The sequence below is a fragment of the Lampris incognitus genome, chromosome 10 (genome assembly GCF_029633865.1).
Source record: "Lampris incognitus isolate fLamInc1 chromosome 10, fLamInc1.hap2, whole genome shotgun sequence".
NCBI lineage: Eukaryota > Metazoa > Chordata > Actinopteri > Lampriformes > Lampridae > Lampris > Lampris incognitus.
Genome location: NC_079220.1, coordinates 23,425,877 through 23,497,965, shown reverse-complemented (window position 1 = coordinate 23,497,965; position 72,089 = coordinate 23,425,877). Strand labels below are relative to the sequence as shown.

At 42.9% G+C, this 72,089-nt stretch overlaps 1 protein-coding gene and 1 pseudogene across 2 annotated transcripts; one reads left to right on the top strand and one right to left on the bottom strand.

Moving 5' to 3' along the window:
• Positions 1 to 25,075: 25,075 nt before the first annotated feature.
• Positions 25,076 to 57,175, top strand: unkl (unk like zinc finger). Of its 2 annotated transcripts, none has more exons than XM_056288536.1 (16): positions 25,076 to 25,140; positions 25,769 to 25,978; positions 41,805 to 41,981; positions 42,627 to 42,760; positions 43,177 to 43,312; positions 43,421 to 43,538; positions 43,635 to 43,719; positions 43,812 to 43,978; positions 44,439 to 44,627; positions 48,235 to 48,282; positions 51,541 to 51,718; positions 51,838 to 51,927; positions 52,108 to 52,344; positions 52,825 to 53,012; positions 56,570 to 56,827; positions 57,020 to 57,175. In XM_056288536.1, exons 1-16 carry the CDS (start codon positions 25,076 to 25,078, stop codon positions 57,173 to 57,175), a joined length of 2,436 nt encoding a protein of 811 aa, XP_056144511.1. The 2 variants fall into 2 exon arrangements, with proteins under 2 accessions (XP_056144511.1, XP_056144510.1); XM_056288535.1 differs by having other exon boundaries at positions 44,439 to 44,645; positions 48,241 to 48,282.
• Positions 57,176 to 59,869: 2,694 nt separating this feature from the next.
• On the bottom strand, positions 59,870 to 66,916 carry LOC130119347 (histone-lysine N-methyltransferase SETDB1-A-like; annotated as a pseudogene).
• Between the last annotated feature and the right edge of the window lie 5,173 nt (positions 66,917 to 72,089).

Here is a 72,089-nt window from a genome sequence, read left to right as displayed (position 1 = left end):
CCTGTCAAATACACATTACAGAGGACACGTTTTCAGAGCATGGCTCACGATACGAAAGGCAACACTCATCTGACGATTCTACCCGAATGCCCCAGAGTGCACCGCGAGAGCCAGCATACGTCACACAGGCTAGAAGCAATTAACCTGCAGTGCCCTCCTGTGGCGAGAACCGGCTATCACAACAACACAGCAGACAATTCTCCTCTTTACTAGTAGTGAGTGGTCAATGAAGGTAAGTATATGAAATAGAAGGTAAGTATATAAAATAGAAGGTAAGTATATAAAATAAAAAATAGATGGGGGGCTACTAAATCTCAAGTACCCCACACTCTCCCCTCAAAAAGATAATGGCGTCCTGACATAACAAATCTACCAGTCCACATTGCATAACTTTTCATTGAAAAGATAGGTTATTACTAAGCAGGAGTCAATCTGGATACTGTACTGTAATCAGTCATAACATATAACACACATCTCCTATTAATGGTATATGTTTGCAGTAAATAATGTGCACTTGAATCCACTGCTTCTTCCGTCTTGAGGCCAGGGAGCTATAGTATCCGACTAAAAGCAAATAACTTTGTAACAGTAATATCCCTGGTGGTAACAGGTGTGTTCTAAAACACTAATCCTACAGTAACTCTATGTCTGGTGATCACAGGACAACTAAAATCACAATAGCTATAACAACTGTAACATGTCAAAAGTTATATATATATATATATATATATATATATATATATATATATATATATATATATATATATATATATATTTATATATATTTATTTATTTATACTGACTTGTCTGATTTGCTTATCTACCAGACACACTAGGCTGTCCTAGTCTGTGATAAGTAAACACTGGTGTAGGTTTTCTATTTCTCAAAGGATATGCTTTTTCTCTGGCAGGCTGCACAGCTTCCCCTGGAGGAGGCTGCAAGGCGTCTTCTGGTGGAGGCTGCAAGGCATCTTCTGGGCTCTTGTCGTCATCGGGCTCATCCTCTTCTTCAGCTCCAGATGTCTCACCATTCTCTGACACTGTCCCATTGTCCTCTATTGTTGCAGGCTGCTCCGCAAAATCCTCTTCATCTTGACCGTCTCTTTCCTCCGGATAGAACTCCAAGGCGTCTGGGCTCAGCTGACTCTGGATCCGTTCACTGGCTCTGACTGTTGGTCGTCCCACGATGCATCTCCAGTTATCCTCATCATCTGAGTCACTGTTCTGTTCCTGGTTCCACTGCATTTGTCTGTCTGTCTTCTTTCTCTCCCATCTAGGTTTCACAGGTAAGTTCTCTCCTCTTGGGTCCACAGGTCTCTGTCTCTGTTTCACAGGTAAGTCCTCTTCTCTTGGTTCCACCGGCAGGAAGTCGCATGGCAGAAGAAGGTTCCTATGCATGATTCTGGTTTGTCCTTTTCCATTCTCCGGCTTCAGCTCATACACAGGGCTTTCGGCATGCTTCCTCTGTGTTACTACATGCACCTGGTCCTCCCAGAATGGTCTTAATTTCCCCGGTCCTCCTTTCTCGTTCAGGTTGCGGATGAGAACCCTGCATCCGGGATACAGCTCTGTTCCGTGGGCCTTCTTGTCGTACAGTGTTTTGTTTCTGGCTCCCTCCTTCCGTGCTGTCTCTGATGCTAGGCGATAGGCGTCATTCATGCGGGCCTTCCACTTCTCTGCATATTCTTGATGGGATAGCGCCTGGTCCTTTGCTCTAAGGCCAAACATCAGGTCAATGGGAAGTCTTGGATTTCTGCCGAACAACAGATAGTAAGGTGCAAATCCGGTCGCTTCACTTCAGGTGCAGTTGTATGCATGTATCACCTTTGGGAGTGACGCTTTCCAATCCGTTTTTGCAACCGCTGGCAGGTTTCTCAGCATCGCCAGAACCGTTCTGTTGAAACACTCGACCTGACCATTTCCTTGTGGGTGATACGGCGTTGTGTGAGAACCCCTGACTCCACTGTACTCCTGCAGCTTGGCGAAGAGCTTATTGTCAAACTCCTTCCCTTGGTCATGGTGCAGCGTCGCCGGGAAACCAAATCTCAGCACAAAGTCCCCGAATACCTTCTCTGCGGCGGTCTTGGCAGCTTTGTTTCTGCATGCATAGGCTTGAACGAAACGGGTAAAGTGGTCCATAACCACCAGTATATACTCGTACCCTCCCTTACACTTCTCTAAGTGTAAGAAGTCAATGGAGACCATCTCAAACGGGTGTGTGGTCACGATGTTGGTGAGAGGGGCTCTGGTTGGTTTGTTGGGGCGCTTGGTCTTCAGGCAGCTACACACCTGTGTGATGTAATGTTTCACATCTTTCTCCATGTGAGGCCAATAGAAACGGTCCCTCAACAGGTGCAACACCCTCTCCACGCCTAGATGGCCCAGGTCGCTGTGCAGTTCTTTATACACCAGCTCATGGAACTTTTTCGGCAGGACTAGCTGAGTTTGGGTAGCTGTTTTCCGGCGCAGGATGCCATCATCATCAAGGCACAGCCGATGCTTCTCTCTCATGAGTGTCGCAACACCCCTGCTCGCACACTGTGTTTTTCCCCGAGGCCACTGATTGGAGGTTATGTACTTCAGCACCTCACCAATGACAGGATCCTCCCTCTGGGCGTCTCTCACCGTCTGACTGGGTATCTCTGCCACAGGTGATGTACACTCAACGGCCACTTTATTAGGCACACCCATCCAACTGCTCGTTAACGCAAATTTCTAATCAGCCAATCACATGGCAGCAACTCAATGCATTTAGGCATGTAGACATGGTCAAGACGATCTGCTGCAGTTCAAACCGAGCATCAGAATGGGGAAGAAAGGTGATTTAAGTGACTTTGAACGTGGCATGGTTGTTGGTGCCAGACGGGCTGGTCTGAGTATTTCAGAAACTGCTGATCTACTGGGATTGTCACGCACAACCATCTCTAGGGTTTACAGAGAATGGTCCGAAAAAGAGAAAATATCCAGTGAGCGGCAGTTCTGTGGGCGAAAATGCCTTGTTGATGCCAGAGGTCAGAGGAGAATGGCCAGACTGGTTCGAGCTGATAGAAAGGCAACAGTGACTCAAATAACCACTCATTAAACCGAGGTATGCAGAAGAGCATCTCTGAACGCACAACACGTCGAACCTTGAGGCAGATGGGCTACAGCAGCAGAAGACCACACCGGGTGCCACTCCTGTCAGCTAAGAACAGGAAACTGAGGCTACAATTCGCACAGGCTCACCAAAATTGGACAATAGAAGATTGGAAAAACGTTGCCTGGTCTGATGAGTCTCGATTTCTGCTGCGACATTTGGATGGTAGGGTCAGAATTTGGCGTCAACAACATGAAAGCATGGATCCATCCTGCCTTGGATCAATGGTTCAGGCTGGTGGTGGTGGTGTAATGGTGTGGGGGGTATTTTCTTGGCACACTTTGGGCCCCTTAGTACCAATTGAGCATCGTGTCAACGCCACAGCTTACCTGAGTATTGTTGCTGACCATGTCCATCCCTTTATGACCACAGTGTTCCCATCTTCTGATGGCTACTTCCAGCAGGATAACGCGCCATGTCATAAAGCTGGAATCATCTCAGACTGGTTTCTTGAACATGACAATGAGTTCACTGTACTCAAATGGCCTCCACAGTCACCAGATCTCAATCCAATAGAGCACCTTTGGGATGTGGTGGACCGGGAGATTCGCATCATGGATGTGCAGCTGACAAATCTGCAGCAACTGCGTGATGCTACCATGTCAATATGGACCAAACTCTCTGAGGAATGTTTCCAGTACCTTGTTGAATCTATGCCATGAAGGATTAAGGCAGTTCTGAAGGCAAAAGGGGGTCCAACCCGGTACTAGCAAGGTGTACCTAATAAAGTGGCCAGTGAGTGTATGTTCCTTCTCAAACTCGGCTAGTGCTGTGGCTATGGTTACCAGACACATCCATGGCTCAGCTCTCTCCAGCTGTACTGACAGCGCCTGGGTCACACTGTTCATGACCTCGGGGTGTACCTCTAATGAACAGGTCTGCATGTACTGCTCCATCGGCATGCGTGAGAGGCCATCTGCGTCCCCATTGGCTCATCCAGGCCGGTACTTGATAGAGAACTGGAAATCGGCTAACTCTGCTACCCACCTGTGGGTGGTCGCATTCAGTTTGGCTGTTGTGAGCACATAGGTGAGGGGATTATTGTCTGTGTAGACAGTGAATGATGGAGCGTGGTAGAGTTAATCTCTAAATCTCTCACATATGGCCCATTTCATCGCGAGGAACTCCAACTTCCCTGAGTGGAGATGGTAGTTCTTCTCAGGAGTTGTCAGTGTCCTCGACCCGTACGCGATGACTGCCAGCCCACCCTGTGACTGTCTTTGATACAATACTGCCCCGAGGCCCTCTCGTGACGCGTCGCAGTGAAGGATAAAGGGCTGTTCAAAGTCTGGGTAGCCCAACACTGGTGGCTGGATGAGGAATTCAATCAAGTGACAGAGGACCTGTTGGTGTTCAGCTGTCCACTTAACTGGGTGAGAGGAGGGCAGATGGTCTCGGGAGCCCTTCCTCCCCTTGTCCTTTCTCTTTTGTTTGAGCTTCCCCGCTGCTGTCTTCTCTGGGGTGAGGAGGTCATAGAGAGGCCTTGCGATTCGGGAGAAGTTAGGTATGTAGGGCCGGTAATACGAGATGAATCCCAGCATCTTCCTGAGCTCTCCGATGGTCGTAGGTTCTCTCTCCTTCAGTGCCTGGACCGGGGCCACATCAGCGGGGTCCATTGTGTATCCATCCTTGGTCACAAGCCTTCCTAGGAACCTTACTTGGTTTTTGAAGAGTTCACATTTTCTCGCCGTCAGCTTGATTCCATGGCTTCTGTAGCGGTGCAGTACTCTTCTCAGGTGCTGGAGGTGTTCGTCGAATGTGGTTGAGTGGACCAGGTTGTCATCTAAATACGCTGACAAATGTCGTCCCTCAGCCCAATCAAACATTCCTCCATGGACCTCTGGAACTCTGCTGGTGCTGAGGACAGTCCGAAGGGAATTCTCACCCATTCATATAATCCCCACGGGGTGATGAATGCAGTCAGTGGGCAGCTGGACTCCTCAAGAAACCCCTGGTGATATGCCTTCCCCTGATCCAAGACAGAAAACCAGGCACTCCCCTTCAGGTTGTCGAGCATATCCTGGATGTGTGGTATTGGATGGCGGTCTGCGATGGACCTCTTGTTCAACTCACGGTAGTCACAGCAGAGGCGGAGGCTCCCATCCTTTTTCCGCACACACACGATTGGGCTTGAGTAGGGTGATTTTGACTTAGTTATCCAGCCTCTGTTCAGTAAATCCTCGAGGTAATCCTTCACTTCTTTATGAAGAGGCTTTGGAACTGATGTGTATGTCCGCTTCACCGGTGTGGTGTCACTCAGGCGGATCTTGAGCTGGAGTGATGGAGTAGTCCCCACATCATGGTCATCGCGTGCGAACACACTACTCTCCTCCCGCAGTAGCTCTCTCATCTGCAGTTGTTGTTTAGGTGTCAGGTGGTTCAGAGGGACAGGCGGGTCCCATAGATCTTCCTCCTGCTGTTCCGTCTTGACATCACCTGGCCCTTTCAGCTTTGTTGTGTCTCTAATCACAGGTCTTCGTTCTGTACCTGTTGTGGAGGTCCCTGGGATGACTGGGTTCACTGTGCTAGTCCCATCCACATCCAACGGCTTCACGGCGACAGGGTAGATGGCTCTAGTTCTTTCGGTCTGCCCCAGGAGAGTCCGTGGCGGCAGTGTGATGTCATGAGCTGTGACGTTAGTCACTGGGACAGCGATGCGTGACCAGGTTCCCTTCTGTAAACATACAATGTTTTCATCCACCTTCAGGCCCTCTGGCCACTTTGGGTTCACATTAGGCTCAAAGAGGACGTTCTGGTCTGCTTGGAGGGGCCCTGCTCTAACACCACACTTAACAGTCTTTGTCTGGCCCGCCGGAATAGTCATGCTTTCTCGGCCCACTTTAACCATCCCCTCACCTTCCATATCATCTCGGCTCTTTATCAGCTTCACGAGGACTTCAGCCTTCTTGTAGTCAACCGCGAACGCAATGCTTAGTGCCTTTGTGATTACACTTGATGGCTGTCCAGCTCCAGACTCTAACAGGTGTTCAATTACATTGTAACCGATGATCGGTTCTTCTGCGGTGCCCTGGTGTGTGGTTACTAGTATTGGCACAGTGAGTTCCATTGGTGGGGTCTGAGTGGTGCTATTCGGTGCTAACTGGACAGTCACTTCCACCCATCCAGAGAAAGGAATGGTTGTCTGGTTTGCTGCTTTACCAGTCAGGGTGCCAGGGCCAAGGATCTCTTCTGTGCTTCTCACGTTGGCGTGTGGGAGATGTTTTCTCCTCCATTCTTCACTGATTAGGCAGACCTGTGACCCGGTATCCCACAATGCCTGTGTGGCTACACCATCAATGTAACAGTTTATCATGTATTTCTTTCCAATTAGGTTCAGCAGCTGTGACTGGCGTTTTGAGGAGATATGACTCACTATGGGTGCTTGCTGTTCCCGCTCTGCCTCGTCTCGCTGTCGGGCAGACACTCTGGCTTCTAGTAGCTGAATACTGTCGTCGATGAGCTTGCTGGTGACAGTACAGCTAGATGTGTCTACCTGCTCCGATTTTTCAGGCCTCTGAGCTCTACACCCTCTTGAAAGATGGCCACTCTGTCCGTATTTGAAACAGTGGTTGCACTGGTCGCCCCTTTCACTGTCTTGACAGGCTTTGCATCCGCGTTTCCTCACAGGCTGCTGCTGACGAGAGGGTCTTTGGCCAGAGGAGTGGCTCATGGCTTTTCTCATCTGTTCCATTTCTCCTTTCAGCTGTCGGATTATCTCATAGAACGCAGACTCCTTTTGGTTCCCTGCCTGTGTCTTAAGGGCTTTCACACTCGTGGATGTCGATGGCGACGACTCCTGACCCCCGACCACTGCAGCTTCCGCTCCTAGATACTGATGTGCCTCAGCTCGTACTTCCCGCACTCTGGTTTCCTTACTGTGGGAGCTCTTCTTGAATTTCCGCTGTCTCTTCGACTCGAAACTTGCGGCCTCTATCATCTTAACAATGAGAACATCATCAGTAGTTGCTTGATCATCGAGATAGCTCTTGAGCTGATATTTTACCTGGTCACTCACTAGCCCAGTTCCCACTGCTCTTAGGAACTTCTTCTGTATCAGTTCAGGGCTGTATTGTTCATCAGAGCCAGGCTCTCTCACTGCTGCTAAGAGTCTCTCTTTAAGTGCTATGGCTCAGAACAGGAAGTTCTGTGGTGACTCCTGACTGTCCTGTGTGATGTTGATTAGTCGGTGATATAGGTCCACAGAGCTATCCTCTTTGAAATGGCCTTTCAGAATGGTCCTCAGCTGAGGGAGGGTGAGTTCAGTTTTGATCTCTAACATGTCACGGAGAGTCAGCCCAGGGCTGATGGCTCGGATTACAGCCTCTATTATCTCCAACTCGCTGTGGCCTTTTCTCACCCCCATATCAATCTGATGAGTAAGATTTGTATAAGACAACTTGTCTTTCAGCCCCCGTTCTCCTATTTGGCCATTTATCTTAAAGTCTCTGCGTATGGTCACTTCAGGGGGTTGGATTACTGACGGGGTTGGGTTTGAAGGTTGACTAGGTCTACTGGGTTCTTTAAGACTTAGTTTCTCACTGAGGCGTGATATCTCTTCCTCAAGCACTTTTGTGGATGCAGTAAAGCTGGACTGTAAGGCCTGATATTGTTCATGTAAGCTTGCCAATTCGGCAGCATCCTTGTTAGTACTGTCTGCACCTGCACCAGTATGTGACTCCGCCCCTCTCTGCTTCATTTCACTAGAGAGGTCCACTAGTCTGGACAGAAACTGACGTGCTACCTCTTCATCCTCCTTCTCAATTGCTTCATCCACAGTTTCACTAATAAGTCTGATCAGCGCATGCCTCTTTGTCTGGTTTTCAGTGGGGACTTTAGCAATAACACATACCTCTTTTAACTGGTCCAGCCCTAACTGCAGGAGGGTCTCACTCAGCCTGTCTTGCAGTTGCTCAAGCTCCAGTTCCATTGTTGGTCACGTGTTCTCACTCCGCTTCCCACTTCTTCTCCTGACAATGGTGGCAATGACGCTGATCCCGGGTTTCGGCACCAATATTTGTAGCACACTTGATAAGAATGACACTTACAAGGGCTGGTGTTTTTGTTGTTTTACTCCATCTGTCAAATAGACATTACAGAGGACACGTTTTCAGAGCATGGCTCACTATATGAAAGGCAACACTCATCTCTAAATTCACATTAGTCTAGCCTACAGCTAGCAAAGCTAAACAGTATATAACGTTACGGAACATGGGGGGATCAAAATAGCAACACACATAGGCCTACCTTCATATTTACAGTGTGGAGACACTAAACATAGTAAAGGGACAGACTAATCACACATACAGACAATGTCAAAGCCAAGCTACAGAACAATGGGTTCAGACCGCGGGAGCTATGGCTATGCTAACGTTAGCAACTTGCTAGCAATTTAGCTAACGTTAGCCAGTGATATGACGTTATCAAAATAAATATGAAAGTCCCTTCGTGGGTATTTCTAATAGGCATCCATATCCCACCTACACATCATATTTAATCACCATCCTAATTCTATATGTCTAACTAGTCTGCTTACCTGTCAAATAGACATTACAGAGGACACGTTTTCAGAAACACGGCTCACTATATGAAAGGCAACACTCATCTGACGATTCTACCCGAATGCCCCAGAATGCACCGAGCGAGCCAGCATACGTCACACAGGCTAGAGGCAATTAACCTGCAGTGCCCTCCTGTGGCGAGAACCGGCTATCACAACAACACAGCAGACAATTCTCCTCTACTAGTAGTGAGTGGTCAATGAAGGTAAGTACACTGCTCAAAAAAATAAAGGGAACACCTAAAAACACAATATAGACATCGATGAATTAAATATTTCAGCTGAAAATCTTTATTTATTAGAAAGAGGAATGTGTTTAGAGCAAAATAACCTAAGAATGATCAATGGAAATCAAAATCATTAGCCCATTAAGGTCTGGATTCAGAATCATACTCAAAATCAAAGTGGAAAATGAGAACATAGGCTGATCCAACTTCTGTGGAAATTCTTCAAGACGATTCAAAATGAGGCTCAGTAGTGTGTGTGGCCTCCACGTGCCTGTATGCACTCCCTACAACGTCTGGGCATGTTCCTGATGAGACGACGGATGGTCTCCTGAGGGATCTCCTCCCAGACCTGGATCAGGGCATCGGTCAACTCCTGGACAGTCTGTGGTGCGACATCGCGTTGGCGGATGGTACGAGACATGATGTCCCAGAGGTGCTCGATTGGATTCAGGTCTGGGGAACGTGCAGGCCAGTCCATAGCATCAATGCCCTCGACATACAGGAACTGCTGACACACTCTGGCCACATGAGGACGAGCATTGTCATGCATGAGCAGGAACCCAGGGCCCACTGCACCAGCATATGGTCTGACAATGGGTCTGAGGATCTCATCCCGGTACCTAATGGCAGTCATGGTACCTCTGGCTAGCACGTAGAGGTCTGTGCGGCCCTCCAAGGATATGCCTCCCCAGACCATCACTGACCCACCGCCAAACCGGTCATGCTGGAGGATGTTGCAGGCAGCAGAACGTTCTCCACAGCGTCTCCAGACTCTCTCACGTCTGTCACATGTGTTCAGTGTGAACCTGCTCTCATCTGTGAAGAGCACAGGGCGCCAATGGCGAATCTGCCAACCAAGATGTTCTCTGGCAAAGGTCAATCGGGCTGCACGGTGTTGGGCTGTGAGCACAGGCCCCAATTGTGGACGTCGGGCCCTCATACCATCCTCATGCATTCTGTTTCTCACTGTTTGAGCAGAAACCTGCACATTAGTGGCCTGTTGAAGGTCATTTTGTAGGGCTCCGGCAGTGCTCCTCCTGTTCCTTCTTGCACAAAGGACCAGATAGCGGTCCTGCTGCGGGGTTGTTGTCCTCCTGCGGCCCCCTCCACGTCTCCTGGTGTACTGGCCTGTCTCCTGGTACCTCCTCCATGCTCTGGACACTGCTGGGAGACACATCAAATCTTCTTGCCACAGCACGCATTGATGTGCCATCCTGGATGAGCTGCACTACCTGAGCAACTTCTGTAGGTTGCAGATACCGCCTCATGCCACCTCTAGTGGTGAGGGCACTAGCAAAATGAAAAACTAACCAAAGATTGGCCAGAAAAGATGAGGACAGGCAAATGGTCTGTGGCCACCACCTGCAAATCCATTCCTTTTATAGGGGTTGTCTTGCAAATTGTCTAATTTCCACCTGGTGGAAATTAGACAATTTACCAACAGGTGAAATTGATTCACAAATCAGTGTTGCTTCCTAACTGGACAGGTTGATATCTCAAAATTGTGATTGACTTGGAGCTACATTGCATTGCTTATGTGTTCCCTTTATTTTTTCGAGCAGTGTATATGAAATAGAAGGTAAGTATATAAAATAAAAAATAGATGGGGGGCTACTAAATCTCAAGTACCCCACATAGGTCTTTTTAGCAGTATTCTCATTGCATCATTATAAGCTACTCAAAGCCTCTGTAAGGTTGCTTTTTTATCGTTTGACCACAGGTGTGCAGTACAAAGTGGTTTATAATATGTTCTAAACAGAGACATCTTCACACTAACTGAACACATACCAAACTTGCGTGACAGAGTGTTTCCTTGTGCATACATCACGCAGCATTGCCTATAAATATTAACGTCGTCTGTCATTTGTTCAGTAATATAACGCCCAAGATATTTCACCTTATTAAATACCCCAAGATTATTATCAGACAATTTAAAATCAGGAAATTTTTGACTTCTTTGGTTTTGCAGATCATGACAACACTCTTACTAGCATTGTATTTGATATCATGCTCCACATCGTACACAGAACATTTATCAAGGAGCTGCTGGAGACCAGCGCTACAGGGATTAAGAATGACAAGGTCATCTGCATATATAATATGGTTCACCAAGGTAATACCAATCATGCACCCAGTGTTACAGGCTTTCAACTGCTTGGACAAATCATTAATAGACAAATTGTAGAACTGGAGGCAGAATTCCCCCCTGTCTGACACCATTGCTAACCCCAAATGTGTCTGAAACACTATTACCCCATTGCACTTGCATAGTCTGGTGGCATACCAATAAGCCAGGATTCTCACAGTGAATTTAGGCACCCCTCTTTGACTCAATTTAACAAACAACTTTCTATGATCAACATGATCAAACGCTTTAGAAGCATCAATAAAACACATAAGAACCGATGAGTTTTTGCCTCTATATTTGTTTACAATTTCCTTGAAGGCATATATACCTAAGATCATTGCCATGTTTAGCTTTGAAACCAAACTGTTTATCCGTGGAGTTGATAAATTCATGAACTCTATCCAGCAGTATTCTTTCTAGGACTTTTGACAGTATGCTGGCTAGAGCTATAGGCCTGTAGTTATCAAGGCTGCATACTTTACTAGCTTTGTCCTTAATGACTGGCACTAACAGTACAGACAACATTGAGTCTGGTAACAAGCCAACAGTTCACCGATTGACACACATTCCGGTTGAGCCTGATATCTCTGCTAGTGCTAATAAACTTGAAAATCTTGACAACGATGAAGGCGATGACATATATGTAACAGAGTTGAAAACGACCTCACTCAGATAAAGTGAATTCTCCCAAAATTTGTATTTTAACATGTTATTGTAATCCAATGCTTTTTGATGGTTTGTGTAGACCCCAGATGTTGTACCGCATTCACTAAGGTTAAATATGAGGCTGCGCGACTGTTTGTCTATTTACTTTCGCTTTGACACATTTTGGGCATTTGCGCTATCCGTACCTGAGAGCTAGACCATCTCCGCTGGAGACTTGTATGTAGTCGCGTTGCAGCAGAAATCTCATGGATTGTTGTTTTATTTGTGAATGCAGGCAATAAAAGCCACTGTTAGGAACCCCTGGTCTGAATCTCTATCACGAACACCTGCACAAGTGAGGGTCGTTACACTGGTGCCGTGACTTCTGGATCAATTGGATCAGCTCCGCAAGCAGTCGCCGAGGGGGCTGCGCTGTCTTCCTGGAATGTACAGCGTGATTTTTCTGGTGATTCCGTATATGACCGCTAGGGTACACTCTAACACTGCATTTAAGATATATCCATGGTAGTTTTGATACGAGGAAGTGTAACTACGCTGTACATTGTCTTGCCATTTCTCTTTAATTTCAGTGTACTATATTGCTATATTTAGAAATATTTTTCTCACATCACACTACAGTTTAGTGTTCAGTATTTTTCAGGTGGTGTGACAGCAATTTTCTGCATTTGTCATTTCTAGTTTTATTATTATTTCTTTTTCTAATTTTATGTTTCTAAAGGTATCATGGCTGAGGGAAATAACAGTCAGGTCAATGGGTTTAAAGGCTTCTCCGTGAATAGGGGCAGGGGTGCTCATTTTAATGGTCTGAATGCTAACACATTGTCTAGTGGGTATGGAAGTGAGAGTGCAGGTGGTCTTCAAGAACATGTTAGTGATGTTTGGGACAGGGGGCATAGTGTGAGCCCGGGCTGGTGTCCTAGTGAACAGTTTTTGAGGGTGGATGCACAGACTTCTACTCCGGTGAATGATAGCATTGCCATGCAACGCCTGACTGATATGGTAGGCCAACTGGGAGAGCAAATAGGTAACTCCATTGCAGCTACACTTTTCTCTTCTGGACTTACTGATCATACTAATACACATGATACACCTTTGACTGACAAACCAGCGACTGTTCTGACTTCAGGCCCTACACAACATAACACAACGCCAGTAGTAGTTCATGTCAAGACTGAACGTGAACCTGTGACTTTCAGGGGAAATAGTTCTGACAAGTACTCTGTTCAGGAATGGATAGCCATGACGAAAGCTCACCTTAGGAAACAGTCTTACACAACAGCTGAACAGGCGGATGAGATACAAGGAAGGCTTTTAGGAAAGGCAAGAGACGTGGTCAAAGTAGCTCTGAGGAGTGATGACACACTTGATGTGAAGCAGAACCCAGATCTCATGTATGACATTCTAAAGCGATATTTCAGTCAGTCTTCATCATCACTTCTGTTGCAAGATTTTTACACCATACTGCCCAATCCAAAAGAAAATCCAGTTGACTACTGGATCAGACTAAACAAAGCAGCAGACACAGCTGATGATGGACTGCACCGTCAGGGTAGGAGAATGGAGAACATAAGTGGAGAGGTGGCACAAATGTTCGTGAAGCACTGCCCTGATCCGCAGCTTTCCTCAATTTTGAAATGCAAGCCTGTCAGTGAGTGGACCTCTAAAGACATCCAGCTCAGGATAGATGAATATCAAAGGGAATGGGGTGCGTCTGCAACATCTTACAGTGTCCCACAGCTGAAAAGTCACCCTGCAGCTGTGTTCGACAATGATTCAAACACCTGCGCTCACTCTGATTCTCATCGGATGGACCCCCAGTCAACTTGTCCACCATGTTCTCATGCCACGTCTTTGTTTCAGACTCCCAGCTCATGCTCAGACTCTGCATGTGTCCAGCAAAACGTCCAGCGACCACAGCACGTCCCGCCGCCACAGAATGCTCAGCAGCCTGATGATGGAGTCCTTGGCCGCATGATGAGCATGCTTGAGAGAGTCTTGGCCAGGGTGGAGCCGCGCAATCCTGAGCGTAGTCAGAAACGCCCCAGCCCTTTCAGCGCACCGCCATGTAGAGTTTGTGGAGATGTTAATCACTCCACCTTGTTTCACTGCAAATCTGACCATCTCTGTTTCAAGTGTCTGGCCCCTGGTCACTCAAGGCAGCACTGTCCAAACAATGCCCCGCCCCAACTCAGCCCGGCTTCGGGAAACTAGCTGACCTGTATTCAGAGGGAGGCAATACAGGTCATAAAGAATCCTCCCACTCGCTAGACACCGATATTTTTTATTCAACTTTTAATTTTGTCAATTTTTCTCAATTTCAGTCAACAAACATTGTGTATCAAAACACTCAGACTGTGGGTGGCAGTGACAGCTCATTTTACGTGCCAGTGAAGGTGGGCGGCAAAGTGACTCTTGGGGGTATGCTAGATAGTGGCTCAATGGCATGTACACTCAGTGATACTGCTATGCGTAACCGGCTCTCTGTTGGGGCAGTGTGTGAAGCAGAGAGATTCTCTACCGATGTGACACTCATTGGTGTCGGTGGTCGACGAGTGCACCCGAAGTCAGCCTTTTACATTAACATGGAAGTTAATGACTGCAAAATGATTGTGCCGACGATTGTAGTTGAAGGACAACATGATGACCTAATTATCGGAACCAATGTGATCAAACACATACTGTGTGAGTCAAAGAAGTGTAGTACGTACTGGACAGCAGTTTCTGCACCGTCCTCTACCAACACTGAAACCGAACATTTTCTCTCCATGCTAGCTGGCTTGCATAGATGGGGCGCTGGTGAAATGCCTGACAAGATAGGCACAGTACTTTGCAACTCGGCCACTTGCCTTCAACCCGGCTGTGAATACCTTCTGTGGGGAAAGCTGCCAAAACTCACACATGTGTCTCCTGGTAGTGCGGTGATGACAGAGCCTACGTCAGCATGGTCTGCACCCAAAGGACTGATGGTCGCCAGAGTTGTCACACCCCTGTGGGCAGACGGATGGGTTCCCTTGAAAGTGATGAATGTCTCTGAAAAGCCTTTGTTTTTGAGACATAATGCTAAGCTTGCTGACCTGGTACCCTGTGTCGCTTTGGAAGATTTAGACCTAGTCAGTGGTAATCAGAGCGCTTCCACCGTGCCTGCTACTCCTGTCTGTCCTGATGCAAGATGTGCTGGGGAGAATCTAGAGTCCATTGGCCTGAGTGAGCTGGACATCAGCCTGTGTGATGCGTCATCGGACTGTAAAGACAAGTTGTCCAAACTTATTGTTCGCTACCAGGATGTCTTCTCACGCAACCACCTTGACTGCGGCAAAGCAGAAGAGTTTGTCCACAGAATCCACTTGATTGACCAAAAGCCATTCAGACTTCCTTTCAGACGTGTGCCACCGAGCCAGTATCAAAAACTACGTCAGGTCTTAAGTGAAATGGAAGAAAAAGAGATCATTCGAAAGTCAACAAGCGAGTATGCCTCACCATTAGTCCTTATCTGGAAGAAGAATGGTGATTTGCGTGTGTGTACTGACTTCAGGTGGCTGAACAAGAGGACTTTGAAGGACGCTCACCCTCTGCCACATCAGGCCGATTGCTTGGCAGCACTTGGTGGCAATTCACTGTTCAGCACAATGGACTTGACTTCAGGATTTTATAACATGCCCTTACATGAGGATGACAGGAAGTATTCAGCGTTCACTACACCTATGGGGCTTTATGAATACAACAGGCTGCCACAGGGGCTCTGTAACAGTCCAGGGAGTTTCATGAGAATGATGACTTCCATTTTTGGTGATCAAAATTATCTAAGTCTGTTATGCTATTTAGATGATATTTTGATGTTTGCTCCTGATGAAAGTTCTGCCCTTGCACGTCTTGAAATGGTGTTCAAAAGACTCCGTGCCCACAACTTGAAATTGGCACCTAAGAAATGCTACTTTTTGAGGAAGTCTGTCAAATTCCTTGGCCATATTGTTGACGAGCATGGAGTTTCGACTGACCCAGGCAAAGTTGAGAGCATAAGCAGTATGACTGTGACTGACTTGATGGAAGCGGATGGAGTGACACCATCTGAGAAACGTGTGCGATCTTTTCTTGGCATGCTAAATTTTTATAAGCACTTCATCCCAGGATACTCAGCCCTTGCGAAGCCCCTGTTCTCACTGCTGGCTGGTCAGAAACAGAAGAAAGGCCGAAAACCTTGGTGTGCTGTAGTGAGCCGCAAATTAAAATCAACCGACTGGACTACTGACCATGATAGGGCATTTGCTGAACTCAAACAGGCCCTCATAGATTCCGTTGTTTTGGCCCACCCAGACTTTAGTCAACCGTTTTTGCTGTCGGACGCCTCGTTGGATGGCCTTGGGGCCGTTTTATCTCAAGTGCGTGAAGGTGACTCAGTGGCTAGACCAATTGCATTTGCTAGCAAGTCCTTAACTCGGTCACAGAAGAACTATCCAGCCCATCGATTAGAGTTTCTTGCACTGAAGTGGTCAGTTTGTGACAAGTTTAGCCACTGGTTGAAAGGCCACGACTTTACTGTGTGGACTGACAATAATCCATTGACTCATATTATGACTAAACCTAAACTTGACTGTTGTGAGCAGCGATGGGTGTCAAAATTAGCCAGTTACAATTTTGACATCAAATATGTGCCAGGCCCAAGAAATATTGTTGCTGACGCTCTCAGCCATGTCCCTTTTTGCAAAAGTGTCGGTCGCAGACTGGTCAGTGAACCACTTCATGACCTCACCAGAGAAGCTGCTGTTTTGTCTGACACAGCTATTCAACAGACCTTCAGAGAGTCAACCAACCAGTCTGTAATGGCAGAGAAGCAAACACGTTTTGTAGCCACAAATACCCAGTCCCTTCCTATGTCAGCTCAGTCTTTATCCACACAGGAAGTCTCTGCTGTTATCCAGTCACACACTGAATGGGCCTCTGGAGCAAAGACGCGTGCGACAGCCCTTGTGCGTCACCTACCCCAGCTCATTCCTGACGGTTTGCCCAGCCTGCCTGCCTTTACTGCTGGAGATCTCCGTGATGCACAATCTAGAGATAGTACGTTGTCTCGCATTCGTTTTTTTGTTGAGCGGTCTCGGAGACCATCCAGACGGGAAAGAGCACAGGAGTCGAGTCAAGTCCTGAGGCTGCTGAAAAACTGGGAAAAGTTTGTTCCTAGTGATGACGTCTTGTACAGAGTGTCACGTGATCAAATTTCGAAGACAAGACGCCATCAGTTTGTTGTCCCTGATTGTCTGAAGACTAAAGTCTTGAAAGGAGTGCGTGACAGTGCAGGTCATCAAGGTCAGTCAAGAACCCTGAGCATTGCCAGACAGATTTTTTTGGCTGCACATGGACAGAGATGTGAGAGAATACGTTCGTCATTGTCAGCGTTGTATAGTGAGCAAAATGGCCGAGCCTGTAGGAAGAGCTCCTCTTGAAAGTATTGTCACTTCCAGACCACTGCAACTTGTATGCATTGATTTCTGGTCAGCTGAAGATTCGCACAACAAATCTGTGGATGTTGTAGTAATGACCGACCATTTTACCAGACTGGCTCAGGCCTTTGCCTGCAGGGATCAATCAGCCAAACAAGTAGCGAAAGTCCTCTGGGAGAAGTATTTCTGCGTCTATGGATTCCCTGAGAGGATCCACAGTGACCAGGGTCCAAGCTTTGAAAGCGAGTTGATCGCTGAACTTCTACAGTTAACTGGTGTGCGAAAGTCCCATACTACTCCATACCACCCGATGGGAAATGGCAGCGTCGAACGTTTTAATCGAACGCTGGGCAATATGATCAGAGCTCTTCCCTCAGAATCAAAGCAAGACTGGCCCAGATGTTTACAAACTCTCACATTCATGTACAATTGCACTGCCCATGAGACAACAGGATATGCACCATTTCACCTGATGTTTGGAAGGGTGTCCCGTCTTCCAGTAGATATCCTGTTTGGAAACATCTTGACTGACCCTGATGTGACCGACTTTGGCAGGTATGTCACGAAGCTGTCTGAGGACCTTAAGGAAGCCGTGCTAATTGCTCAAGAGCATGTGACAAAGGAACAGAACAGACAGGCAAGACTGTATAACAGGAAAGCGAAAGGACCGACAATTGAAATTGGAGACCGAGTGCTTGTGGCTAATAAGAAAGAGAGAGGAAAGAGAAAAGTTGCTGACCGATGGGAGTCTATTGTTTACACTGTGACTGAGCTGAATCCCCAAACGCACACATATAAGATACAGGACACTGTCACAGGGCGTGAGCGGACTGTCCATCGTAATCTACTTATGCTGGTGAATTTTCTTCCTATTCAAGATGTGCCACAGTCTTCTCAGTCTGGTCTCTCAATGTCCTCCGTCCAGTCCTCCGTCTCTGTCCATTCCATGGCCTCAGGTCAAGCTACGTCAGAGCACACTCAGATTCAAGTGTCCGTTCAGCAGGATGAGACTCAATGTGGAGTTGATGATGTGCACAGTCTTGTGAGCGTCCCTGAACCTGAAAATTACTCAGATATCCTGCCTGCGTCTGAGGAGAGAACCAGAGAATGGGTCAGTCACCTGAACAACACCCCAAGTCAACAGTCTCCTGAAGGAGGTGCTAGGGAGCCTTCTACTGACTTTACTAACGACGTGTTGACTGACAAGGTCCCAGACTCACACTCACACTCTGAACTCTCTCACGCCTCACTCACTGATGACACTGTTGATAGGGATGACACCTCGACTGTTAGTGGCCATCACACAGTTTTGTCTACAGTTACTTCTGACTCTGTAAGTGACGCTGCACATACTGTTGCACCCACTGAACTGCCTGAGTCTGCACCACACCGCACTACACGTCTGGGTCGTGTCGTTCGACCAGTTAACAGGCTCCTTTACACGATAGCTGGACTAGATGTCACTAGACGACTGCGGCAGAATGTTCAGACTGTATGCAGCGCTGTAGTTCAAGCTCTTAGGGCATAAGTCTCTTTGTTTTTTCTTTTTTTTGCAGATCTTTCTAATGTCCTTAGAAGTGCGGTACAAGGTGAACACTTATACCTACTTCTATGTGTATTGACAGTTTTTAGGCAAGTGTAGAATGTGTAAGGCATTCTATAACCGGTGGTTGGTTGGAGAGTTTTTGACGTCGCTCTCTGTCCACCATATCCTTAAAGGATACTTCTAGAGTCGGTCTTCTTGTGTGTAGTCCCATGACACCAGATGAATCATAGCTATAGTTTGCGAACATGTGTATAATTTTGTCCCGAATTCAGTGGGGGTGGGTGTAACAGAGTTGAAAATGACCTCACTCAGATAAAGTGAATTCTCCCAAAATTTGTATTTTAACATGTTATTGTAATCCAATGCTTTTTGATGGTTTGTGTAAACCCCAGATGTTGTACCGCATTCACTAAGGTTAAATATGAGGCTGCGCGACTGTTTGTCTATTTACTTTCGCTTTGACACATTTTGCGCATTTGCGCTATCCGTACCTGAGAGCTAGACCATCTCCGCTGGAGACTTGTATGCAGTCGCGTTGCAGCAGAAATCTCATGGATTGTCGTTTTATTTGTGAATGCAGGTAATAAAAGCCACTGTTAGGAACCCCTGGTCTGAATCTCTATCACGAACACCTGCACAAGTGAGGGTCGTTACATATACATGGACTGCAACAGTTATTTCGACAGTGAGGAGAGGAGATCAGTGATGCAGATGAAACCTCTGAAAATTAAATGGATGTTCCTGAACGGTTGTCAAAGGTCTTGTGTGAGTGGTTTTCAAGGAACGATGTGCCTCAGAATACCCTCTCATCTTATTTGTTCGCTACAAGAGTTCCATCCAAATGCCGGGTTTCCCGCACCATGGGCAATTACGTTAACCAGTCGACTAAAGGGTCCGACCTGTTAGCCAAGGGCTAGCGAGTCTACACATCCGTGATCGTTACACTACCCCCCTCCTTCGGGGAGTGCGTCCCCGCGCTTCAGCATACCAGCTCCCTCACGTCTCTGGCGTACGCGCTTCCGATGGCCTCACGTCTGACCATCCCACTTTTCACACCAATGTAGCAAATTCGGGGGGCAGCCAGGAACCGCCGCAGCCGGTACGCGAACTGTGGTGCGGGAGACCCGGGTTCGCGTCCCGGCTGCGGCGGTCCCCAGCTACCCCCGAGTTCACTACAATATGATTTTTAATTTGATTTTATCTGGAAATGTTGGCTTTTATAGAATGCTGTCCTGCATCAGACAACCATCGCTGAAACGGTTTCCCTATCAGCAGCACATATTCATTGTTTCACATCCTTATTATAGCGCTTTTTATACAATTATTTTGTAGATATATTTTAATTCAAGGTTTCATTGATAATTTTTACAAATCTATACAACGTTTGCATTGATATGTATTGTTAATTTTTACAAATCTATACATTGTAGCGTTCACAAAGGTATGCAACTGTTTGTGTAGCTGAACCGAAGTGTTTAGTAATGGATTTTACAAACCTACACAACATTCAAGATTCTTTATTTGTTACGTCTCATTATACAAGTACAAGAGAGTAAAATACTTGTGTTCCGGCTCCTCAACACTGCAGCAACAATAGTAATAAAATAACAACAAAATAGAACAAAAAAAGTAGTAATAATAATAAATAGTGTGCGGCGTATGTAAGGAGCTGTGTGTGTGTGTGTGTGTGTGTGTGTGTGTGTGTGTGTGTGTGTGTGTGTGTAGGCCCAGCCTTAATAAATGTGCATATGTGTGTGTAGTTGTTTGCATATTTGCGTGTTTTTGTGTATGCCAAGCTACATCTGTGTGTGTGGGTGTGTGTGTGTGTGTGTGTAAACCAATTATCCGCTGAAGACCATAGGTCAGTACCAGTCAGTCCAGCACCAGGCTTAGTGTCTTTAATGTTCTTTGTTCAAAAGCCTGGTTGCTTGGTGGAAAAAGCTGTTCCGGAGCCTACCGGTCCAAGCTTTGAGGCTGCGGTACCGCTTGCCTGATGGTAGCAGCTGGAACAGTCCATAGTTGGAGTGGCTGGGGTCTTTGATAATCCTACGGGCTTTGCTGACACAACGTCCATTGTATATGTCCTGGATGGAGGGAAACTCACATCTACTGATGTCCTGGGCCGTCTGCACAATCCTCTGCAGTGTTTTGCGGTTGTGGGCAGTACAGTTCCCATGCCAGGCAGTGATGCATCCAGTCAGGATGCTCTCGGATGTGCCTCTGTAGAAGGCCCATAGAATCTTGGGCCCCATGCTGAACTTCCTCAGTCACTTGAGGTAAAAGAGGCGTTTCTGCGCCTTTTTCACCATATGGCCGGTGTGTTCATCTCAGGTGAGGTCCTCGGTAATGTGGACACCAAGGAACTTGAAGCACTTCACCCTCTCTACAGCAGTCCCATTGATGGTGATGGGATCCAGCCTCCCCCTTCTCTTTCTGTAATTCCAATTGATATTTATTGTTAATTTTTACAAATCTATACAAATGAGTTCACAAAGGTATGCCACTGTTCTTACATTCATGCGCTTTTGCAAATGTGTAGATGAACTGAAGTGTTTAGCGGCAGTGGATTCTTGCATGCATGCTTTGCAGCCAGTATAATTTATTATGCTTTTGTCACTATGTTTTGTAAGATATGGCTAATTTGTGAAATACTTTGAATGACACAAGTACATGGGTCATATATGGCTTCCCAAGTCACAATCTTTTTTTTTTTTTACTTGTAGTTTTGCCATGGTTTTTTTTTTCAGGCTGGTTAAGCCATCATGCCACATTTTCTTTTCATTGATTGACAGTTCATCTCCCACCATTACATCAAAAATAGCCCTGAAAGTTATCAACCATTTTGAAGTTTACAGATTTGTGCAAGTCATCTCAGTTTGTCTTCCATTTCTACAAATCAGTGCAATTACTCATAAATACTATTTACCGTTCACTTTCACCATACAATTTTTGTGATTATGTTGATTCACTTTTTAAAATGTTTACAAGTTGTCATATTATGTAGTTGGACTGGACTGGGATCTAACTGCACATGATAAGCATTAATGATGGGATACATGCGATTTATTATATGTTTACCTTCTCACCATTTGTCACCTAATATGCTGATGTTACTTTGTATCTTATGAGTTTGCTTCTAAACTGTTTTGGGTAAAAGCATGCCCTAAGTGACTAACTGCTATGTTCACATGTATTGCCCCCAAATTAGTGTTTTTAATTAATCTGTAGGTGACATCAGTACATATGATCTCAACATTCTGTCACCTCAGCACCCAGTTAATTTGCATGAATTCACTCTCAATTCTGCTATCATTCATTTTATTATACATCATAGTACTGGAACTGAATTAATGAAATGGAACATAATTTATGTACCATTTAATTTCACAAATACATATATACAAATATATGTATTTATATATTGTACAAGAAGATGAAGCGAGTGAAGGCAGAGCCGAAAATCAAATGGTGGAAGTTGAAGAAGGAAGACTGTTGTGTGGGGCTCAGGCAGAAGTTAAGACAGGCACTGGGTGGTAGTGAAGAGTTGCTGGATGGCTGGGCAACCACTGCAGAAATAGTGAGGGAGACAGCTAGGAAGGCACTTGGTGTGTCATCAGGACAGAGGAAGGAAGACAAGGAGACCTGGTGGTGGAATAAGGAAGTACAGCAAATTATACAGAGGAAGATGTTAGCAAAGAAGAAGTGGGATAGTCAGAGAGATGAAGAAAGTAGACAGGAGTACAAGGAGACACAGCGTAAAATGGAGAGAGAGGGGGCAAAGGCAAAGGAAAAGGCGTATGGTGAGTTGTATGACAGGTTAGACCAGGGGTGTCAAACTCCAGGCCTCGAGGGCAGCAGTGTCTGCAGGTATTTGTTGCAACTGTGCACTACACCACCTGATTTAACTAATTAGCTCACCTCCTGGATCAAGAAGGGAAAGGAACTAGTTTAATCAGGTGGTGTAGTGCATGGTTGCAACAAATACCTGCAGACACTGCGGCCCTCGAGGCCTGGAGTTTGACACCCCTGGGTTAGACACTAAGGAAGGAGAAAAAGACTTGTACTGATTGGCTAGACAGAGGGACCGAGCTGCGAAGGATGTGCAGCAAGTTAGGGCGATGAAGGATAGAGATGGAAATGTGCTGACAAGCGAGAACAGTGTGTTGAGAAAATGGAAGGAGTACTTTGAGGGGCTGATGAATGAAGACAATGAGAGAGAGAGAAGGTTGGATGATGTAGGGATAGTGAATCAGGAAGCGCAGTGGATTAGCAAGGGGGAAGTGAGGGCAGCTATGAAGAGGATGAAGAGTGGAAAGGCAGTTGGTCCCGATGACATACCTGTGGAGGCATGGAGATGTTTAGGAGAGATGGCAGTGGAGTTTTTAACTAGATTGTTTAACACAATCTTGGAAAGTGAGAGGATGCCTGAGGAGTGGAGAAGAAGCATACTGGTACCGATTTTCAAGAACAAGGGCAATGTGCAGAACTGTAGCAACTACAGAGGTATAAAGTTGATCAGCCACAGCATGAAGATATGGGAAAGAGTAATAGAAACTAGGTTAAGAGGAGAGGTAACGATTAGCGACCATCAGTATGGTTTCATGCCACGAAAGAGCACCACAGATGCGATGTTTGCTTTGAGAATGTTGATTGAGAAGTATAGAGAAGGCCAAAAGGAGGTACATTGTGTCTTTGTAGATTTAGAGAAAGCATACAACAGGGTGCTGAGAGAGGAGGTGTGGTATTGTATGAGGAGTCAGGAGTTGCAGAGAAGTATGTAGGAGTGGTGCAGGATATGTATGAGGGAAGTGTGACAATGGTGAGGTGTGCAGTTGGAATGACAGATGGGTTCAAGGTGGAGGTGGGATTACATCAAGGATTGGCTCTGAGCCCTTTCTTGTTTGCAATGGTGATGGACAGGTTGACGGACAAGATCAGGCAGGAGTCTCCATGGACGATGATGTTTGCAGATGACATTGTGATCCGTAGTGAGATTAGGGTGCAGGTTGAGGAGAGCCTGGAGAGGTGGAGGTATGCACTGGGGAGAAGAGGAATGAAAGTCTGTAGGAGCAAGACGGAATACCTATGCATGAATGAGAGGGAGGACAGTGGAATGCCAGGATGCAAGGAGTGGAGGTGACGAAGGCATATGAATTTAAATACTTGGGGTCAACTGTCCAAAGTAACAGGGAGTGCAGGAGAGAGGTGAAGAAGAGAGTGCAGGCAGGGTAGAGTGGGTGGAGAAGAGTGTCAGGAGTGATTTGCGACAGAAGGGTACCAGCAAGAGGTAAAGGGAAGGTTTACAAGATGGTTGTGAGACCAGCTATGTTATATGGTTTGGAGACAGTGGCACTGATGAAAAGACAGGAGGTGGAGCCGGAGGTGGCAGAGTTGAAGATGCTAAGATTTTCACTGGGAGTGATGAAGAAGGACAGGATTAGGAATGCTTATATTAGAGGGACCGCTCAAGTTGGACGGTTTGGAGACAAAGCAAGAGAGGCAAAATTGAGATGGCTTGGACATGTGTGGAGGAGAGATGCTGGGTATATTGGGAGAAGGAAGCTGAATATGGAGCTGCCAGGGAAGAGGAAAAGAGGAAGGCCAAAGAGGAGGTTTATGGATGTGTTGAAGGAAGACATGCAGGTGGCTGGTGTGACAGAGGAAGATGCAGAAGACAGAAAAAAATGGATACAGATGATCTGCTGCGGCGACCCCTAATGGGAGCAGCCGAAAGTAGTAGTAGTAGTATATTGTACATATGTTACATATTTGTACCACAAATTATGTTTCTTTGTGTTGTGTTTGTGTTCTTCATTTCAGGAAATGTTTCAACAATATTTGCAAATATCTAATAACTGCTGTTTGTAGTGACCACAGTGCAATCCACAATGGTTTGGAAGCTCTAAGGAAAGGCAGTGGTGTTACTTGGTCATTTCACAGCTATCAAAAACCATATAAAACAAGAAAAAAGTACTTCATATATACTTTGACAATATTGTTGTTTAGGTTTTCATTTGGAATGTAGTTCAGCCAGGGTGGCACGATATTCTAGAATTCCGTGGCAGTTGGAAGAATAAAGAAGGGTCAGATTGTTATAAAACAGAGAGCACAAAAGGATGTAATTTGGATTTGTGAATGCCCACTGCCTACCCAGCCACTGACCTCACCGCACGTCACTAGTGTGTGTGTGTGTGTGTGTGTGTGTGTGTGTGTGTGTGTGTGTGTGTGTCAAAAGGACAATGCTTGAGGATGCTACGAGAGGGGCGCTCATTGTCCCTGTCCCCCTTCCTGTCCTCCCGCCTGCCGCTGTGCGGTGCCTGGGAGACGTGCATACAAGCGACTGAGCCGTGCGCATGCGCGGTGTATTGTTTTGACTGAAAATGCCGTCGGTTTCGAAAACGGCGGCCAATGCTTCTCCTCAAACTGAGAAACCTACCCATTATACGTGAGTAAAGCGGACGCAAAAGGAGCCGAATCATCCGTTGCCGAAAAATTTCTTTCGGACTTGCAAACGTGTGCATTTGCAGTTCCGTATTTCTTTTTACTCCCCTCAATGCGTAAAAAAACATGGTGCTTTTCCTGGCTTTGTGATTACCTACATTAGCAAACAGCGATTGCACGCTAACGATAGCGGGCGTTGTGTTGCTGACAGAGGGGTTAATTTAGAAAATGGTCGCGTCAAACGTTAGATGGATTGTTTATAGTTGTTACCGGGGGGGGGGTGAGTGCGCGTTTTGAGCCGGTTTTTGGAAATCACAGCGGTAACTTATCCAGCAAAATGATTAGCCAGCAACTCGCTAACCAGTCCGCTTTGTAAATAGCACGGCCTTATTTTGAGTTCCTTCTCGCTACGCACGTTTATAGACGTACGTAATGTGTTCCTCCATAAGCGTTACGTCCAAATCAGTGCGTATTATCTCTGGAAATGCCCCGCTAACGCTGGCATTGCGAGGCGTTTGGTAAACTGCCCCGCTGTCAACGCAGCGCGAAACCTCGGCCATTTACCTCAGCTCTTCTTTGCCCGAAACGGGTGACTGTGCATGCTAACACTTTTGTTTTCCTTGCTGTTGCAGCTATTTGAAGGAGTTCAGGACGGAGCAGTGTCCGCTGTTCCTTCAGCACAAGTGTACGCAGCACAGACCCTTTACCTGTTTCCACTGGCATTTCCTCAACCAGCGGCGAAGGCGGCCCATCAGAAGACGAGACGGGACTTTCAACTACAGCCCCGATGTCTACTGCACAAAGTACGACGAGACTACAGGGATTTGCCCGGATGGAGACGAGTAAGTGTGGAAGGTTCCAGTTATCGGAATTGTTCAGTTTTTCTTTCCTTGTCGTGTGAATTTGTTGACGCTGCTGATTGAGCCTCTGTCACCGCGTTTGGCGGCGCGGCGTTGTTTGTTTGTACGTTTGCTTCTTTCTTAAATAATCATTCCTGGTTGCAGGCGGCGTCATATCATCGAAAAATGTTAACGAAGGCAAACATACATCATATTGTTCTCGGTGTTTAGTTGTCAAGCGAGAATGCGTGACCGTCAGATTCTGCTTTTGTTTTGTTTTGGTCCTCCCTCTAACACGAGGGAAGAGAGGACCGAAACCACCTCCGCTCCTCTCAGCATCACTGAACCGACTGCTTCCCTGTGTTCCCTCATTGGTCGAAACAGAAGTTGCACCTCTGTCCCATCTTTATTGGAAACAGATATTTTGTTATATATAATCCATTAGAAACGGCTACATCAGCTCTGAGAAACTGAAATATCAAATACTTGTGGATATTTGTCAGGAGGTGTGGAAGGTTCATTTGAGAATGAGTCGTCATCAGAATCATGTTTATTAGCCATGCAGATTTGCACATACATGGAATTTTACTCCGGTTTCGTGGCTCTCTCAGTGTACTTAACATAGAATAACAACACTACAACACAACAATCTTCAGATGTATACACAAGGATTGACTTATACAGGCAAAATAAGATGTGATAAAGTGCTATGGTGCAGAGAATATATCAGAGATGCTGAAATAGATGTTAGCAGGTTACTTGCATACATGCCTGAGGTAGATGCACATGACAGAGCATACCAGTATATGTTCAAGATGAGAAGATGATCTGCGTTTAACCCTACGGGGAAATTACACAGTTGTAAAAGTGCAAAAGACAGCCCAATACAGTGCAGAAATATCAAAGACAATATGTTAGCGTTATGTCTGTTAGAAATAGCACTGAGAGCTCTTGCGGTAAAAAAAAAAATCAGTCTTAAGTGTGATGACCACACAGTTGTAGCCTCGGTGCTCATTGGAAAACAGGAACAACAGAAATGCGGAGGGATGACTGCTAGATAAAAACTGGAAATAAGTAAAGCTGTATCCACACAGACCAAGACTAAAAACCAAGGAGGGAAGGAGCTGAAAAGTGAATTACAAAGCCTATATTTAATCAAAAAGGTCCAGTTGAAACACAGCGACTCATAGCCATGTGAATAAAGACACTTTCCATCTCATATCCTCCTCAGTGTTTAGGGTGCCTTGGTCTGTGTGGATACATCCTTGGTTATTTGAAGTTTTCTACTTTTACCTACATTATCCCTCAGTTTCTCTATACTTTCATCTGTGTTTTCAGATTGCTAGAAAAGCAATAAAAATAGAGATATTAATTTGAGGATGCAGTACCTGTACAGCTGGGATCAAACGTACTATTTAGATAATATTGCACATCTTTCCAAATTATATGTGCATAAAGTAGGACTGAAGTGTACAAGTCATGTTATGCAATAAAATCACATACCATAACTCTGGCACAAGGTGAGTCACTATAGAGTTATTATACAGTCAGATGGTCAAAGCAACAAAAGACTCACTGAAACGCTTCCTGATCCACATGGGTGGTAGCAGCCTATATCTAATACAGCTGCATGCACTACATTACACCAGTATAACCAAGAAGGTGGGCGGCATTATCCACAATGGATAGTGGCTTGGTTGTCATCATTTTCTCCGCTGCGGTCTCCACTGTGTTTGGGTTGAGACCAATGACTGAGCCGGCCTCCCCTTTAGCTATTAGATTAGCTACCAGATCGGCTTTTGTCTAAATCTTAATATGAGTATATTTGCCTAATCAAGCCACATGTTACTGTATTTTAACCAAGCAAAATGTTGATGCAGTGGTGAACTGAAGCATAGCAGGCAGCACCAAGTCTTATTCCCTTTAATTTATTTGCTGCTGGTTAATGTTTAAGTTTAATCAACATTTGCTGTGAAAGGTAATGAACTGTAGAAGGGTGCTCTGTTCAAAACATGCTCACAATTCTGTGTTCACAGTGGGCCTTGGACCGGGCAAATTAAAGGTCACAGCAGTCGGTATCATGTGATGTCAGCCGACCACAATGGCAAACTGCCCTCTTGCTGCCAAAGGGATTTTGATAATCAAAAAGCTTCACCATTCCCTGCACAAATGGACTGCTTTAGACAGTAGTATGATATCTTTAATCAATAATATCCATATATTTTATCTGAAAAGGATAAAACATGAGGGAAGCCAGGCTCGGAATTAGAATTGGTCAGCCCAGAGAAAATTCAGTGATACTTCTTTCCCTCTGAAATTTTCCTTTATAAGCCTCTGAAATTACCAGCCAGTAGAAGACAGCTCTTACTTATTCACTTCTTTATTCAAAGAGTTTCAGTATCAGTAAAGTTTATCTTTTGTCGTCAGATTTCATCTACACCTGCAGTAGGTGGTGCTTAAATAATATCTGTTTGCGCTAATACCCTTGATATTACATATTTGTTTGGCTGAAAGAGCAAAAAGGCAGTGTCCCAGTTTCCTGTTTTTCACATGCAGAATGTTTCTGCGCATGGTGAGAATATCAAAATCTTGCTTGAGATAGTTTCTAGACCATGACATCATAAAGCTTTTCTGGCACCTTGTAAAGGCAAGCCATCATGGTCATCTCTTTATGTTGGGGTTTACATTTTGGTCTTTCAAAAGAATTAAGTAATGTATTTATTTAGGCCCACATTAATCCTATAAGAAGCTATGCATCATTTTATTTATTTTTTGCTTCTCTGAAAGATGATATATCAACAAGCCACTTTGGAGGTGCCTCACCTTATTCAGAGAACAAGTTGCTCTATCACTACAATATTTATTTTTTAATGTGAGAAATCTTTATGGTAAAACATTTCTTAAAAGGAAAATGTTGTCTTTACTGAGAATGAAGTGCTGCAACCTCCCTCCTGTCCCCCCTCTAACAATAGAAGCAATTTTTATTACCTTATCTGTTGCCATGGAAACTGTTGCTATTCATGAAGGAAAACTTGGTTGTGTTGAAGACGCTCATTGGCTGTGCATTCTGAAGGCATTGCCTCTACATTAGCATTGGATGAAGTGAAGATCTTTATTTTTTTCATAGGAGCCAACTGGTCTGATGTAAATACTTCATGTATGTGAATATGCGCAAGTATCCGAATTCTTGATTAGACATGCATTGTAAGCTTTACGTTTGTATTGGGAGCAGTGTTCATCATATTACTAGTGCAATGCTTAGGCCGGGGTTATAGTTTATTAATAAGTCTTGGTGTTTCAATGAGCTTCATAGTCCTGCCCAAGTCTTGGTGTTTCAGTGAGCTTCATAGTTCTGCTCATCCTGCGCCACAAAAAAAAAATTCCCACTAGCTTTGGAGGAATAACTGAAATCAGTCCACTACTGCAAATAATTGCACACTATCTGTGAAAAGCTATTTCACTTTAGCCCTCCTATTCTGACTAGTGCAGACAGACTTGCATAGTAACCTCTGTAGTACTAACTCCCTTTAATGTGCAGTAGGGGTAAGATGAATAAGAGACATTAAAATGATGAGAAAATGGTGTTAAAAATATCAGAACCGTATTTATTGCCCAGTAGTTCAAGAACATACAAGGAATTTGACTTGGTATGTTGGTGCATGAGGGAAAATTAACAGCAAAAGTAAGGTAAAAGTTTATAATAATAACAATAATAATAATATGTATATATATATATATATATACACTACCGTTCAAAAGTTTGGGATCACCCAAACAATTTCGTGTTTTCCATGAAAAGTCACACTTATTCACCACCATATGTTGTGAAATGAATAGAAAATAGAGTCAAGACATTGACAAGGTTAGAAATAATGATTTGTATTTGAAATAAGATTTTTTTTACATCAAACTTTGCTTTCGTCAAAGAATCCTCCATTTGCAGCAATTACAGCATTGCAGACCTTTGGCATTCTAGCTGTTAATTTGTTGAGGTAATCTGGAGAAATTGCACCCCACGCTTCCAGAAGCAGCTCCCACAAGTTGGATTGGTTGGATGGGCACTTCTTTGAGCAGATTGAGTTTCTGGAGCATCACATTTGTGGGGTCAATTAAACGCTCAAAATGGCCAGAAAAAGAGAACTTTCATCTGAAACTCGACAGTCTATTCTTGTTCTTAGAAATGAAGGCTATTCCATGCGAGAAATTGCTAAGAAATTGAAGATTTCCTACACCGGTGTGTACTACTCCCTTCAGAGGACAGCACAAACAGGCTCTAACAGGTACTATTTAATGAAGATGCCAGTTGGGGACCTGTGAGGCGTCTGTTTCTCAAACTAGAGACTCTAATGTACTTATCTTCTTGCTCAGTTGTGCAACGCGGCCTCCCACTTCTTTTTCTACTCTGGTTAGAGCCTGTTTGTGCTGTCCTCTGAAGGGAGTAGTACACACCGGTGTAGGAAATCTTCAATTTCTTAGCAATTTCTCGCATGGAATAGCCTTCATTTCTAAGAACAAGAATAGACTGTCGAGTTTCAGATGAAAGTTCTCTTTTTCTGGCCATTTTGAGCGTTTAATTGACCCCACAAATGTGATGCTCCAGAAACTCAATCTGCTCAAAGAAGTGCCCATCCAACCAATCCAACTTGTGGGAGCTGCTTCTGGAAGCGTGGGGTGCAATTTCTCCAGATTACCTCAACAAATTAACAGCTAGAATGCCAAAGGTCTGCAATGCTGTAATTGCTGCAAATGGAGGATTCTTTGACGAAAGCAAAGTTTGATGTAAAAAAAATCTTATTTCAAATACAAATCATTATTTCTAACCTTGTCAATGTCTTGACTCTATTTTCTATTCATTTCGCAACATACGGTGGTGAATAAGTGTGACTTTTCATGGAAAACACAAAATTGTTTGGGTGATCCCAAACTTTTGAATGGTAGTGTATATATATATATATATATATATATATATATATATATATATATATATATATATATATATACACAAGACAAAAATAAAATAAAAATAGGTGAAATAAGTTGCAATAATGTAGAAACACAGGGAATATGGCAAGTACTCTATTTACAGAATGTTAAATGAGAATTTTTAAATAAGAGTTATTCATGAAATGAGAAGTTGTTGTAGAATAAGAGTTATTTACAGGGTAGTGGGAGCTTTATGCGAAGTGTCCCTTTATAGAGGGCAAAGTAGGGCAGATAGATATATTGCACTGTTCGTGCATGTGAGTGTGTGCATGTATTTAGGTGTATGTCATGTGGGTAGAGAGGGTCAACGGGGATGGGGGGGGTCAGGGGCAGTGTTAGTATCTGTGGGTGTCTGGGGGCTTGTTGGAAAGGCCTACTAGTGGGGTTCCGGTGATGTCATCACCCGGAATGGCAGCCTAAAATAACAACTCCTCCGAAAAAATACACATTTCGCCCCGTGAAATTGTCAAATACAAAATCTCTCTGATAATATTTGAACTGGTAAGGGGGGCAAGAATGGGAAAAAAGGATGGAAACAAAAAAAGGACCGTTGCAGAGCCAGTAAGCAAAGAAAATACGGCGAACAGCTCTCCTACAGTGGCACAAGGTAACAAAGCTAACGCTAACCCTCATTCAGACGAAGTGGCCAGTTTAACTAAAGTTCTGGAGGAGATACAGGACTTCCACAAAGACATAAACAACATTTTAGTGACATTAAATCCGAGCTCGCCGACGTTAATCAAAAAATAAAATTGAAAAGGTAGAAGATCGCATTCAAAACGTCGAACAGGTGCTAAGCAAGCTGATAAAAGTAATAAATCAACAAGAAAATGAACTACTCGACCAAGAAGGGTGGTCATGATGGAAGAATATGAGGATATGTAATGTTTCCGAAGGAGTGGAGGTGTCATCTATGGTGGAGTTTATAGAAAAGTTAGTACAGGACACGCTGGAGATTTGCCCGACTATGGAGCTTGACATTGAGAGAGCACACCGATCATTTGCCCTGAGACCTTCCGAGGATAGGAAAGACAAGTCACAGTCAATAATAATCAGTTTCCTCCGCTACAACACCAAATCGGAGATTCTGCGCAAGGCATGGGGAAAGAAGAAGGTGTTTTTGAACGAGAGACCAATATATTTTGATCAAGATTACCCCCCCCCCCCCAGTGGTCCTGCAGAAGCATAAGAAATACTCTGAAGCGAAGCGAGTGTTTAAGTAGAGAAAGATCAGCTTCCATACTCTGTACCCTGCTAAACTACGAGTGTTCTACGAAGACACGACGCGGCTGTACCAGACAGTGGAGGAGGTGACTACAGACAGGAAGGACAGAGGACGTCCCGTCAGCTTGATCACACCGAGGGAGGGCCTGCCTGAGCAGCTATCCCGCTCCGCCTGGGAAATGATGGGAGGATTGAGACAGTAGGGGCAGGAGAAGAGCGAGTAAAGAATATCAGAGAGAGACTGCGCATTTTCAGAAGACAGCCCTCACCTCCCCCAGAAGAGCCATAAGTTCTGACTAATCTCAAAAGGGTTGGTAAACCAAATAGAACCCAAAATAGATGGTGTTATATTCATCTTAATGATATATTATAATGTGGATTTTCTGTTATTTTTTTATTTTGTTCTTTATATCCACTCCATTTTTCCCCATCTAAATCAGAATATACACATGGGAGGAATATACAGGCAAGTTTTTTCTTATGTAATGGACATAGACTTTTTCATTTACTTTTTTGGATGCTGCAGTGGGAGCCCTCAGCCCACAGGTAGGAGAGGCTTCCCCTCACAGCTAGACATTTTTTCTAGCTCAGCCCAGGGTCATTTACCAGAGACCCCAGCCTTGGAATCACACCTTCCTTAACGTCTTTTTTATTCATTTATTTGTTTTTTCGTGTCTTTGTTCTTGCTTGTTCAGGGAGTTTGGTTAAGTTCTATTTTGCCAACTTCAGTGATACACTGACAGATAAATATATATGACTAGTGACAAAGTAAAATTCATCTCTTTTAATGTCATGTTGAGTCCAATCAAACGCAGTAAAATTCTGTCTAAAGTGAAGAAAGAACAAGCCCATGTAGTACATATATCCACAGAAAACCCATTTAAATGATAAGGAGCGTGAAAAACTAAAGAGAATGGGCTTCTCTAATTTGTTTTTTCTTCTTCATATAAATCAGCACATAGGAGAGGAGTTGCTATTCTCATTTCAAGCAAGCTAAATTTTGAAAAAGTATTCGAAATGAGAGATAAGGAGAGCAGATATATTCTAATAAGGGGGACTATAGATGGCAATCCAGTTACTCTATTGAATATATATGCACCCCCAGGAAGTGATATTAGTTTCTTCCAGAAAATCACTAATATATAATAATGGAAACAGAAGGTCTCCTGATATGTGGGAGAGATTTAAATTTACAATTACAACCAAACTTAGACTCTTCCAGAAGAAAAACCCATGAAACTAAGTCCCTACATAAGAAAGTTAACACATTTTTTGAGGACATGGGTTTAATTGATATATGGAGAGAGATCTTTTTTCCCTAACAGAAGGGATTACACTTAGTATTCTGCCCCCCACTCTGTATATACAAGAACAGACTATTTCATAACATTTGGAAAAGATAAAGACAAAATAAACACCTGTGGAATTGGGACCATAAATTTAAGTGACCATTCACCTATATATTTATCTGTTGAGTTTGACCTGCAACCAAAGAGTACTACATGGAAACTAAATTCACATCTACTCAATGATCCCAATTTTAAGGACCAAATTAAAAAATAAATTAGTCTTTATTTAGAATTCAATGATAATGGAGAGGTTTAATCTCCCATTCTATGGGATACTCCAAAGGCTGTCTTTAGAGGGAAAATCATAGCAGTATTTTCTTACAAGAAAAAAACAAGGAATAAAACATTAGAGGAATTACAAAACAAGCTGAAGGAACTAGGGAAAAAAACAAATTGAGTTTGGCACAGGATACATTAGAGGAAATTAGAAAAACAATTAGGAATGAAATTAATAGTTTGGCTACACAAGAAATCAGGAAAAATCTAATGTTTTTGAAACAGACATTATGAAAGTGGATCTAAATCTATGAAAATACTGGCGTGGAAATTAAAAAAGAAGATAACAGAAAACACAATTAATAGAATTAGGAATCCAAGAACAAAAGTGATAAAAAAATAAGTTAAGTGAGATTCAGGAAGCTTTTGAAGTGTTTTACAAAACTCTATAATCTGCAGTTCAAGAACAAAAAAGAACAGTGATTGCAGATAACTGAATGTGAACTAAAATTAAACAACTCACCAGGATCAGATGGCTATATGGCAGGGTGGTATAAAGAATTTGAAAATGAGTTAACTCCTGTTTATACTCCCTACGCTGAACTGGGCTTTAAAAAAGGCGCAAACGCTACCCCGCTGGAAGGAGGTGATAATCTCAGCTATACCAAAAGAAGGCAAGGATAAAATGGAATGTGGGTCTTTTAGACCAATATCTGTTCTTAATGTAGATTATAGACTATTTACCTCCATCATGGCCAAACGATTAGAAGCGTTCCTACCCACACTGATACATAATGATCAGACAGGTTTCATACAACAATGCCAAAAACAAGGCAATATACGAAGGACACTACACATTATGGATCAAATACGAAATAAATGAATAACTAAAATTAAAGCAATAGTGATAAGCGTGGATGCTGAAAAGGCATTTGACTCGGTTCACTGGAATTTTCTTTACAGAGTTCTACACAGATTTGGTTTCCATGACACAATTATTAAAACTATACAGGCACTATATGACAAGGCCACTGCTAGGATTAAAATTAATGGTTATTTATCAAATAATTTTACCCTAGAAAGGGGCTCGAGACAGGGCGGTGCATGGTCACCGCTACTCTTTGCATGATATTTGAAACCACTAGCTAGACAAAATGAAGATATCAGGGGAATTATTATTAAAGGCACAGAGCATAAATTGGCCTGTTACGCAGGCAACATTTTGATCTATCTAGGGCAACCAACGTACTTTTTACCTAAATTGATGCAGTCCTTTGAACAATATGGTCAATTGTCAGGATACAAGATCAACATAGATAAAACCCAGTTACTTTCATATAACTATAGCACACCCAGAGAAATTGAAAGTAGATACCCTTTGACATGGCAAACAGAGTCTTTCAAATAGTTGGACATCAACATGCCAAAAAATTTGGCAAAACTATCAAAATACAATTATTTGCCTATAACTTAAAAATTAAGGAAGCCATAACAAAATGGAACCTAATTCCTATCCTTAGTCTCAGCTCAAGGATTGAATCCATTAAAATTAATATATTGCCCAGACTATTATATTTCTTTCAGACCCTACCAATAGAGATTAAACGAAACAAATACAATGAATGAGACAAAATGGTATCAAGGTACATATGGCAAGGTAAAAGACCTAGGGTTTGTCTCAAAACTTTTCAGTTGGCCAAAAAAAAAAAATGGGGGATGGGGCCTACCTTCTATTAAAGATTATTATTTTGCAGCACAGATGAGAGTTATGATATGCTGGTACAACCCATCATGTGATGCTCAAATGGAAAAATATTGAAGAGAGGATACCTTCCATCCCCATAAAGGCAATCTTAGCTGATAACAATCTACAAAGTTATGTAAATACTACGGATAACCCATGGCTGAAATGCACTCTCAAAACATGGAAAACTATTATAAAAAGGATATAAACTAGAGGGGGATATTGTAATTCTTAAATGGTGTGCATATGACTCAGATTTTACACCAAATAAACTAGATACTAGACTTAGGGACTGGACAGCTAAAGGAATAACAATTATATGCAATATAATGAAAGAAGGAACTGCTCAGTTTTGAATGCTTAAAAAGAAACACTTATTTGAAAAACAAGACTTTTATTGGTACCTGCAGATGTGACATCATGTTAATATGAAGATGAAAAATGTAACCGAGGCAAGTACTTGTCTGATAGAACTGTTTAGAAGAGCATATAATTCAGATACTTATAGTAGAATCATTTCATGCACATATAAGGGTCTGTTAAATCTTAAAACACATTCGACTTTATACATTAAAACAAAATGGGAGGAAGAAGGAGGGACAGTTATATCTGAGGAAGAATGGACAACAATATGGAAGTATCAATGGGAGTGTACTAGTTCGCAGAAATGGAGGGAGTTTGGTTGAGAAAAACCTGATAAGGTATTTTATTACACCCTCTCAGAAATCACATTATGATAGTAACCTCCCTGTTTGCTGGATAAACTGGGGAAACCAAAATGCAAACCACTACCATATTTTCTGGGATTGCCCTGTTATCAGAGACTATTGGAGAGTGATACACAATGCCCTACAAGACATTTTTAAATGTGAAATACTCCTGGATAGTAAGACCATATATTTTGGGTATATACCCCAAGAATGGTTGAAAGGAGATAATATACTGCTGTTGGCTAGTAAAAAGACTTACCAGGAAATGGTTATCACAGGAGAGCCCAACTTTAAACACATGGATGGAAATTACAATGGACATTTATAAAATGGAGAGGATAATGGCATCTGTCAATCATAAATTGGAACAATTAGCCTTATACTGGAAAAAATGGTCTGACTACATAGCACCCCATAGCCCTGATTTTATTTTCACAAATCGATGATTATGTTGTAAAGAAAAAAATCACCTCCTACCTGTACATATTTTTTTCCTTTGTTCTGTTCTTTCTTTTCTATTAAGTGGATAATATATATATGTATATATATAAGCACCAGCATATAGAGCAAAAACATTCCCAAAAATGCTTCCCTAAATGAACCTGGTAAAGAATATTCACATCTATTTAATTTATCAGACCAGCCTGATTAGGGTATGTCATGGAATCTCTGTCGATGCATTTTTGCCCCAAAGCAAAACACCAAAATATGAAAGTCACTAGAAGAACCCCGCTACAATGTAGCGGTTTGGTTCTCCACCCGTCTAAATCTCCCTCCTCTTCATCCTGCCAGCTAACCGCCTTCCCCCTGCCCCTAACCCCCCCCCCCACTCCAACTCCCTCCCCCCAAATGCTCAGAATCATCTGAAATGCCGAGAAAAGTGGTTTTTAGCCATTTTTAGAAAATGCATATTTTGCATAATTATGGATAATTATGATTATATTATAATTTTCTGCTATTTTTCTGGTCATCTCTGGAACAATACCTACCACCTCCAAAAAAAAAATAGGATCATAAGTGCATTTTTGCAAAAATGCATTAAGTCCCAGAAAAAAAAAATTATATAGGTGAAAAAAATCAAAGATGCTCAGAATCATCTGAAATGCCGAGAAAAGTGGTTTTTAGCCATTTTTAGAAAAATGCATATTTATGCATAATTATGCATAATTTTATTTTTCTGGGATTTTTCCCTTACTCTCTGAGACAATACCTACCACTTCCAAAAAGAATTAGGATCATAAGTGCTTTAGTTTTCGGTCCCGCTATCTACACTAACACCACACACACACACACATTCCGAAAATATAGGAGTAGACTAGAAGAACCCCGCTACAATGTAGCGGTTTGGTTATCCACCCTTCTAAAGCTCCCTCCTCTTCATCCTGCCAGCTAACCGCCTTCCCCCTGCCCCTAAACCCCCCCCCACTCCAACTCCCTCCCCCCAAATGCTCAGAATCATTTGAAATGCCGAGAAAAGTGGTTTTTAGCCATTTTTAGAAAATGCATATTTTGCATAATTATGCATAATTATTATAATTATATTTTAATGTTCTGCTATGTTTCTGGTCCTCTCTGGAACAATACCTACCACCTCCAAAAAAAATTAGGATCATAAGTGCATTTTTGCAAAAATGCATATCTTGCATAATGCCAAAACATTTAAGTTCCAGGAATTTTTTTATATAGGTGAAAAAATCAAAGATGCTCAGAATCATCTGAAATGCCGAGAAAAGTGGTTTTTAGCCATTTTTAGAAAAATGCATATTTTGCATATTTATGCATAATTATGCATAATTTTAATTTTCTGCTTTTTTTTATAGGTGCCCCTGATCATCCCCAATAACCTCCAAAAAGAATCAAGGCCCCAAGTGCTTTAGTTTGGCCGTTTATAGACTCTCACACAGACACACATTGTGAAAATACGGGAGTAGATTCTGGATGTTTAGCTGTTTGTACCAAGATTATTCATTTAGGGACGTCTCTTTGGTTCCCAGGTTTGAGCTGTAGAATGGGTCACTTGCTGACTCCTTCAAGGACTGATGATGTGTTAATGGACTTTACAATCATTAATGTCACAAATGCTGCAGAGATAATGCTGTGCTTTTGTTAATTCATTGCTGTTTTAGTTCTTGTTTATGTTTGTTTTTGTTTTTTCCTTTTTTGGTCTTTTGTACTTTATCATTTCTATTTATGTTCCTTAGAGAAACTCTTTAAAAAAAAAGGAAAGGCCTACTGCTGTGGGAAAGAAGCTTTTCTTGTGGGATGAGGTTCTGGTTTTTATAGACCTTAACCTCTTGTGAGAGGAGAGTGTTGAAAAGACCATGCCCTGGATGGGAAGGGTCAACTATGATCGTTCCTGCTCGCCTCAGTGTCCTAGAGACATACAGGTCATGGAGGGCTGGCAGGTTGCAGCCAATCACCCTCTCAGCAGAGCGACTGATACATTGCAATCTGCCCTTGTCCTTGGCAGTGTACCAGATAGTGATGGAGGAGGTGAGGGTGGACTCAATGAGCATGTTTACATGCACACTAATAAGCTGATCATTATCGGATTTATGGAGTTACCAGATTATTCAAGTGGTCATGTAAACAGCATAATACGATATACTTGATCAGATAAAGGCCATTATCAGATTATGAAAAATCCGATAAACACGCCTAGCTTTTTGACCAATATTCATTTTTATTCGGCGCATGTATACCGTAAATCTGGTTTATTTCGTTGTTTTACATATGCGTATGTGTAAAAATGTAAAATAAAAAAAGGGATGTTGTCAAAACGCAAGCGGATGCAGTTAATCAAACATGACATCCTTCATCAGATCACATAGTTGCACAAATGCTCTCTTGAGACATTCTGAAATTCTCTCTCCACTCCTGATCTGAGAATTCCTTGAGTACCACTCTCTCCCACCAGTCCTTACTCCTAACGCACATCCAGTGAAGCATGAGTTTTAGGTAGGAGTGGAGGAAGAGCTATGCTGCTTAGACCAATGGCAGATGCTTGCTGTATAAATGCTTCTCGTCGTTTTCTGCTCATATGCAGAACGCAAAGAAGGAGAGCAGTATTTTTTCATGTTTTGCAACAAATTCCACATAAAGCCCTGACCGGCGGAGCTGCCATAGTAAGCGACGCCATGTTGACAGGAAGTTTTGAAAATAACAGTTCATGTACTTGGAAAGAAATCCAACTATTGACTGAATCATGTAAACCCGTTTTCTTCGATTATCGCATTACTAAAGTGCATGTAAACACGTCGAATTGGATTATTACCATTACCGGATTATTCCCAGTTACGGTTTATTGTGGTCATGTCAACATACTCACTGATTGCGGTGTAAAACTGTTCCATCATTGGCTGTAGCAGGTTGAACTTCTTCAGCTGCCACAGGAAGTACAACCTCTGCTGTGCCATCTTGGTGAGGGAGCTGATGTTCAGCTCCCACTTGAGGTCTTAGGTGATGATGGTGCTCAGGAAGCAGGGAGATTCCACAGTATCGACTGAGGAGCCACACAGGGTGATGGGGGCGGGCGGGGGTGTGTTTTTTCTGAAGTTCACAACCATCTCCACTGTCTTTAGAGCGTTGAGCTCCAAATTGTTTTGGTCGCACTAGGACACCAGATGGTCAATCTCCCAACTCTGGGAGGACTCATCTTCACCATAGATGAGCCCAATGAGAGTGGTGTTGTCAGCAAACTTCAGGAGCGTGACTGACTGGTAACTGGAGCTGCAGCTGTTTGTATACAGGCAGAAGAGTAGAGGGGAAATGGTGCTGTTTCCTGTCGGATAGGATGTCAGTGATCCACCTGCAGGTGGAGTCAGGCACGTGCAGTTGGGAGAGTTTGTCCTGCAGCACATCTGGCATGATGGTGTTGAAGGCAGAGCTGAAATCCACACATAGGATCCTGGCATAGGTTCCCCCAGAGTCCAGGTGATGGAGGATGAAGTGGAGCGCCATGTATACTATAATGTCCACAGACCTGTTGGCTCTGTAGGCAAGCGGCAGGGGGTCCAGGATTGGGTTGGTGATGGTTTTAAGGTGGACAGTACAAGGCACTTAAAAGACTTCATTACCACAGAGGTTGGGGCGATGGGTCTGTAGCCATTGAGTCCAGTGTGCCTTGTTTTTTTGGGGACAGGGATGATGGTGGAGGTCTTGAGGCAGGCTGGTATGTGGCATGTCTCCAGTGAGGTTTTAAAATGTCTGTGAACATTGGAGCTGATCAGTGCAGAGCTTCTGGGTGGAGGGAGAGACAGAATCTGGTCCACCTGCTTTGCAGGGGTTCTGTCTCTTGAACAGCCTGTTAATGTCCCTCTCCAGGATGGAGAGAGTTGTCATTGGGGATGGCGAGGAGGGGGCCTCCAAGGTGGGCAGTTGTGGAGAAGCCCGGGCCCCCGCTGAGGCGGGGGGGGGATCTGGAGCTGGTAAATGGAGTCACGGGATGGTGTCAGGACTAACCCATTGTCTTTCAAATTGACATTAGTACTCATTCAGTTTGTTGGCCAGGCACAAGTCATTAGTGGACTGGGGGGCTGTCAGTTTGTAGTTGGTGATCTGTCTGAGCCCCTTCCAGACAGAGGGGCCAAATTGTTTTCTGAGAACTGTTGCTGAAGTTAATCAGAGTATAGTCATTTAACCTCTCACTGCCTAGCTAAACCTGCATTTACTCTTTAAACCAGACCTTGTCCCCAATCCTGAACACTTCCTCCTTTTCTAACTTTAGCTGTCCGAGTTTAGCTGTAGACCAGGGTTTGTCATTATTGTAACTAACCCTGGTGCATGATGGTACACAGCTGTCCTCACAGAAGCTGATATAAGGCGTCACAGTCCCAGTGTACTCATCCAGACTGTTGGTGGCAGTCCTGAAAACATTCCAGTCAGTACAGTCTAAGCACACGCGAAGATCCTCCATAGCTTCACTGGTCCATTTAGATGTCCTCACAACAGGTTTAGAGAGTTTTTAATTTCTGCCTGTATGCAGGAATCAGGTGTACCATGATGTGGTCAGAGTATCCCGTTGCTGCGCGGGGGACTGCGTGATAGGCACTATTGATTGTAGTGTAACAGTGATCTAAAGTGTTCTCCCTGGTCAGGCATTTAATCAGCTGATGGTATTGAGGTAGTTCATGGCTGAAATTCTCTTTGTGAAAGTCACCGAGGACAATAACGAAAGAGTCTGGGTTTGTCCGCTCCACACACAGTATCTGGTCAGGGAGCATGCACTGTGCCTCCTGCATGTCGGCCTGCGGTGGAATGTAAACACCGGACAGAATGAATGAAGCAAACTCACGGGGGGAGTAGAAGGGTTTACAGCTGATGGAAAAAAAAGTTTCCAGAACAGGAGAACAGTGTTACAGAATCATTGTCACATCTTTACACCAGCCACTGTTGATATAAAACAAATACTTCCACCTTTCCTTTCGCCAGAGAGCTCAGTGTCGCCATCCGCTCTGAACAGCTGTAAGCCTGGTTTGGGGAGGTAGAAGTATTCCATGTTTGGTCCTTTAGTCTGTTATTTATTACTGAAGTTTTTCATGTTTGTTAAGATTAATTACTTGACATGCCTTTTGATTTGTTGTATCATGTCCTTGCCCTTTTAGCTGTCCATACTTACACCGAACCACTGGTGACACAGAACGAAAGTATCATCTGCGTTATTACAAGACAGGCACTTGCATCCATGAGACAGATGCTCGTGGACATTGTGTGAAGAATGGCCTGCACTGTGCTTTTGCCCATGGCCCACATGATCTCCGACCCCCAGTCTATGACATCAGGTGACACACAAAGCAAATAATAGCTTTGCCCTTCCCTGCACAACATTTTTCATGTCAGGCACAAGTGGGTATAAACATTTCAGCTAAAACAGGTGGTAACTGCATTGTCACTTACATTGAAGGTCATACCCTGAAAACAGCTGGCACATGATTCTTATTCTACTTTGAGGAACAGAGTTGTACTAAACAGTGATATTTTACTACATATAATTTCATAACAGGCAAAATGTACTCATGTTCCAGTTCCCCCCAGTGTCAGAAATGTTTAATCAGTCAATGGATCAATAGGTTTTTATGAGTAATGTTTTTAAGGTTACTTTGAAGTTGTTGCTAGAGATTTGACATAAATGTGTGCTCCTATGTAATATAATCATAGAGAACTAAGATAAATCCTCTTCCTGAAAGGTTTTTAACCAGTGAGAGAACCTGTTTAACTTATACTCATCCAACTTGCAGCCACAATGCTCGCTCTCAAGACTACCTCGCAGTTGAGTTAGAATCTATCCTTAATAAGTCTTGGGTGCATTTCCACCTGGATTTTTATGTGACTAAGCAGAATTGAAGATCTATCCTGCCACTCAAGACACATTTTAATGCCAAGTGTAAATGGGGGCATAGTTTGGACTAAGATGTATCTGTGCACAGAGAGATCCAAGCACAGGAGGCCCTCCAGAATGGACAGTTGGGATCAGGGGAGGGAATCCCTGACCTTCAGCCAGGTGTGCTGGCCAGCCAAGCCATGATTGAGAAGACACTTACGGAAGACCCCAGATGGCAAGGTTAGTAATGAGCATGTTGCTGCCAACAGTCTTTTAATAGCAACAAACAAGTTCAGTTAGATGGCATAAGTGGGGTGGCTGTCAACACCGTCAAATATGTTAAATCATTAAGTGTATATTAAAAAAGTGTATATGAGTGCTCCTGTGCTGATGTTTAACAACTAGTTAAATGGATAAAGCTGCACAACAATGTACCTTATGTCCAGATGACTAATCAAAGACGGTGTAATTGAGTCGGTGTTGCTGATGCTGCTGTCTGGTTTAAAATTCAACGTTACTTCAGGTCAATTACAGTTACCATCTTTCACCAAAGGCAATATTACCGGTTCTTGACAGTATTGGTAGGAAGCAACACCAGCATAAGACTGGCCCCACGGTAACAAGTCTAATGGCACAGGAATAATTTTTACTTGCAGATACCAATTTTGTATTAGCAAACTACAAAACGGATCAATGCACCAAGCCTCCAAGACTATGCAGACAGGGGTATGCCTGCCCCCACTACCACAACAGTCGAGACCGAAGAAGAAACCCGCGCAAGTTCAAGTACAGGTGAGCTGGGACTAATTACATGAAAATAAGCGATACTGATTAAAAATCAAGTGATGTTCTTTCAGTGTGTGTGCGACTGACCTTGAATCCTACTGGATAATCCAATAGGTCAACCCCATGCCCTAATGTGAAACATGGGGATGAGTGGGGTGAGCCCTCCAAGTGTGAAAGCGGAGACAGTTGCCAGTATTGTCATTCCCGCACCGAGCAGCAGTTTCACCCTGAGGTGAGTAAATGCTTTTTGTTCCCGCCCAGTGTCCTCAGTTATCAGTACAGCTGTACACCTGCACCATTTTGCACCAACTCTTTTCTTTTTCATTAGATCTACAAATCCACCAAATGCAATGACATGAGGCAAACTGGATACTGTCCCCGAGGACCGTTTTGTGCATTCGCACACGTGGAAAGTACGCTGCCAACATTTCAATACTCTTCCTGTAATTTCTGAGTTGTTGTTCATGTATCATGTAAAAATTGGCTTTTTTTAATGTCTTTCCAGGAATTCCCTCTACAGAGGAAACCATGAGCTCATTACTAACAGCGATTCAGTCAGGTTCACAGAGCCAGCTGAGCTCTCAGCAGTATTCAGAGTGTCCAGGCAGTGAATGGAACAGTGGAGGCAACGCCACCACCAGTGTGACCAGCAGCAATGGCCAAGTAGGAAGTGTATGTTATTCAGACCTCTGTTACCATATCTGCCCTTCAAATTTTAAAGGGAACCCACACAAATTGAATTGGAAGGTTTTACTTGTGTAAAATATACACAATATAGTTTGTGAAAAGTTGCAAAGATGTAACTACTTGAATTAGCTGGTATTTCTCAGGCTTTTACCAGCATTTATCTGTCTGTGTGGGCTTTTTACACATTTAATCATTCCATTATTTACTTTTTTTAACATCTCAGTGTGTCATTCTTAATGTTTTTTTTTTTTAAATTTCCTTTAGTATTGAAGAAATCATGTCTTAAAGACAGATGGGTAAATCAAAGAGCATACTTAAATAGTGATTATGATCCTGACTGATGCTCATCACAGGCACCCTTTAATTTTCTCTATCCATTCAGCACCAGTGATTTCCGTTTGGAAACATCATTTCATTAAGGATGCTCTGCACTTCTCTCCCTCAGGTTTCATGTTCTAATAGCCCAACTGTAACGCCAAGCTCAGGAAGCAACAGTTTGTTATCCCCAGTGGGATCCGTCGGCAGGCCCAAACCCTTAACTAATGGTAGTTTATGTTCAGAGTCCACCACATCCAGTGTGTCATCTCTGACGTCTAACTATCCTAAAGCTCCGGGCTTTGAACGTGAGGATCAGGTACACAGTCTGCTTTCTGCAGTATCAGGAAAGCTACCACGATAGACAGCCTAAGGGGGTCTCTCTTTCATCACTCTTTTTTTTTCATGAGTCAATATTTAATTCAGTCAGTCATTATCATTAATTTAGATATTTGTATTGTTTAATCCTTTTTTTTTTCTTTCAAATGTCTTCCTAAATCCTGCACCTGTCTCATCTATGGTCTCTGTTTATAGATTGTTTCAGGTGTTAAGTGTTTTCCTTGCCACTTGAAAAGAGGCTTAAGTGGAATATGTACAAATCGAGCATGTTTCTCTGATTGTTTTATTTGTAAAAATATGTGCCTCTAATGATTCATTATCAAAAATGATTGTATGCTTGAGGAGGCCCTTCATAATGCATTTAGAGTTGCCTCCTGAATAGGTCATGCCCATTTTTATTTATCAGAAATTCTATGTCTGGATGCAGTTTGCTTGAGGGAAAAAAACTGCTGTATCTAATTGAAGTTTCCCTTTATAACGAATGGGTATTTTATACGTTCCCGTTCAACCCCTTATTTAGCATGCTCAATTTTGTGGTTGAGCTCCTTTGATTTGTGATTTTCAAACTTGCCTATTGGCACAATTTTTCCATCCTGACCAGTTAGCCCAGTGCTAATCTTGTAGACTTCTATGGTTAACCCATAAATGTTGCAGCTGTCTCGGTGGAGTTAAGCCTGCTCTGTAGCAGGATGAGCTCATGCTGAAATAATGTGGTTGTCGGTCTTTATATATGGTATGGACAAAAGTATTGGGACACTTGGCCATTACACCTACAGGAGCTTTTATGACATCCCATTCTAAATCCATAGGCATTAATGTGGAATTGGTCCCCCCTTTGCAGCTATAACAGCTTCCACTCTTCTGGGAAGGCTTTCCACAAGATTTTGGAGCGTGTCTGTGGGAATTTTTGCCCATTCATCCAGAAGAGCATTTGTGAGGTCAGGCACTGATGTTGGACGAGAAGACCTGGCTCGCAATCTCCGTTCTAGTTCATCCCAAAGGTGTTCGATGGGGTTGAGGTCAGGGCTCTGCGTGGGCCAGTCAAGTTCTTTCACACTAAACTCACCCAACCATGTCGTAATGGACATTGCTTTGTGCACTGGGGCACAGTCATGCTGGAACAGAAAAGGGCCCTCCCCAAACTGTTCCCACAAAGTTGGAGGCAAAGAATTGTCCAAAATGTCTTGGTATACTGAAGCATTAAGCTTCCCCTTCACTGGAACTAAGGGGCCTGGCCCAACCCCTGAAAAACAACCATACCATTATCCCTCCTCCACCAAACTTTACAGTTGGCACAATACAGTCAGGCAGGTAACGTTCTCCTGGCATCCGCCAAACCCAGACTCGTCCATCAGACTGCCAGACAGAAGCATGATTTGTCACTCCACAGAACATGTTTCCACTGCTCCAGAGTCCAGTGGCAGCGTGCTTTACACCACTCCATCCGATGCTTGGCATTGTGCTTGGTGATGTAAGGCTTGCATGCAGCTGCTCGGTCATGGAAATCCATTCCGTGAAGCTCCTGGCGCACAGTTTTTGTGCTGATGTTAATGCCAGAGGAAGTTTGGAACTCTGCAGTTATTGAGTCAACAGAGCATTGGCGACTTTTACACACTATGCGCCTCAGCACTCGTTGACCCCGCTGTATGACTTTACGTGGTCTGCCACTTCGTGGCTGAGTTGCTGTTGTTCCTAAGCGCTTCCACTTTTCAATAATACCACTTACAGTTCACCGTGGAATATGTAGCAGGGAAGAAATTTCACAAACTGACTTATTGCAAAGGTGGCATCCTATGACAGTACCATGCTTGAATTCACTGAGCTCTTCAGAACGACTCATTTCTTTCACAAATGTTTGCAAATGTAGACTGCATGGCTAGCTGCTTGATTTTATACACCTGTGGCAATGGGTCGGAATGAAACACCTGAATTCAATGATTAAGATGTGTGTCCCAATACTTTTGTACGTATGTTTATATATATATATATATATATATATATATATATATATATATATATATATATACACTACCGTTCAAAAGTTTGGGATCACCCAAACAATTTTGTGTTTTCCATGAAAAGTCACACTTATTCACCACCATATGTTGTGAAATGAATAGAAAATAGAGTCAAGACATTGACAAGGTTAGAAATAATGATTTGTATTTGAAATAAGATTTTTTTTACATCAAACTTTGCTTTCGTCAAAGAATCCTCCATTTGCAGCAATTACAGCATTGCAGACCTTTGGCATTCTAGCTGTTAATTTGTTGAGGTAATCTGGAGAAATTGCACCCCACGCTTCCAGAAGCAGCTCCCACAAGTTGGATTGGTTGGATGGGCACTTCTTTGAGCAGATTGAGTTTCTGGAGCATCACATTTGTGGGGTCAATTAAACGCTCAAAATGGCCAGAAAAAGAGAACTTTCATCTGAAACTCGACAGTCTATTCTTGTTCTTAGAAATGAAGGCTATTCCATGCGAGAAATTGCTAAGAAATTGAAGATTTCCTACACCGGTGTGTACTACTCCCTTCAGAGGACAGCACAAACAGGCTCTAACCAGAGTAGAAAAAGAAGTGGGAGGCCGCGTTGCACAACTGAGCAAGAAGATAAGTACATTAGAGTCTCTAGTTTGAGAAACAGACACCTCACAGGTCCCCAACTGGCATCTTCATTAAATAGTACCTGTTAGAGCCTGTTTGTGCTGTCCTCTGAAGGGAGTAGTACACACCGGTGTAGGAAATCTTCAATTTCTTAGCAATTTCTCGCATGGAATAGCCTTCATTTCTAAGAACAAGAATAGACTGTCGAGTTTCAGATGAAAGTTCTCTTTTTCTGGCCATTTTGAGCGTTTAATTGACCCCACAAATGTGATGCTCCAGAAACTCAATCTGCTCAAAGAAGTGCCCATCCAACCAATCCAACTTGTGGGAGCTGCTTCTGGAAGCGTGGGGTGCAATTTCTCCAGATTACCTCAACAAATTAACAGCTAGAATGCCAAAGGTCTGCAATGCTGTAATTGCTGCAAATGGAGGATTCTTTGACGAAAGCAAAGTTTGATGTAAAAAAAATCTTATTTCAAATACAAATCATTATTTCTAACCTTGTCAATGTCTTGACTCTATTTTCTATTCATTTCACAACATATGGTGGTGAATAAGTGTGACTTTTCATGGAAAACACGAAATTGTTTGGGTGATCCCAAACTTTTGAACGGTAGTGTATATATAATATAATATATCGCCACCTTTTTAAAATAATGGCCTAAGTCATATTTTCAAGTTTTTCAAAAAACAGAATAAACTGACAAATTTTGTTTTAGTTTCAGTTTATTCTGTTTTTTGAAAAACTTGAAAATATGACTTAGGCCATTACTTTAAGAAGGTGACGATATATATATATATATATATATGTATGCAGGCAAGGGTAAGCTTTTTGTCCCAGGATTTCATAGGTTACATTAGCATGTGTAAAAAGAGGGCTTTAGTTGATATGGGTTCCAGTGTAAACACATACTACTTGGAAAATTGCTTTAGAAGTTCATCACTGAAATATACCGTGTTTTGTGTTATTCGTTCATTTTCAGATTAAGAATAAGGGACAGGTGGATCAAAAACTGGTGGACCTAGACAAGGTTTGTTTTAAATTTGATTGCTTTTTGTCATTTCTGAAAGGATGCTTAGTAATAACTATTGATTGAAATATTTTTGTTTGTTGAAACCTTATGATTGACCTTTTAGAGCAGGGGTGTCAAACTCCGGGCCTCGAGGGCCGCAGTGTCTGCAGGTATTTGTTGCAATCATGCACTACACCACCTGATTAAACTAGTTCCTTTCCCTCCTTGATCCAGGAGGTGAGCTAATTAGTTAAATCAGGTGGTGTAGTGCACGGTTGCAACAATTACCTGCAGACACTGTGGCCCTCGAGGCCTGGAGTTTGACACCCCTGTTTTAGAGCATTGCACATTACCTTTTTTTCACTCAAAAGCACTATATACAGCTAGTATTAAGATGCAACCTGTATCTGTATTAGGAAAAACACAAGCGATTGTGCACAGCACTCATTGCAATAACAATGTGATCAGATCTGCAATACCACCTTTTGAGGAGGTCCTGCTTACATTGGGATCAAGTCAGACAGTTATCATACAACTTCAGCATGCTGTCATCTGCAAATACAATTGTGCCAAAAATGACTTTTCAGTGCTGGCGTTGAGAGCTGGACGTGCACTTTCTGTACGTGTTTATATATATATATATATATATATATATATATATATATATATATATATATTCCAAAATTAAAGTGGCTGTAGACAACTTTTAACACCCCCCCTCCCCCCAGCATTTTCAAGTGTTTTTACTGTTTGTGCCTGTCTTAAAGACAACGAGTTTGCTTTCCATTTATTAGCAGCCTGCCTACTGTCCAAAGCAAGAAACAACCATAAGAATCCCAATTTGAACTAGAAACACTGATCTCAGTGCTATGATGAAGCCAGAGTAAAACATCCAGTAGTAGTTTTAATAAGAAGGCAGGCTGTGTTACTTACTGATCCAGCAGAAAGAATGCCAACTGAATGTTGGTTTGGAACCCTCTCAAGTCCCAGGTGTTGTATCGAACTTTGTTTACCTGTTGAGATCTGTTTCCCCCTAACCAGAGTTCAACCCTAACCTCAACCTAACCTAAGCTTAACCTAACACTTACCTTAAGCTAATCGTAACTGATAGCAAACGCTTTTGTCTTGCAAGGGGGGGAAACGGATCTCGATGGGGAAACAGAGTTCGATACAACACAGGAGCTTGTTCCATCAAGCAAATGCTTGTACAAGGTTCACTCTTGTCTTACATCTGTTTCTATCACTCTCCCTCTTCACCTTGTTTGCCTGCTCTGTTAACGGGGTCCTTTTTCTCTCACTGGGTAGAGTTTCCAGTGTCACTTCAGTTGTTCCATCATCCGCCGTTTCTGCTACTGGAGATAGCTACCGGTAGCTACCAGCAGGGTTGGAAATTAACTTTTGGTCCACCTGCCACTGTGGCTGGTGGATTCTAAAATCTACCAGCCACTCATTTTTTTTACCAGCCACTTTTGTTTCAACTGCAATTGTTTTCACGGCATGTGAAAAATAGTACAATTAGAGCTACAATATTCAAGCATGATTATTTAGGTAAATAGGCTATTTTATTTCACAAGGTAAATAGTTAAAATCTTAAGGAAAATACTGACATTCTCTCTCTTTCTCACACACACACATAGTACACCTTACTGTCTTTTTTACCTGGATGTGGCATTTGGATAATTTGTGGTCTTTTATCGCTTCCAATATTAAGTTATTAGTCCCAACAATGAAAGTATTAGTTGTCTTATTGGAAGCCGAAGCATGTTGATGACATACCGAACAGAACATTGTTTGGCTTGTCTTCTTGTAAACTAACCAATCAGGGGACTCTCCATTTTGAGCTTTTCTCTACTTCTCATTTAAAAAAAAAAAAACAACAAAGAAAAAACGTAGTTGGGGGCATCCGGGTGGCGTGGCAGTCTATTCTGTTGCCTATCAACTCGGAGATTGCCAGTTCGAGTCCCCCTGTTGCCTCCGGCTTGGCCAGGGTTCCTGCAGACACAGTTGGCCATGTCTGCGGGTGGGAAGCCGGATGTGGGTATGTGTTCTGGTCGGTGCACTGGAGCCTCCTCTGGTCGGTCGGGGCACCTGTTTGGGGGGAGTAGGAGGAACTGGGAGGACTAGTGTGATCCTCCCACATGCTACGTCCCCCTGGTGAAACTCTTCACTGTCAGGTGAAAAGAAGTGGCTGGCGACTCCACACGTATTGCAGGAGGCATGTGGTAGTCTGCAGCCCTCCCTGGATCAGCAGAGGGGGTGGAGCAGCAACCAGGACAACTTGGAGGAGTGAGGTTGTTGGCCAGGTACAATTATACAATTGGGGAGAAAAAAAAGGGGGGGGGCATATTTTGACCTTTGCCTCTTGGATCTTTGGCTGTGTCTCCTCCAGGGAGGTTTTCTCTGCAGACCTCTTAACCACTGCGATGTAACGCCACATTGGGGTTTTTTTTGTGTGCTACGTTAGCCTGGGCTACTTGACCTGAGGGGATTCTTTCTAACCCTTGGTGGCTAGATAGCGTTCTATGCGCATGTGCATGCCTGTGTCTCCTCATTAAAGTGTCCGAGTGAAACAAGCGGACTCCCAATTCAATCTGCATTGTGGAATGTCATAAATTGCTTTGTATATACTACTTTTATTTACTTGCCACTGTGGCAGGTAGGTTGATCAAATTCACCGCCACTATACAAAATCACCCACATTTGGCAGTTGCTAATTTCCAACCCTGGCTACCGCGAGATCGTACGCGGTGGCAGACAGAATTGCATGGTGAAAGCAAGGCTTATTAGGAACCAACTGAAACACCAATGGTGTCAATATTCTGTAGCCATTACACTGTGCAATCAACATTTACTTCTTAATGATAAGCTAAAGCAAAAAGGTTGTTTACTGCCACTTTAAGATCACCTCCAAACTCTGCCTCCTACTGCCCCCTGCTTGTCTGCTTTTCATTAATCCCACAATTGTATGGTCTGATCACAATGCAGACAATGCAAATGGTGAATAGACAGATATACACCATGAGTAAATCAAAGGTCGTCATCTGGTCGTTGAGAGCATATACAGATGACAACAAGTGAAATTGAGACCTTAGTCTTGAGATGGATTTACCATTAACACGTGCTGTGTGTGATGCCATACTTTTTTTTTATAGTCATAGAAATGGTCTGTCTTGACTTAATCTTTTTAACAGGTGTACATTTTCCTCCTGGTTGACTGCTGGTTAATGATTAATGTCTTTGGTAAGAGAGTCACTGTCTGTATGCTTCTCCTTTTAGACACAAAATACAACGTTCTCTGCAGTGAACCCTCTGGCATCAAGCATTACGTCAAGTATAACATCAAGTCTAGCCTCTAGTATTGGTTCAGACAGCTCCTCACCCACCACCTTATCAACCATGAACGCGAAAGCCACTCCTTTCTATCCAGGGAGCAATACAGTAGAATCTGTCATAGGTAAGTACAGATGCAAAACCAACTCTTAATCTGCTTAATTTCAATCCACTGTGTCCAGACTATTTTATTTTTTAATTTGTGTGTATTTTACAGTTAACTGTTTTATTCTGTCCTTTCAGGATCTGCTCTTGACCTGAACTTCAGTGACATTAATGTTGCGTCTCTTGATAAAGAGCTAGAAGATCAAGAAAACAATGTAGGATTAGCAAGTAAGAGAAGCTAGGTTATTTAATCAGTCAAACTTTATTTATATTGCATGCATGGTTTACATAAGAAACACATTAACTTTATACACAGACTTAAAATATTATTTAAGCACTTTTTCACATGTAAGCTGTCCTAGTTTTATATTCAAAAATTAAAGAAAATGCTTTACTTGCTCCCTGTAGGTCAAAGGCTGCTTGCTGGATCTGCTCCGGTCAACATTCCCGGCTCCCTTGCGCGATCCTCCTCCTTTAATTCTTCCTCCTCCCTCTCCACCTCCCCTCTGAGTTCCCTCTCCCAGTCTCTTTCCCAGTCCCTGCTGTCAGGAATGGTATCCCAGCCAAATCAGCCCCCTGCCATATTGACTAAACAAGAGCACGGTATCCTGGGAACACCCACCTCCTCTTCCCAGAACTCCCTGGGTAAGTCAACCCCCCCTAAGCTAATCATTCGCACTTAAGTCAGTTTGTGCAAACTAGAAATTTGTCTTGGTGGGATGTTCAACATCCCGACACATGGACATGAATATTACTGTTAAAAGCTGACAAGAAAAATCAGGTCGGAGCAACACCATGACCGTCGTCTGCGGCACCATCTTTGATCTCTGTGGGACGAGATTACACATTGAAGCAAAATCTGTTATAAAATCCAGTCAATATAACTGAGAAAGGTGTTGGAAGTATTTGAACTATTGAAACCAAGCTGTTTCTATAACTACCAGTTTGTCAGAACTAAAAAAAGAATGCCAATGAAAAGCATCTGCGTTTGAAAGCTTAAATGTTTTGGGTTAACCATCAGAAATGCTTCTCTGAATGCCATCTCTTTGCTTTTCTACATGAGGCCATAGTTTTGGCCCTTTAGTCTCTTCTCTTAAGGGTAATCCGCTCCCTTCATCTACCTAGGCTTGAATGGAGGAACTGGCAACATATGGGACTTTGTAAGTGGCAGCTTTTCCCCCAGCCCATCTCCAGTATTCAGCAGCCTCACCTCAACAACCAGCACTGCTGATCTGGCCCGCCTTTTCAGAGAGCTGGACGAGGCCAAGAGGAAGATCAAACAATGGGAGGAAGCCTGGCATCAGGTCAAACAGGTCAGCACCCTCCTGAACTCCAACAGCATCTCCTATCATAAGGTTTTATGTATCATATAATGATAAATTGATAGAGGGTGCCAGGTTGCTCAACCAGATAGGCACATGCCATGAAGGCTGATCCCAGCATCCTGTGTTGAGAGCTGACTGTGAATCCTTTCTGTCTGTCTTCCCTGCTCTTTCCACCCTTTATTTCCTGTCTGTCTTCACTGTCTTTCCAAATAGCGGTAAAACAATCTTTCAAAATGGAATGAACTGAAAGATGGCCCTTTGCAGCTTTTTGTGTTTCGGTCTTGGTGGCAGGCATAGATGGTTATTTGTCATAGGTAATGTTATGTGTTGGATCATCAGTGTCTGAAAAAAATATTTGAGACTTCAATAAGTGATGTAGAAGAGTTTCACTTTAAAATGTATTATGTGGCAGAAGGCAAACAAATGTAGTTCAATGATCTTAGCCTTGTATCATGGTTTTATTAGTGCACAGTAGGGCTGGCCTTGAATATTCAGATACTCATATGGCAGGTTTGTATTTGAACATAATTTCTGTATTTGAGTAGTTTGTTGTTGTTGTTTTTTTCTCCACAGCTACACGAGGAGTTTTTATACAAAGTATTTTTACTAGGGCTGTAGTCAACCGAAAAAAATCTTGGTCAACTGAAATTGTACCTACTCTTCAACCAATCAATTGATTGTGGGGCGAAAAAAATCTGCACGTTATTATCTCTAGATTAACTAAATCAGCCACAGTGTGCTGAGTGCACTCTACCTGGTAGCCTTATTAGCCTAAATGAATGATAAGTAAGCACAAAAAGCTAGTATTTGCAGCAAATTAAATTATTTTAACCTAATACTGAAATGATAACAACAGACTGAGCTGACCAGCATGGCATGCTTCTGCCAATATTCATATGAGTTCGAAAATGTAGTAACTATGTCAACTTGTTATCCCAGCACAAGAACTATTGAGGAATATGCAAAATAATTTTAAGATAGTTATTTCTATCTTTTTTTTTTATAGAAGGGTGGCACGGTGGTTAGCACTGTTGCCTCACAGTAAGAAGGTCCTGGGTTCAAACCCCAGGCCGTCCCAGGTCCTTTCTGTGTGGAGTTTGCATGTTCTCCCCGTGTCAGCGTAGGTTTCTTCGGGGTGCTCGGGTTTCCTCCCACCATCAAAAAGACATGCATGTTAGGATTAATACTCCTGTCTGTGTCCCTGAGCAAGGTAATGGAAAGAAGAACTGGAGTTGGTCCCCAGGTGCTGCAACTGCCCACTGCTTGTATACAGTAGGACGGGTTAAATGCAGAGAACATTCATTGTAAGAATACAATGACAAAATAAAGTGGCATTCTTCCTTTTTTTTTTTCTTATTTTATAATAATAAAAAGCACCCTCCACTATTGTTCTAGCTGGCACTGTGTGACGTCCGACTCTGAACATAGAGCTATACGGGTGTGATTTCAAAAACACAAAATAGCCTATTAACCTAAAACTTTTACTCCAAAAACAAAAAGGCAAGTCCATTTTTAAAAAGAACATTTGTTAAACAAACTAGCTCAAGGTGAGAACAATTTAGGCTACATAAAAATCCTATAACAGAAAGGGGCTCAGCCACTTAGATTTTTAATCATCAATAAGCTCAAAATAGGTCTAAACCCCCATTTTCACAGGTAGTCTGTCCCTTCCGCCACCAAAAATTATGAATTAATCCTGGAAGGCTATTGATGTAGCGCTTTTCTCCGTATGAAAGTAAGCCGGCGATTGTCCGACCAATGAGAATTTTGTCAGATGAGAGCATATCGACCAACCAATTGACCAGGAGACTAGAGGCCTAATTTTTACTGTCGTGTGGCGTAGCATATTATTCTTTATAAACCAATGAGTTTGGAAAGTGGATGAGATGTGTGCAGGTGTTTTACTGAAATTTTACTCCCCACTTCCATTTCCCTTCGTGCTTACGCACAATAAGAATCTCCGCCACTGGAATAGTTTTATTTTCCTCCTTTCAGTACTCTGCTGTTCTCTTTTTCATTAAAATAAAACCACGGTACAGACAAGAACACCTATTGGTGGGCGTCCAGGTGGTGTGGCGGTCTGTTCCATTGCTTACCAACACAGGGATCAGTGGTTCGAATCCCTGTGTCACCTCCGGCTTGGTCGGGCATCCCTACAGACACAATTGGCCGTGTCTGGGAGTGGGAAGCTGGATGTGGATATGTGTCTTGGTCACTGCACTAGCGCCTCCTCTGGTCGGTGGGGGCACCCGTTAGGGGGGGGGAGGGGGAACTGGGAGGAATAGCATGATCCTCCCACGCACTATGTCCCCCTGGCGAAACTTTTCACTGTCAGGTGAAAAGAAGCGGCTGGCGACTCCACATGTATCGGAGGAAGCATGTGGTAGTCTGCAGCCTTTTGACACCTATTGGCAATCACCAAGAGAAACACCCATCATGTTCCACTGGGTGTTTCAGGTTAATTATCCTAAAACATTTCCCTCATGTTTTAACTCACTTCCATTGTTTTGTGTGAATTTTTTGCAGCGTTTTTGCATTTGCATGTGTTTTGTGACTTTGCAGCAGGTGTGCTGTCAGATTAATACATATGTTTTCTCCAGTGCATGTGTTCCCTAAATTTGCTTGTCAGTTTGCAGCTTGTTTCTGAAATGTTGTGTGTTGTAGGATTGATGCATGTGTTTTCTCCATTTGCCCGTTTTTTGTTCTGAATTTGCAGAGCTGTAGGCTGTCACAGTTACTGTAAAAGGGGAACAGGTGACCGTTGTGATCCATAGTCTGTCATCTGTCTTAGGCCTTGATTTTATTTTATTGGGTAATTAATTTAGAACGAATATTAGGAGCTTGGGGAAAAAAAGGATTTTCCAAGGACAGCTCTAGTGCACTTTTTGCCCCATTCCTCTTCCAGGCGTGGGCAGTCTTATCCAGAAAGGGCCAGTGTGGGTGAAGGTTTTTGTTCCAACTAAGCAGTTACACACCTGATCCCACTAATCAACAAGTAGAGGCTTTGCTGAGGAACTTGATTAGGAGACACAGGTGTGTCTTGGTTGGAACAAAGACCTCTACCCACACCGGCCCTTTCTGGATAAGATTGCCCGCCCCTGTTTCCACAGAGGATCATGATACTCACTTCATTGTGCAGGTCCCCATATTGGTATTTTCAGCACCAATCGCTTTAAGTATTCAAACCCAAAATCCCTTTCCCTAACACGAGCTATGTCTCTGGCTCCAACAATTCTCATCAGCACACTCCTAAACATGCATACATACACACTCTTACCTCAACCAGGGTTTGTATTCATCCTTTGCTTTGTGGAGTCTACACACACACTGTAGTGCTGTATTATTCTGAGTATGTAATACAATATAAATATTTTTCTCTATTGATGCATGTTCTCTGTATAGTTAATATAACATGTTTGTGATTTTACTTGTTCTCGTGCAAAATAAATTCAATTTTTATGTGTAAAATGTTCTATATTAAAGTTTTGATTGACTGATTAAATAACATATTTGTTTTCCCGTTGCTTCTTTCCACTTTCTTCCAGGCTTTTGAGGCTTGCCAGAAAGATGCTCATGAGGCAAAAGAGCAAGCAAAATCCGCCGAGGTGGAGCGACAGCTGGCAGAGCAGAAATGGGAGGAGACAGAGCGCAAGCTGAAAGAGCTCCAGGGAGACTTTGATGCGTTCTGCCGCACCCCCAGGATGCCACTCCTACGCAGCTATGGAGAGCTGGACCAGCTGCCCCTGTCGAAGCTCCATTCCATCCAGAATCAGCTGCGTAGTGACCTAGACCTCATTGACGGGGTAAGAGAGGCTAGATCACACACGGCATTTCATTCGTAGCATCTCCCATCATTTTCACACCGACGTTTTGACCAGGGCCGTCACTCAGAACTTGGGCCTTTCCGGGCATGCATGTATTGAAACAATTGTGCATGAACGATCCTTTTCCTGAGTTGCAACTAATGTTCATTCTTTTCTCCTCCCTTCAAACAGGTAATTTATCAGCTACAGTCAAAGAAATGTATAGTTTGCCAAAAGCATGATCGTTGCATCGTTCTGCAGCCTTGCCAACATTATGTACTTTGTGAGAACTGTGCGCCTAGTAAAACAGAATGTCCCTACTGTAGAACAAAAATATTGAAGTGGTGATCTACAGTTACTCAAGGTACTATTTAAAGAAACTAGCCCTTTGAAAAACTACTAATGCATTTTACGCTTACATTTTATAGATAGGATTTCTTTTTCAGATAGTAATTGAATTGAGGAATTCAAATTTAGAATTAAGGAAATGATGTTTGACTGATTAAAATGAGTAAGATTACGAATTGGATTATGTTAAGGCGATTCCATCCTATTTCAATTTTTGCTCATTTTAACTTTTGCGCTCTGCTGGAGAGCTTTTTGGTGAAAAAAAAAGCTATGCATTTTGAAATAATAATTTCATCTCAAGAAAACCAACTGATCCACATTCTGGCCTGAATTAAATTAAATCCTAGAGGTAATAAGGTTGGGACACTCTGAAGCACATTCGACTCGAATCCAGATAAAAGTTAACCATATTAATACGCATCTCACAAATATGTCCCGACTAACCACATAGATTTACCTGGATTACTGAGCATGCATAAAGACACATATTTCATTGTGCTTTCCCTTAAAAGATAAATGTAAATGACTTCGCCAGCCTGAGATTTCCATACTAAATCTATTGTTTTGTTTTGTTTTGTTTTTTTAATTTATCCCTTCAGAACTAATCTCAAAATACCCGAGAGAGCCTGTAAATCTCTCTTTTTTTATTTTTTTATTTTATTTTAACATTGTATTATTGTCCAATGAGCATGTAGCAGGTCCTTCATATTTCAATGCTCTTATCCCTGCTATTGACAATTACGGTTCTTTGGCAAATCATTTCTTTTTATATGTAATTTTAAATGACATGAAAACAAATGGGAATAAGTGAACACCGTTTTCTTCCTAATCAGAGATTACTAATTTGAGCTTCAATATCTGCCTTTGTAAAATGCCATTTATGATTTGAAGACAGAACACTTGTGGCCCAACACATCTCTGGTCATCCACCAATGGTGGGTGACTTTTTTTTTTTTAACCATATTGCCACGTTTTAAAAGCATTTATGCCAAATTTTATCCCAGACTTTTAAAGCGCTTTTGATTACATGGATCTATTGAATCATGTTGTTGATTTCTTTGGAGGAAAGGATTTACAGTTGGAGCAAAATTCTTTTCTATATATCTGAACTCAAGACAATTCATTTTTGCTCAGTATTTAGTTTCGAAACACATTTAAAACTGTAATGCAATCTCTTTGTATTCTATACGAGTGAATTTGACAGTGAAAAGAGTTCAAATGCCTCTGATGTTTCACAAAAAAACAACAGTTAGCAGTGTTGCACAATGACAAGGGGCAATTATTCACCCATAAGCCTCTGGTTCAAACCCCTTGTCCACTTCCATTATGAAAGGGATAAGCAGAAATATGAATTTCACACAAATGTTTCAGTACAATTTCACATTAATGCATAAATATTTTCTATTGACGAGCACTACATATTTTGCCTCACCGCAATATCAGATTAGGACTTTAAGGGCTATTAATTAGTATGTTGGCACTGTTTAATTTCCCAACAATACTGCCAACAAAAAAAAAATCCACATCTCTGCAAAGCGCACCACAGAATAACCTGGCAGTGATGTGAAATATAAAATGGGCAAAATACAAATCAAGTGACTGTTCTAACAAATGTAGGAATCCACATGCAATCTTTTCAGCTGTCCAGTCAGCATTCAAAAACACATCTTTTATGGCCAGAAACCACACCGGATCTGTGATGTTATGCTGCAGACCACATAGATTCATTTATAGTCCCAGCTCCTTCATATCCCGATGATACGTCTGTTCAATTTTAGATAAAATCACAGATGATTTTGTTAGTATGCAGAACTTGGGTTTGGAAGTTCCCTAATACAGACCAAACAAAGCTGGCGAATGGGAATAATGTGGATACTGAAACTTACAGGTGCTCATCAAGTCAAACTGCAAATCAGAATGATCAGTATGACTTAATAGCAACAAATCAGTCAAGCATCATTGTTATGACCAACTTTCTGAAGTTTAATTTCTTGAAGCACTTTGTTGACTTGGGACTTTGTTAAAGGGTATGTAGATTTTTTTTTTTTGCTTTAAGCTGCTTTGTAGTGTTTATTTGTTGTTCTTTTAGATTTATACATTTTTTCTCCTATATAAGCTAATGTCTGAAGCTTTGTGTGTACTGTGAAACATAATTTGAATATTTCATGTTTCCTATTGTTAAATCATTGTATGGTTCTAAATGTTAGCTTTCATAGAAAAGTACTTAATAGTTTCTACTTTCATAGTTAAATTTCTAAAATTTCAATCAAATAAGTGCAAATTTAAAATGCATTTTAGGCATAACCAGCAGTTGTTGTAAGGCACATGCTAAATGTCAAGGCAGTTATTCAATCAGTTAGTTTGTCTATTAGAGATTTATATAGCCTAGCCATTAGAATGCATGACGTTGTATTTGCTAGAGCCTGAAATGGTGAAATTGGTAGGAATCCTAGCCTCTTGACCTTGTCTAGAACATATCGGCCTCTCACTCTTAAGTGCCTTGCCTCCGATGAAAAGCTATGGTTAGGATTGTCATTTCAAACACAAGTAGTTCTCAAGCTTGTGCACAAATTTCTGCAAAACGTGTCCACTTAAAAGTTTGCAGAAGCCCTCGCGCATGTGTGTGTGTGTGTGTGTGGGTGGGTGGGGGTGGGGTGGGGGGGCTACTTTTGGCTATTCCCGGTAGGGGTCGCCACAGCGGATCATCCGTTTCCACCATTATCCAAACCGCTTATCCAGCTCTCAGGGTCGCGGGGATGCTGGAGCCTATCCCAGCAGTCATTGGGCGGCAGGTGGGGACATCTGCCAGCTTTGAGTCTCTCTTCAGTGAAAAAGGTCAACCGGGGAAACCTGAGGTCATGTGTATCCATGAAGACATACTGCTCAAACAGGTTTGAGCTCCAATCGTGACTGAGGTAGCGTGCCACATTCCCTTCCATCTCAGCATCGATGATGTAGCAGAGATCCTCCCCGTCAAAGAAAGCCCTGGTAGTAGCTTTGGTGGCAATGTTTGAAGACTGCTTTGGTCTCTTTTCCTTTGCAGCAGGACCAGATTTTTTTCCTTTGCAGGCTACAGTCCCTGCAGGATCTGTTTCACCGTCTGAACAATAGACCTTAGGCTCATAATCCTCTTTATGAATCTCCACTCTCTCTATAAGGTTGAGTTTGGCAAAGTGTGTGGCTGAATGAGTGTTCTTCTCACCACATATAACTCTACTACTGTAAGCGCAAACGAAGGTGCCCTTGGCCACATCGTCTAGACATCGAATACCCCAGTCTCTGCCAGGAGCCATAAAGACTCGCAGCCGCAACTGAATGCCATGCTGTACTACCTGGTCGGAGCACATGCGAGGATTACAGCTACACCGAGCATTGCACTCATACAACGCAGTAATAATACGACCATTCAGTCTCTTGTGATTGTAGCCCGCATTGGCGTCCACTGGTCCCCCAGGGCTCAGGGAAGTAGCCTGAATAGTCAGTTAATGACATGAGCAAGCCACACTGTCTCTGCAGCCATCAGTGCAGTCACACCCTGGCATGAAGTCAAGGCTGTTGTTGATAGAGATATCGTCTTTAATCACACGTTCACTGCTGTAGGCCACCTCAGGGGGCCGGATAGTGTTGTGTTCATTGATGCAAGACACCTGCTGGTTCTCCTTGCCCTGAGCCAGGTCTGGAATGTAGATCTTAGGCGGAAGGGTCGCAAGAAAGGCACTGACAGACACTTGGGGGTCCAGGCAGAACATCTCCAGAAAGAGGAAATTGCAGTGTCAGGTAAAGGTAGTCTTGCACTGCTGCAATGCTGGAGAGGCTCAGGCTGCATGGACTGCGGTAATACAGATGGGATGACAACTTGGACTTATTTTTTATCACATTTAGGGGCTATCATGCACCAAAACCCATAGAGTTGAGGAATGAGCATTGGGTTGTGCCCACAACAATGTTTCACGTCCCAGTAGGCCTTATGTGATCCAGGCATGCAGTACAGCATTCATGTGGGGTATAGGTGACCAAAGCAGTAGTCGGGATGATGACTTCCTGTTCCGTGGCATTCCTGGAGACAACTGCCTGTCCAGTTTTTCTCGTTGAAGTGTTTTTTGCTGTCACATGAGTTGACGTGGAGCCATCCTGAGATTTACCAGTGTGGTTGGTCAGTAGAGTTGACCCTTCATCTTTTTGAACCAGCTCCATATGTTCTTTCATATTGACCAAGTGGTCCAGTTGTATAGAGCCTCGGTAGAGCCACTCCTCATGTTGGTCATCCTGAAAAATAACAATGAACCAAGTTGCAGTCAATCTGCTTCATATCACTCTGCGCTGCTTTCATCTCATACTCGACCAGGGGCGGGTACGGCCAGACAGTGAGAGTCTTGAATGAAATTATGTGGGTGCAGTCTGGAATATCCGTTTCCATCTCTCTCTCTCTCTCTCTCTCCCTCTCTCTGTGTATGTGTGTGTGTGTGTGTGTGTGTGTGTGTTTTAACCCAGTCCCATTTAAAGTATCTCTGCAAGATGAATTATTTAAACAGAAGCATTGTCAGTGCCTGCGTCCTGACTTCAACCTTACAATGACCCCTCCCTCGGCCGCGGTGCTCTTTCGGTGCAGCTTCAGTCTCGTTTGGATTTTTTTTTTCAATGTCACATTTGGGAGTATGCAAACCTAGGACACAATATACAAATTTGTACAGCAACTAGAAAAACTGTTTTTTTTTAAACAGTTGAGTGATTTAATTTGTCTCATGGTAATACATGGTCCTACCATGCTGAATGAAGAAATGTGTGGTTACCACGTTAGTTGAATTTTCAATTACGACAGTGTATTGTGCTTAGGTTACTCTAAATGAAATGACCTTCTACTGTGTCTGAAATTTGTTTTTCTTTTTTATCTTTGCTTTAAAGCTACAATCCTGAAGATTGGCAACTTGGTTTTATTTACTGACACCCATAGTGATACTGGCATGGTATCTCTCCAATCTAAGTCCCAGAGAGCCGCACCGCTTTGGTTTTTGTATCTTCCTCACTGATCCAAAAAAAAAAGAACTGAATTTTACTTTATTGATGTTGTAGTATCTGTTGGTAAAAGCCTATGCGCTTGTGCTGCCATATCTGCTTATTAGCCATAATTGCTTCGCTTCTTCTTCACACTTGTTGCTACTTGCCCCTCACATATGGCTGCTTTGGTGAACATATAAAACGCTGTGCACCAAATCACTATTGCACGCCAAAGACCTACCTGACAACAACCATTAAAATGAGTAACTGCAACATGGGGATCGCCGGTCGAATCCCCATGTTACCTCCGGCCTGGTCGGGCATCCCTACAGGCACAATTGGCCGTGTCTGAGGATGGGAAGCCAGATGTGGGTATGTCTCCTGGTTGCTGCACTAGCGCATCCTCTGGTCGGTCAGGGCGTTTGTTCGGGGGGAGGGGACTGGGGGGAATAGCGTAAGCGTCCCATGCGCTACGTCCCCCTGGTGAAACTCTTCACTATCAGGTGAAAAGAAGCGGCTGGCAACTCCACATGCGTCGGAGGAGGCATGTGGCAGTCTGCAGCCCTCCTGGATCGGCAGGGGATGGAGCAGCAACTGGGATGGCTCAGACAGTGGGGTGATTGGCCAAGTACAACTGGGGAGAAAAAGGGGGGGGAAAATCCAAAAAAAGCAAAAGCATCAGCGAGAATGATATTAATGACTTGGCTATTGTATAAAACGTGCTATCGGCAAACTATTAAAATTGCATTTGTTTGAGTCTTCAGGGTTGTAGCTTTAACGTCGATTAGAAAACCATATATCTCCAGGTACACATTTTGCTACTTTACAAATATGGGAAAATGAATTGTTTACATTCGTATAGATGACAATTAAGCAACTCAGAGGAAAAAGAAATCTTAAAGATTACGGTATTTAGCTTCTTCATGTTTATCTTAAGGCATCAAAGGCAGGCTAAACACTATGGCTACTGCATGCATCGTATTATGCGATATGTTAACCAGCTAAAAAAAAACAAAACAGTTCGCACTGTCACACTGCCAGAGTATTTGTATTGACTTATTTTTAGTGTAGTAGAGGCTTATTGACTTCACTTCTGCAAGCATTGCTGCTACTGGAAAAGTTATTAATTAATGTAGCTTCTTGTTATACAATTAGATGTTTGAATGTTGTCGTGCATACACAGTTCAGATTTCCAAAACCATCAAACCCAGCTAAACCGTATTTGATTGAAATATTCTGTCCGTAGTCCGTTTAAAGTCGGATTTTGTTAGTGCTTTTGTAAGTCATGTGGAATGATGTCAGACCTGTGCCGCTGTAGACTGTCGGGTCTTATCAGGCGGTAGAGGACGGGCGGGCGTTGGTCAGCCCTCCTCTTCCTCCATCCTGCCGTGTGGTGCAGCTGCATAGCATCTCCTCCTCCATGCTCTCCATCACAGGGTCGTAGGCTCTAGTTCGTTTACCTGCGAAGCCGACTAAAGCCGTGATGTCCGCGAAGCTCTAAAAAGAATGAACCAAAGTGGTGTTGTAGTTCCTGTCCAGACATGTGTACTCTAAAGGGAAACTTTACCCTAAGAACAGAATTCGGGTGTCGCCCGCGTGATATTGGAGAGTTCGGCATGCTTTAAGGAGGAATCACAGTCTCTGATGGGCATGTAGCATTGTCATGGTGACAGTACAAACTGTACAGATTGATTTATGAAGGGGACAGTGCGGACATTTTTCGATGAGCTATCGGCACCACTCCCAAATTGTCGTAAATGGTTCTGATTCTATTTTTCCTGAAGAATTTACAGTTGAGGACTTTTTTTTTATTTTCTTTTTTCTGTAACGTTCACGTGAGAGAGCACTGTAGCAATCATGGTGTTCGTTGTCACAAATACAGGCTGAAAGGTCCTGGTATGGGTGTCTGGGTGATGTGACGCAACATGGGGATCGGCAGTTCGAATCCCCGTGTTACCTCCGGCTTGGTTAGGCGTCCCTCTAGACACAATTGGCTGTGTCTGCGGGTGGGAAGCCAGATGTCGGTATGTGTCCTGGTCACTGCACTAGCGTCTCCTCTGGTTGGTCGGGGCGCCTGTCAGGGGGGCGGGGACTCGGGGGGAATAGCGTGTTCCTCCCACACGCTATGTCCCCCTGGCGAAACTCCTCACTGTCAGTTGAAAAGAAGCGGCTGCCGACTCCACAAGTATCGGAGGAGGCATGTGGTAGTCTGCAGCCCTCCCTGGATTGGCAGAGGGGGTGGAGCAGCGACTGCGATGGCTCAGAAGAGTGGGGGAATTGACCAGATACAATTGGAGAGAAAAAGGGGGGAAATCAAAAGAAAAAAGAAAGGTCCTGGTATCATGTGAACCACACAAATTCTGCTGTTGGGTAAAGTTCCACTTTATAAGCTTTCACATAACACGGCGTTCTTAGTGAGGACATGACGGGACAAAACTATGCCAATGGCTTTTTAGTGTAACATTGATGGACTATAAGCCCATTTTGTAGTTTTACCAAAGACCTGTACTGTAATTTCTTTTGTATTACATTTCATCCTTTTTTTTTTATTTCATCAACAAGAAACCTAATTTGACTAAAAAAATAAATAAATAAAATCACCCAGTACCTTAAATAGATTAACGCTTTCATTCACAATTACTAACAACATCTTTTTATCTTCTGACATTACCACTTGGTTTTCAGGTGGGTTGATAGACAAAATGATCAAAAACAACTTGGGTGAAATCCTAATTCAGTATCTGTGTATGGTTGATTCTGCGTAAGTGTGTAACGATGTTGGGGGCAGATTGGTGCGACTCGTGTGAGCCCACTGAGCTGCAAGGCACGACTGGCAATCAGCCATGTTGGTGTGGGGTCAGAGGTGAATGAGGGTTCTTGTTAGATTCTGAAGTGGCCATATAAACTTCTACAGGTTACTTTTTTCTTTCTTTTTTCTTTTGTTTTCCCCGCTTCATAATCTCAATCAGATCAAAACGGTGATGATTGTGCACTGTGTGTTATGAAGGTGGGCCTACAATGACTGAAAGGTGCTTTCTTTCCATTTAACTGTTTTTCCATTTACGGTTCCATAGATCTCGGTTTTGTTTTTGTTTTTTTCCTCAGCGTCATCGTCAGAGTAGTTTGTTTGGTGTTAAATGTATGAAGTGATGAGAGACAGGTGACTGTGGTGACTAGCGTTGACAGCAGATACAGAGCTAACTTTAAACCGGGACTCAGTGTTGTGATTGGTCGCCACCAACCCCCCAGCTGTCCTCACGGTGGTCCACAGCGATTCTCTAATGACTTAGTTAGAAGGTCATATCCCATTTATAGGCTCCCTACATTTGCTACATCACTTACATTTATCTGTAAAAACAGACAAAATTAGACTTGGAAGTACATCCGTGCCTTTTACGATGTTGAAATCATCCCGTTTTAATTGGAATCAAAGAATGTCGCTCTTGAGATGTTTTTCATCTCGCTTAGGTCCACAAATGTCAATTGTCTTACAAAATGTAACGATGGGGGGGAGTGAATTAAAATTTTCATCCAAATTGCAGTGCCTTAGAGTGTATTAGCAGTCAGGGAGTCATGGTCTGCAAAGGGGCCAGTGAGGCGGGGTGCATGTCAGGACCCCCGGACCACTCCTCAGAATGAAAGCATGTACAGTGGCCATGCCCTCTCTCGCTCTGTATTTGCCCTACCTTCTAAAGGAAACACAGCAATACCGACACATGATTTAGCCGATATCAATTATTCACTCACTTATTGGCACTAAAAATCGATTATTTGTGAAGAAAAGCACCAAAAACGGGAAGAGTCTTGTAAATGAACTGTAATAGATGTGTCATTATGCTCTGCATTGGAATAGTTTAATCTATTTTGCATTACTGTTAGTTGTTTTGTGTTTTTTGTTTTTTTTGTTTGTTTGTTTGTTTTCTAATATTATGAAAATGGAGCCTGAAGATTTATGCAATCTTGTACATGTATATGAGTATGATGTATGGAACTATTAAAATTTAGTAAGAAAAACAAAACTGTACAACAGATGTTGTTGAAACATAAAGAACCCGTATCTGAACGTGGAGCTTGTTCCACATAGCAGAGATAATTTTAGTAGAAATGTTATTTTAACATTGAAGCCCTGAAATATTGAATGTATTGTTCTAAATTAGATATTCAAGGAATAGGTCACTGGAATATTATGGAGAGCAGTAAATTCATTATAATGTAGCATCTAGTTGTGAATTGCTATTCAATAAAATAAATTTATAAAAATTAAAACACATGCAAGTTTTCAAGTTTCTGTATGTCAGTGTAATGATGAAAAGGGTAAGGAAAGAAATGTGTTTTTCTCAGGGCGATGAAATGATTTAATGGAGAACAATGTATGAAATCTGAGGAAACTGCATTTCACAGATTTATTTACCTTGATGTCAGTGGATTTAGATGTTTATTTATGAATAAGAGACATGTCCCTTATTTTGTGACAAGTTGTATGAGTATGTAGGTCACATTATTCTGATAATCCTAGAAAATATTCTGATGGTATTGATATTTTTTGTGTTATAAATACAAGACTTTAGCTGCAAGTCTCATAGAATAATACTTTTCTTTTCTACATTAAGAATTGTGTACTGCATAATGTTTTCTGTAGTGTAATACTAGTTTGTTAACACTTGTTTAAATGTTACACTACAGTTATGCAATGGTTTACAGAATTCACAATTATTTTTTATCATCTTGCGGATTAAAATAATTTTTCATCTCTAACGTGTGGAATTGTTACTGTTTCATGAACACAAACTCAGCCCTAAGATGGCCAATTGAAGTTTTCAGGCAAAACCAACAGAGATGAGAGAAGACTTTTTTACGGTTTTATTTTTGTGTAAATTATTTTTTTAAATGCGTGACGGAGAGCAGAGATATCTTAAAAGCAGTGTGGGTTACATTTTTTTTAATTTTATTTTTAGCAATTTGCAAAAAGCTTTTAGATGCAGCTTTGCTCACTGGCGATGCATCGGGCCAGGTTGGTATTGGATTGCTGAGTCCCGACAGCGTGACAGCTCCCAGCAGGCAGAAGATGAAATAAGTAACACATCAGTTGGCCTGCCGGTTGGAGACGATGGAACAGACCGGTCAATAACCAAATACATGTAAAGGCCTCAAAATGTCTGCATGACAACACTATAAAAAAAGCTAAAACCTCGTGATTTATTTTCTTGTTTGAAAAGTGAGAAAGAATCAAAACAAAATGAATAGTAAATGGAAGATATCATTAGCAGTTGGGGTGAATAGTGAATCAGTTCTGTGAAGCAGCTTGAACTTGGATTACCTCTTCCTCTGTTCTTGGAAACAAAATCATCTCCAACTTTTTCTAGGTCAGGTCTCACTCTGGAAATGCTACAGTCCATAAAAGCCGTAAGAGGAAAAGTACATGAAAAAAAAGTGAATACATTGCATGCTTTTTCATGAGCTGGTTTTATGATACCTTTTAAGGATGAGGTCAAAACCGGTTACAATGTGATGTCTTTGTAGAGCAACAATAAGACGGGGACCCTCGGTGAGATGATCCATCTTCAAAAGACACAAGGGAAGAGGGATAAGCATTGGGTACACCATCTATACTAGACCTCAAACTATGCTGTTTGATCGGCCTGTCTCACGGCCACGCTCCTCACCCTTCCATTACTCCTTGCTGGGAGAGCTAACATCTCTTGAGATGTGTTCACTCTGGTCTTCATCCAGCACGCTCATCCTCGCCGCCACTAGATGGCAGTCTAACCTCAGCAGCTGCTCCAGCATGTCCAGGTGGGAAGGCACTTGTTATTAGGGCGTCCGACATTGGATGGCACCAGAAGGCAGGTTGTCTGGCAAACAGTGCTGTGTAATAAGGACCCTGGTACCAACAAACAAGGAAAACCAGACATTTATTTTTCCCCAGCAGCATACAAAGGTTGTTTGCAGCTGAATCACAACATATTTCAACATCCATTCTGGAACAAACATTGCCAAAGTCCCAGTAAATAATCTATGGAACTGTGGGTGGAAGCTGGAGAAAAGAAAATAGTCTGTAACAAATGTCATGTATAACTGCAGATAAGATGTTAAATGTTTCATTTGTTGTATTTTTTTTCTGGTGAAAGTAAAACCATAGTTGTCTGAACATCCATGTGGAAGGGACAGTCATGCTCTCTGCTTGACTGCTGGTGTCAGAGTGTGGTTCTCTTCACGTAACAGGGAAGCAAAAGGGTCTGAGGATAGGGGGAGTATCTGAAATACAAAAACTTTATGTATTTTTGTTTTTCGTCAGTCTGTAAATACAGACCACAAACAAACACACACAGGTTATCAACCTAAAGTTCAAAGTCTTGTCAAATGAATGTAGCCACTACCTGCTCCTGCTTCATTATGTAGGTCTCAGTGCAGCACAGCCCCTCTGGGAAAAGTCTGTTCACATCTTGGATTGTTCTCTGATAGGATCCCGACCCTAAAACATTGATTATTGACATTTTAAGCATAACTGCATCAGTCATTTGTGTTCTACTACATGAGTTCTGCTGAACTCATGTAGTAGTACTGGGCTGACAGCACTGACCATAGATACCGTCTCTGCCAAAACAGGCCCTCCACAGAAACTAATCCTGGGCGCATGTTTGAGCCCAGTCCTACGTCCCCAGTATGTCCAGTAATCTCTTCACAGCGTTCTTCCTCTGGAGGCAAAGAGCCAGGGAGGGGCCAGAGCACAGGCGCTGCACATGGATATTATCGTCTGAGAGGTGCTACACAACCAAATGGACAAGAAGACTTGCTAAATTATATAAAACTCACAATAACATTGATGAAAGACACCTGTTTGCATTTTAGCTGGATTCTGAGACAACAGGTTACATTTTCAGTGGACACAAGTGACTCAGCTGTGCTCTTGTCCAGAGTCATGATATGCAGGCCCACCACGGCGAACCCATGCCGCTGAATTTCATTGAGTATTTTGGCCAGGGCACAATTCTAGACTCCAGGCTTGAAGACACACAACGTGAGCAGCAGCTGTTGATCTGAGCAGAATGTTTCACCGTTACCGCCAAACAGGATCACTGACTATGTGCATATCAGTATTCTACAATATCTTCATTGATACTCTTACTATTCATGATGACCAACTTTCAAGTTTCAGTTTGCATATGAATCTGGTCAAGATATGATTATGCACACAAAAAGCCTGTGTCAATTAACATCTATTTATAAATGGCCAATATTTGACTTATTATGATGGGGCAAGCTAAGCTACCTGTTAGCCCATGCAGAGCAGCAGTTCTGACAGTCATCCTGGTGTTCACTCTCTAGGACAGTGAATTTATATAAATATATATATATATATATGTGTGTGTGTGTGTGTGTATGTGTGTGTGTTTTTGTAGTTTTTTGTAGTTTGGATATATCTGTTCTTGTAGTTTGGATGTGTTTTTGTCTTTGTGTTACACTGCTGTGGGCTGGGGGAAATGGTATTTTGTTTCATTTCATGTACGCAAGTGCATGAAATGAAATGACAAATACATGTTCCTGATTCCTGATTATTTAGAATTAAATTTACATACAAACATGAATAGTAGTTAGTACAATTGCTTTGGAACTGGCCAATACAAAGAGATAAAACTGGAGCATTTACACTCACCTTGCATCATGCAACTTAACAGAGACTCCCTCTGGGAACCTAGAATATAGGGACATCATGCACCAGATACTGTTGGTTATTAGGTATGCTTCACTATGTTGAAGTATTGGTTGCATACGATCTGTCCAGTTTGCCATTTTATTCTAGAAGCTATTGTATGAGTATAGTATTCAGGCTAAATGATTCCTTTCTACTGAGAAACTCTGCCTTTCAGAATGGGTCTCAACAATACACACCAGTAGTGTTGCAGGGTCGAGGCAGAAACTTAAGTAATGGCCGTGTGCTGGGATCTGCAAAGAAGAGAACCACAATGATTGATTGATTGTCATAGTCAATGAACCACTGACAGTTACTCTAGCAATCAAGCCATATGTTGCTTTTCCAAGCTTTCCTACATTGGTAACACTACCTACCATTTGGAAAAGCAAGGTGCTCTCACGAGACCTTCTTGCTGTAGGTTTACTCAACCCAATACTTAAATCATCTGCTCTTCTAATTCAGCTGCACAACAAGTTGCATTCTTACAAAAAAAATATACAAACGTGCATTTGCATGAACATTTCTGACGTATACTGTAAACTACATTTCCAAATCCATGTTGTGTCTATATCAGTCCTTAAACTGATCACACTCCTATTAAAGGCTGTGATCCGTATAGGCTGAAATACTGACACGAGTTATCACTCAAAAACCCTAATACACTGTTTGAGACTAGTTCTCTGAATAAGTCACTACATTTTTTTGCCTCTAACTGCACAGTGCTGAACGTGTGAGGTGCACCTAATTTACCTGGAATCATCTCTCCCTCAGCAAAGAAAAGAGAGGCTTGTCTAAAGGCTGTTTGAGGAGTCGGTGACATCAGCATGCTCAAGTTAGCAGGGTCGTCATGAGGTAGGAGCTTCTGCAGCGCTGCAAAGGTGTCCACCTTTCTTAGGGCACACACCAGGGCAGGGGATGACACCAGGTAAAACAGGCTCCATCTCCAGAGCCTCTCCCCTACCTCGTAAAGGCTCAGCTCACTTGCCTGCGTTGGATTCAGTGATGGCAGCCACTTCAAACCAAGCAGCTCAAATCCAGCGCTCCCATCGGCACCTTGAGAGAGAGTCAAGGAAGGTGTTGGAGGAAAAAAATCTGGTTTCATAGAATTCATTTTGTTGTTGTTGTGCTTTACCATGACCCCCAGTGCATGTACCTCCACTCCACAACAGAAAGACATGTCTTAAAAAATAATTTTGAACATCACCAACTTTCTTGTCTACTACTACTACTACTACTTTCGGCTGCTCCCGTTAGGGGTCGCCACAGCGGATCATCCATTTCCATTTCTTCCTGTCTTCTGCGTCTTCCTCTGTCACACCAGCCACCTGCATGTCTCCCCTCACCACATCCATAAACCTCCTCTTTGGCCTTCCTCTTCTCCTCTTCCCTGGCAGCTCCATATTGAGCATCCTTCTCCCAACATACTCAGCATCTCTCCTCCACACATGTCCAAGCCATCTCAATCTTGCCTCTCTTGCTTTGTCTCCAAACCGTCCAACCTGAGCGGTCCCTCTAATATAATCGTTCCTAATCCTGTCCTTCTTCGTTACTCCCAGTGAAAATCTTAGCATCTTCAACTCGGCCACCTCCAGCTCCGCCTCCTGTCTTTTCGTCAGTGCCACTGTCTCCAAACCATATAACATAGCTGGTCTCACAACCATCTTGTAAACCTTCCCTTTAACTCTTGCTGGTACCCTTCTGTCGCAAATCACTCCTGACACTCTTCTCCAACCACTCCAACCTGCCTGCACTCTCTTTTTCACCTCTCTACTGCACTCCCCGTTACTTTGGACAGTTGACCCCAAGTATTTAAACTCAAATGCCTTTGTCACCTCCACTCCTTGCATCCTGACCATTCCACTGTCCTCTCTCTCATTCACGCATAGGTATTCCGTCTTGCTCCTACTGACTTTCATTCCTCTTCTCTCCAGTGCATACCTCCACCTCTCCAGGCTCTCCTCAACCTGCACCCTACTCTCGCTACATATCACAATGTCATCCGCGAACATCATCGTCCATGGAGACTCCTGCCTGATCTTGTCCGTCAACCTGTCCATCACCATTGCAAACAAGAAAGGGCTCAGAGCCAATCCTTGATGTAATCCCACCTCCACCTTGAACCCATCTGTCATTCCAACCGCACACCTCACCATTGTCACACTTCCCTCATATGTATCCTGCACCACTCCTACATACTTCTCTGCAACTCCTGACTTCCTCATACAA

Excerpts from the sequence above, each read along its gene's own strand:
- unkl (XM_056288535.1), top strand. The coding sequence starts at position 25,076 with ATGCCGTCGGTTTCGAAAACGGCGGCCAATGCTTCTCCTCAAACTGAG. Across the intron at positions 43,979-44,438 it reads GCAATGGCCAAGTAGGAAGT|GTTTCATGTTCTAATAGCCC; the intron begins GTATGTTATTCA and ends TCTCTCCCTCAG. Across the intron at positions 51,719-51,837 it reads TACAGTAGAATCTGTCATAG|GATCTGCTCTTGACCTGAAC; the intron begins GTAAGTACAGAT and ends CTGTCCTTTCAG.